The following is a 72,089-nucleotide window of genomic DNA, read 5'->3' as shown; positions in this document are numbered from 1 at the left end:
TATTCAAAAGAAACACCTTGAGGTTCGCTTACAAGATGTAATTCCTCGAACACATTAAGATTTATGAATTTAGGTTTAGTACTAGTAGTTAAACTCGGTTGCTTGGTTCACTTTCTAGCGTTGTTTTCACACACAATTGCTCCACAGAATCCCTCTGCAAGGTCTTGTGTTTTCTACTTGTGTAAAATGTCGAGAATGATTACGTATTCCCTAACTTCTACTAGCTTTAGATTGAATAAAAAATCAATGCAGTTGTCCACCTAAACGATCTATCATGCAAGCATAAACATTCTTATTAGTAAAAAAAAAACGATAATCATGTGAAAAACGTCAAGATAGAATCGAAACAAAAACTCAAATCATATGTTAAGAACAGGGAATTCATCCTCAATCAAAAAGAAAATTAGCTACTCATAGTTTGGAGTTGACACAATTATAATAATAATTAAAGAATAAAGAAGAACTTATTGAAAAGATGTTGGTTGCTCTTTCCTCCAATCCTTGTGCACTTTAACTCCTTCTCCAAAGTAGATGTGTAAAAGTGTAGCAGTGTAAAAGTGTGTAAAAAGTGTAGAAAACTCCTTTATTTATAGGCTTCAATGCTCTCCAATCCTTATAGGAAAAGAATCCATTTCTCATAATAACACCACTTTCCCAATTTGAGCCTAATTCCAATTTCAAGTCCAATTCTCCAAAGCTTCCAAGTTTTCATCCAATTCCCAAATCTAAGTCTTCACACCCATGAGAAGAATCCACACAAAAATCTGTAATTTTGGTCGCCTAAAAAGTTCTCGGGATCACCGAAATTCGGTCGGGATCGTCGCCTGAATTCTTCATGTCGTTCACTGATATATTCTTAGTCGACAGAATATTCCGTCACCTTGCGTTAAAGCTAACCGTCAAACTAACGGTCTCTAGTCAGGAAGGTCAAGTCAGAAAGGAGTCAGCAACGAGTCAGCTGCCTTGAGTTGGCTGAATGGTCTTACTCAACTGAGTTGGATCCGTCGTCGGCCGGTACTGAGTTAACTCGTCGAGATGAAATTCCGACAGAGTTTACTTTGTTTCTCCTACATTTCCCAGCCAAATTCAGGCCTTTTCTTCACCTGTTAAGAAATCCTAGCGTACATCTAATTTAGTAGTTCACAACCCATTACATCATTCCTTGTAACTCTCAGCTGCAATATCATCTTCATTTCCCAATTGCCTGCTCTTGCAGCATAAACTCCACCATTACAACACCATGGATTCGATCTCCAATCAACACGAAATTGAATCCGAGTTCAAACCATTTTCGATCACCACCATTACAACACCATGGATTCGATCTTCTATTTAACCACCTAACTTCATCCTCTACAGCAGCACCACCACCAACTCTCAAATTCCATCTCTGATTCATTCTCTCAAACATCGACCCATGAAAATCAACATCAAATCGAACCCAGACTCCATTACAGCATCATCATCTCATCTCGATTTCTCGGATCCAACAGCAGCCGCCTTTTGTTCTTCTTTCTCAATTTAAGGTGAAAACACAAATGTAATGAATTGAGAGGAAATTTGTCTCTCGATGTAGGGTTATGAGGTAGGTGGGATTGAGACACCCAACATAAGAGCCACCCCAGATGGTGCCCTGAGTATCTTTTTTGGTGTTTTTAACAAACTGGATATCCCTTAACTTTGGTTGGACTGTCTTTAATACTCTTCCAAGAGAGTTTCCTCTTAACCTTGCCTTAGCTCCCAATAGTGTTCGCCAATGAAATTACTATTATTCCCTTTGTTGCTTCATTTAAGTGATTTCTTCGTCTTTTCGTCCGTATGACTCCAAAATAGCTATAAAACTCAAAACACGCGTAAAATACATAATTCACAAGAGAAATAGAAAAGGAATCATAACCAATAGATATTAGATAAGGTGTATTCTACACCTATCATCGGTCGTGGAGAAATTTTAAAAAAAAGTGTCTCATCCCTTTTATACTAATTTTTATTTCCAAAACCTAGATAAACAAGGATTTCGGGCCACGGTCCCGCAATTGCTAAATCCACCAATATTGGACGTTCCACCACCCAAATCATCAGTGCCTCGTCAATTCACGCTCATCAGACGATGCTCTATCATATTGCCAGGATCTTCATTCAAGCTACTGCACAAATCGAGAATTCTGGTAACATTTCTTACGACTAATTTGAATTACTTATTTCATTTGTAATTAGAAAAATCACCATCCAATGCTTACTGCGGAACATGACTGTCCCTCACTATACACGGGACTGAATGTTGATGGTGGAATTTTGACAAAGGGTAAAATTGTAAAATCATAATTTTGCATATTTCTAACCTAGCGTCAGGCGAGTATGTGAAATTTATATTTTAGAATTTAGACATGAAAGCTCATGTCATGATCATCTCTGACTGAGTGTATAGCCTCTCATAGCACGCATAAATATGCAATAATTAAAGCCTCTCAACTGATCTTTCAATATTTTGCATATTTCATCAATACTGAGCAATTTCAGTATTAACTTCTATATAGAACCGAAAAACGATTGGATGGCTTCCAGACAAATTTCTTGCTAGTATAGAGCGATAACGTCTTCAGTATGTCGTAATTTTTCTTGACTATATAGAATATATATGTATAGAATCTTAATGATTGAACGACTCCTACATGGATTGACCATTAATATAGAGCAAGAACATCTCCAGGATGTCGTAACGTTCACTGACTATACATAATGAACATTCAGAACGAGTATGACGCTTTTACTATCTCATACCTAGATTCTCGAATAAATATAATGCTCCTAGACAGATTCCCTACTAGTATAGATGCATTCATTAATTAATTCTAATGCAATATTCGTCAACTGAATTCAAATTTCTAGAAAATAAGATATTTTATTATAATATCTCATTACTTCAATTCACGACTTTTTCTCATCTGAATTTCATGGATTACTAATAGATATTCACTCTTCGGGCATACGGGCCACCACCTAGTAAGCCTCGAGAAAATGGTGCGATTGTACTTATCAATAATGCACGAACAAGCACCCAAAATATGCAGGAACGAGCATCCAAAATATGGATGAACGAGGAAATATGAAGAACTAAGGAATAATAATAATAATTAGGGAAGAGGCGTCACGAAACCGGGCCACCGGCCACCCGGCCATGGCTGGTCCCACGCCTCTCCAATTCCTTATTATATTATTATTATTTCCCTCATCTCTTGAAATTCTCTCGTTCGAGCAAACTCTTGGTTTTCCATATTTTTCTAAATATTGCTCAACACTCCAAAAACCTAGTCCCACGATTACTAGGTTTTTTTTTGTCAATAATATTAAAATACCGTTATTTTAATATTTTAAAATAAAATATTAGACGCATGCGCGAGGATATATGGAGAACTATGTAAAATAGGAAAGGGAAGCAAAATAATAATAAAATAAAACGAATAAGATGCACACGAGACCGGTCGGTCCCTCACCTCTCACTTTTCTTTTCCTTTTTACTATTTTATTATTATTTCCCCACATCTCTTGAAACTCCCACGTCTGAGAAAACTCTTGGTTTCCATATTTCTCCAGTATTGCTCAAGTCTCCAAAAAGCCAAAAGTCAAACGGTCCCACGATTGTCAGGGCTTCTCGCGACAAATATTATTACTTTAATATTCTTAAAATTTTGGATGTGCGAGCAAATTCCTACTTGCTTATTCATGCAAAATTGAGAGTTTCAGTCAAGATCAAACACTTCTGAAAATCCAAAATATTGCTCAAACGTCCAAAACAATTACCTAAAATTCTCAAGAATGGACGCGCGAAGGACATGGTGACCCGTGCATCACCATGACCAGACTGGCCAGTCCCTTGGTCATCAAGGCCGGACGGTCCTATGTATTTCATTATTATTTTTTAAAAAATATTCAATATTTTTCAGGATTCTCCAATAATTAATCATCGTTCATGGAAATTCCTCCGCACGCTCGGACGTCCGTTCACCACCAATGGATGCCTCTCATTCCCATTGGTTGGTCAATATTTCTTGACCCACATTGGACAACTCTCCATCTCCAGGATCCAATGGTTCTCCAAAATTAAGGTTTCGAATTTACGATAATTCGATAAACGTTGAAAACTTTTATATTGATCTAGCAATCAATATTTTAATGTTCGGTCCTGCTGCCAACATTTTTAATTGCTCGACCGAGCACCATCATTGGATGGCCATCCACTTGGACGATCATTCAGCATTTCATTGGACGTCCATCCAATTGGACGTTCGATCGTCTAATATTTTAATCGTAATTTATCATTCGACAATTCATGACATAGTATATCAGGAATGAGCACTCTAGATAACTCATAACTCAGCAACAAATTTCCTGTTGAATGCTCGATATCAGAATAAGTCCATGTTCGAGCAATCTCATCGGACGCGCATCGATCCAAATTATCAAAAAATCATTATTACCTCAACTGGTAAAATGATAAATCACAATTTATCAAGACTTAACGTCTGTGCATTATTCTATCTCAACTGGTAAAATGATATATAACAATTCATCAGACTCAACGCCTGTCCATTATTCTGTCTCAGCAGACACCTTATATATGCTCAATCCACGAGTCTCAGAGCATGCCACATTATGCTCGACTCATCAAGGCTAAGACTCATGATCTAGCCAAGTCAATAATTGACCAATTAAATACACGTCTTCCTTGCAGACTTCACATATGTGACCTTAATATGTAGAGTCTTCCTTGCAGACCAATTAAGTACACGTCTAAATGCATTCATGAGACATCAATCATGTCACATGAGGGGATATTTGAAAAAGAGGGGGTCTAACAAAACCACCCAATATTTCGATTAACAATCTGTATGGACTAACTCCGAAATACTTTGCTAGAGAATCAACTAGACAGTCAGACTCAATCTAGATAGAAAGTATCTCAAGGAGTTATTATCTCAATCTCTCGATTTGATCGTTACTCAAGCAAATAGAAATCTTCGAGTCTTTATCAAAGAGAGATAACTTGGACGGTACCAAAGACCAATGTCCAAGGATCAATCAACTACAATCAACAACCAAAGATTGGATTAGAGAAGTTGATGATCGCGAACGCACAACCTGTATTATTTCAATTATATAAAATATAATGCGGAAAAGAAATAACACAGACACCAGAAATTTTGTTAACGAGGAAACCGCAAATGCAGAAAAACCTCGGGACCTAGTCCAGATTGAATACACACTGTATTAAGCCGCTACAAACACTAGCCTACTGCAAACAAACTTCGGACTGGACTATAGTTGAACCCCAATCAGTCTCCCACCGATCCAAGGTACAATTGTACTCCTACGCCTCTGATCCCAGCAGGATACTGCGTACTTGATTCCCTTAGCTGATCTCACCCACAACCAAGAGTTGTTGTAACCCAAAATCACAGACTTGATAATAAACAGATCTGTCTCACACAGAAAAGTCTATAAGACGATAAATCTGTCTCCCACAGATAAACCCTAGGTTTTGTTCCGTCTTTAGATATAAAATCAAGGTAACATGAACCAATTGATAATTCGGTCTTATATTCCCAAAGAACAACCTAGATTAATCAATCACCACTCTACAATCCTTCTTGACTACACAAGCGGATTGTCGAGGAATCACAAACAGTGAGACGAAGATGTTTGTGACTTCTTTATCTTGCCTATCAGAGAACTCTCACGATCTCAAGCCAATCAATCGATTGTACTCGTACGATAGAAGATGCAAGATCAGATCACACAACTACGATAAAGTAGTATCAGTCTGGCTTCACAATCCCAATGAAGTCTTTAAGTTGTTAACCTGATTTTAGAGAAGAAAATCAAAGGTTAATGGAGATCGACTCTAGCGGGCGCACTAGTAGCACACATACGTGTGGGGATTAGTTTTGCACAATGGTATATGTCTCCTTTATACAGCCTTCAAATCAGGGTTTTTCCTTAGGTACAAAGCAATCCTTATTCACCGTTAGATGAAAACCTGATTTAGATTCAAGCTAATATTTCTCAACCGTTAGATCGAAAACTTAGCTTGTCACACACACTTGGGTAGACGTTTACTGGGTTCGTGAAAACCATGCCCAAATGTGTACGTGTATGTTGGTTCAACATAGTAACCCAAAAGGTTAACCATACGAGCATTTCATATTAACCTTGTTCTTCTTCACCATAACTAGTTCAATTGACTCAAATGAACTAGTTAAAGAGTTGTTCAATTTCTATGAGATCTTATGTAACTACACAAGACATAATTGAAACAAAGATGATTCGATTCGATTGAATCGGCTCATGAACATTATAGCCACGGTTTGCATAAAGCATTCCTTAGTAATTTAATGTTTCATGTTCAGAGCACATATTTAGATCATAACCTCTTAAGTTCACAAACAAGTTCGCGGACTTAAGTTAATCGGTTGAGTTTTCCAAACTCAACAGAGATTCTCGGAAAGAGAACTTCCGCCAGTTCGCAGACTGAGTTCGCGGACTTAGCACACAAACGAGTTTTGGAAAATCCAGCAGAAATTCTCGGTCGAGAACTTCCGACAGTTCGCGGACTGAGTCTGCGGACTGGGTTCGCGCACTTGGAAAGCCAATTCCACAATCCTTCCGATTTCTCTTGATCAACAAAGTTCGAAAACTTCGGTTCAAGGAATACATGGTTATTTAATCTAAACTCTCATTTCAATCATTGATACATTCTCAGAGGACGCTATGTAGCCGTTATTCACAGATCGATTCACGTCAGAGCAATTCTCAAAGTGATTAAAACTTTTCATGACTTTCGTCACTAGGTGAAGATAAACTTGATCAAAGTTAAACGCTTTACCAACACACGATTTCGAGATAAAAGATAAGTAATGAATGCTCAGCTCGAAATGTCAAATGTGTATGATCTAGTCTATATAGCATACGACTTTTGTCTCATAAGAAGTAGGAGATAGAAGAGATAGACTTTTGAGTGATAGATAAGTTCGAGTCTCCACATACCTTTTTGTTGATGAAGTTCCACGGTTCCTTGTATAGATCTTCGTCGTTGTATGATGAATCTCCATGAAGTCCAACTACACTTTTCTATCCTAATCCGAGACTTAGCTATGTAGGCTAGAAATGAAGACTTATAGTTTTGATCACTAACATTGACAAACATGCTTGAGATAGCAACGCATGCGAGGTTGACCGAGCTATGCTCTAACAATATTCACTAGGGTTTTGGTATGGTGGCCCTATGGCACGTGTGTACACCGACGATGAGAAATATGAGTAAGTCGTGCAAGCAGTTGAGGGAGTTAGTAAAGTAGTGGATGGACAATAAACCAATTCTCCCACACACGTGGAACTGGTTTAATCATGATTTCCCACTTTTCCATTCTTTCACTCCTCTGCAACCGTCACAGTTACTTGGGATCAATGTGTCTACTACTCTGGCAATATAAATAAGTTGTTGAGTCCACCATTAAACAACAAGAATTCTCAACTGAATAGAAATCAGTCGATCAGAACTTATCTGAACTCAACAGTTCACAAAAACTTGCAGAAGTCTACAATACATACACAATCCTTGATCATCATTGATCATCACACACTTCTCAGCTTCCCTCTTACAGATCGACCCTCATCCCTCTTTGTGGCCGAGTTGACTCTAGAACGACCATTGTCTTGGTTTAGGATGGAATCCTACATATTGATCTCTCGAACTCAAAGCACTCCCATGCAGTCCATCTGTTTGCTAAAGGTTTAGGCAATTTGCTCGTTGGAGAAATAGCGCGTCTCTCCACTTTTCCTCAAAAACCAGCAAATCATTTTCACCCATCAGGTGCATATAAAAATGAGCTTGGCCAAAATTAAATAACTACCAAGTTGGGGGTGTAAGAGCAACTCCAATCGAATGGGAAGACAATTGTTTATTCTACATCCATGGTGGGACGGACAAACAAATATAATGGATGGACAAACCCCTCAAATATCGAAGACTTGTCCATCGCGTCTCAGGTTGAGTCGATCGAATATTATAAAACCAATAAAAGAGATGGAAAGTTAGTTATGTTTGTTTTATATATTTTCTATAATATATTATGAAAATATTTTTTAATATGAAAAGGGGTTCCACTAGTTAAAAGAAATATTTGTTTAAAATATTAAATGGGCTAGTTAAATTTGTCAATTGACAACCGTAAAAAATCAAGTTTACCCATCTACTTGACGGACAAATGACTAAAATTTGCACCAGAGTTGCTCTAAAATTGGGCAAATGTAAATCGGTCTACTTCCGTTTGTTGTTGAGTATAGGTATGTTTAGCTTTTTTTGATGCTCACGGTGGGTGCTCTTAGATAGATTTATGCACAAGTTTTAAATAGGTTTTCTCCTAACCAAGCTAACAGATTAATTTCCATAGAGTTTATACGTATGCGGGATTACTCCTTGGCATGAGTTTTTCATTACTCAGGATAATAACTTTCTGTCCACGGTCGAAAATTTCAGATTTCTCTCTCAAAAATCTATTGCTCATATATGACATTCAAACTCTAGTACTCTACTATTACCTGAAGTGTCATTTCATTACTCCAAAAAGTCACACATTATACCCCTCGAAAAAACAAGTATGAGAAATCGAAATCCTAGTTGAAATGTTCATCGATTTGTCACATTGTATTCAAGCATCATGTTTGGTCCACTCACTTATTATCAACCTACCTAGCTAGCTCCCAGTAACTTGGCCATAACTTTTTTTCTATTCATGGTCCTTGCAATTATTAATATCTAGCTAGTTCGTTATGGATATTTTATGTGCAGAGTTACCCATTTGACCTGACCATTTGTTCAAGCGTGATGAGACTATTTGAGAGAACGTTCATTTGAAAGTTACGTATATATTCCGCTCAATTTGAACTTTTATTCTTTTCTGATGTTATTGATTGATCCACGCTCGAAATATTCACATATAGGAACAACCATGTCACCGTCCCGGGAAGACATCATCCCAACGTATTACGGCAAATAACATTATCATTAACTTTCATCCACATTCTACGGTGCATATAGTCCCCCCTATTTGATGTGGTCACTATTATTGCTACAACTTGGATCGACGTAACACGGGTCTTAGCATAACTAAGTAAACACCTACAGTCCATTTGTCAAGAAGAAAACGATTCAAAGTATATATCGTCCCTTGTGAGATTCCTTATGACTTGATTCTGTAAGGAAATGCATACATACACAAAATCTGCTAACAGTCATTTTCATGATCACCGTGTGAGCAAATTGTTGTTCAACTTATTTGTTTTTACTTTTGGAAAGAAGATTTTTTTTTTTTCGTAACAGAAATGACAAATAATATCTTTTTTGTGGCTAAATAAATAGTGAGACGGTAGCAGAGAAGAGAGAACGCTACTAAATGGTTTGTTTTTTTGTGGCTAAAGAGGAAAAACAAACTAAATGGTTGGAATTTAATTCCGAGAAAAACCATCCTTCTTCCGATATAATTGGATTTTATTCATACTTGTATTTATTTTACTCCGATAATCCTTCTCTTTGATCCTATCGGATTTCTCAGTATTGTAATTTTAGGATAAGTTATTGTTACAAAAATTTGGTTAAAAAGACCAAAATCAACAATTCCTGGATGAAACAGACTGGTAAGTTTTGATGCTGTCTATATGGACATGCATCAGAGAAATATTGTTCAATTATCCATTGTGGATATTCCATCCAGAAAAATGTAAATAAGCTATATATTTTAGCCTAGAATGCCCTTAAAAATTACTACTCATCTACTAATACAACCATACTGATTACATTCTCCTTGTTGTCTCTCCAATTAATCAAATCTTCTTCATGTAAAATTCTAGCTCCTACATATTACCAAATAATTAAACAATAATTAACAAACATAAATTAAATATTAGTGTACAATGTTTTGCAGTTCAACACCAAAATGCTTTGACGGACATCACTGACAACCTACATCAGCAATCAGTAACAGGAATTTGTATGCAACTTGGCGCAACTATCACCAACCCTTTATCCGGCTACAGTAACAATATCGTAAAAATAATGACGATAAGGTAACCGTCTTTTACAGCCTTAGTAATGTCTTCTCCTCTTCTAGCTACTCTTATCTACGTCATTTGTTATAAATCTTACTTCTTTCACACCTTTATGCCCATTAAAACACCAGAGAAAGGCTGTAATTGATGGTGGTACTGGACTGGTTGTGTTTTTAATGCCGGCGTAAGTGGTGGAATTGGTGTAAGCTTTTTGCGCCTACTTTAATCTGACAATCACCAGTCCAACACCGCCACTGCAACCAACCCCAACAAATCACCAGTCGAACATCCCCATCACCACCACTACGTTTCCCCAAGTATTTCTTTTATAATTCCTCTAGATGCGTCACAATATCAACATTCAAACCAAGAATTTTTCTTATCTTTTGGTTATCTAATGGGCATAAGTATTTAAATATCCAACCACCAAGAGTTGAAACTGGTCTATCTAGCAACCCTCTTTGGAACCTCCGGGCACTGTGTTGTATCATCCCAAGTTGTTGGAGTGATAGGTTTAGCCGGCTACAAAAATTAACAGCCATTTTTTGAGTGCTTAAATTTCTGTTTTTGTAGGCCTATTAGTGCACCGTTTTGACATATATAATGTGCATTACATACCGGCAACTAATTATTAACCAAGCATTGGTCAAAATGAATGATCAATTTTGATAGATAACAATGTAAAAGTGCAGCTGGAATGGAGGAACCAACCTGGTGAAATTGGATTGTGTTGCTTCGAACGTCCATGACATTAGAAAAAATCTAAAGAGTACCAACAATCTTATGAACATAATGAACCAAACAACTTATACGTTATAGTCAGTAGTTTTAGGGATAAGAAGCACTTTGGGGATTAAAAAAACCATGAATATGAAAGATAAACTAGTTTAAGTGAGATTAAATTAGTTTCAATCCAATCTAAAATGGGATGAAACCAGTTTCATCCTGGTTTAAAATAGGTAAAACCAAATTCTATCAAAACTAAAACACAATGAAACCAGTTTCATCCTTGTTAAAAATGTGTGAGACAAACTCAACCCACTATAAAACACGATGAAACCAGTTTCATCCGAGTTTAAAATGGATGAAACCAAATTAAACCCAATTCCAAACACGATGAAATTAGTTTCATCTCAGTCTCAAATAGGTGAAACCAAATTCAACACAACCTAAGACACGATGCAACCAGTTTCATCCTAGACAGTATCAACTAAATTTGGTTTAAAATAGGTAATGTAAAAGTGCAGCTTCATCCGGTTTAAAATAGGTTAAACCAAATTCTACCAAAACTAAAACACAATGAAACCAGTTTCATCCTTCTTAAAAATGTGTGAGACAAACTCAACCCACTCTAAAACACGATGAAACCAGTTTCATCCGAGTTTAAAATGGATGAAACCAAATTAAACCCAATTCCAAACACGATGAAATTAGTTTCATCTCAGTCTCAAATAGGTGAACCAAATTCAACCCAACCTAAGACACGATGCAACCAGTTTCATCCTAGTTTAAAATGGGTGAAACAAAACTCAATCGAGTCTAAAACACGATGAAACCAATTTCTTCCTAATATAAAATGGGCGAAAACCAAATTAAACCCAATTCAAACACGACGAAATCAGTTTAATCCTGTCTAGATTGAACAATTTCTTTTATACAAGAATCCATATTACCAAAAGAAAAATAAATCAATATGAAAATTTAAAACATGATGAAAACCCAGATTATTCCAATCAAAATAAACATGCAAACATTTTCAGCAAAAACAAGTGCAATCCTTCAATAATAAAATTTTAATTTCATACTTAGAAACAAATATACATATGTGTACATGTGCACCAAATTTTTAACAAAGATAAACCAATTTGAGTTCGAACATAATCTAAAAGACAATTAAGGTTATGAAACTTTCATATGCCTATTAGTGAGTCAGTCATATGACCCTTTGGCCAACTTGGGAGTGAGACGAATAGTCACTTCACTAGCTAGTTGGTTGGTCAAAATTAGGAGTATACGTGTCCTCTTTTCCATGGTCGTTTTATTTGTTTTTCTTAGCCACAAGATTTGGTAGGAAGAGAAAGATCTAACGGCTACCGAATCATCTGAGAGTGTGAGGAATAATTGATGTATTTATTCTCATTGATTTGTTGAAAATGGTAAGAAGAAAGAAATTAATGAAATTAGGCTCATTCCTTTGGAAAGAGTAGGTTACTGTGTGTGTGAATTCAACCCATTTTGTGGATTCATAACATTTGGTATCAGATTAGTTCTATCCCGTGTTTTGATTCATGACAGGAGGTGAGAAAGCACCTAAAGTAAAGGACGTTGCTCATCAGCAAAAGCTTGATGGAGAACGTTTATCAGCTTTGGAAAAAGATGTTTCCGCCATCAAACTCAAGATGACTTCGATTGAAGAAACTCTGAGTTTTCAATTTACTACCATCTTTAAACATCTGGGTGTTCCAATTCAACCAGATCCAAGTGGTGAAACTGAAAACATGGCTTCGGTGATACTGGTCACCGTTCTGGTTTACTTCTTACTTCAGGTAATTTTCATCGTCAACCTAAGCTTGATTTTCCTCGTTTCGATGGATCTAATCCGAGAGCTTGGATTCATAAATGTGAACGATATTTCTACTTAAGTTCTATTGACAACACTAAAAAGGTGGATATAGCCTCTATTCACTTAGATGATAAAGCTGATGCTTAGTTTTTAGACTATCAAGAGGGTAAATCTTTTATTGATTGGTCTTCTTTTGCTTATGATGTTTGTTGTCGATTTGAAGATGTAGCCTATGATAATTATGTCGGAAGTTTTAATAAGTTGTCTCAGATTACTACTGTGGAGGAATATTATGAAAGATATGAATCTTTAAAAGCTATAATGAAGGCTAACAATCGAAATCTGTCTGATGATTATTTCACCATGAGTTTTATCAGTGGATTGAAAGAAGAAATCTGTTCAAATGTTTAAACCCAGTTCGGATTCTGAGGCTTTCTACTTAGCTAGATTACAACAAGCTTCACTTGATTCTCAATCCAAGCGTTACAAAACCTTTCCTAGACAATTTCAACCATCTACTAGCTCATTTTCTCCATCTTCTAACTTTAAAGCTTCACTACCACCACTTACCAATATACCCAAACCATCTTTCTCTCCAGATAAGCCTATCATTACTCACCCTCTTACACCAACTAAGCCTGAGCCAACTTTGCCACCTATTAAACGACTCACTCCTGCTCAGATGCAAGCCATAAGAGATAAGGCGTTGTGTTATAATTGTGATGTTTTCTACAAGCCTGGCCATCGCTGTAAAACACAACAGTTATTCATGTTAGTAGCATCTGAGGATGACAATGCTTCTCCACCTATTGAGGACTCTGAAGAAGAGAATGGTTCTCCATCCACTTCTGGAGATACCACCATGGAGATATCTCTGCATGCATTGACTGGTCTTGTTACCCAAAACACTATTAGAGTACCAGGTAAACTTCTGAATCAAGATATCTTTGTCTTGATTGACACTGGTAGTACTCATAGCTTTCTGGATTCTTCTCTGGCTGAGAAATTACATTTACACATAGCTCCTACTGGACAAATGTTGGTGACTGTTGCAAATGGTGACACCACTGTCAGCCATGGTGTCTGTCCAAATTTACATTGGTCTATGCAGGGCTACAAATTTGATAGTGATTTGAGAGTTCTTCCCTTAGGGGGATGTGACATGGTATTGGGTGTTGACTGGCTCAAAGGATTGGGTGATGTTGTTTTCAATCTAGCTGACCTTAAAGTCTCATTTCAACATCAAGGTGCACATATTACATTGCAAGGACACAAAGATAGACCTTCTTGCAACTTACTCAGTGGTGCCTCCTTTCTCAAATTTGTCAAAACCCACACTTCTGTCATTATTGGTCATTTTTTCTCTATTTCAGCTGCACCCATTGCTCCTCCACCACCTGAGATCACATCTATTTTACACAGCTATGATGATGTTTTTAACTCACCATCCACACTTTGTCCTACCAGAGTTATTGACCACAAAATTCCCTTGAAACCAAATTCAACACCTACCTCTCAAAGACTTTATCGATGCCCCTACATTCAGAAGGCAGTGGTGGAACAATTAGCTCAAGAGATGTTAGATGCAGGCCTTATTCAAGACAGTACCAGTCCATTTGCTGCACCCATTTTATTGGTCAAGAAAAAAGATGGTTCCTGGAGGTTCTGCGTAGACTACATAAAATTGAATGAGATGACAATTAAGGATAAGTTCCCCATTCCTCTCATTGAGGAACTCCTTGATGAATTAAATGGAGCTACCATCTTCACCAAATTGGATCTTAAAGCTGGCTATCATCAAATCAGAATGCACATTGAAGATATCTATAAAACTGCTTTCAGAACTCATCATGGTCATTATGAGTTCAAGGTGATGCCATTTGGTCTTACAAATGCACCTGCTACCTTTCAATCACTCATGAACACGGTGTTTCAACCATTTATCAGAAAGTTTGTGCTGGTATTTTTTGATGATATTCTTATTTACAGCAAATCCTTTGAAGAACATTTATTACATCTCTCTCAAGTGTTGGATTTACTAAGGCAATACAGTTTTTTTTGCTAACTTCAAAAAATGTTGTTTTGCTCAACTGCAGTTGAATTACTTTGGCCATATTATTTCTTCTAGGGGAGTTGCTGCTGATCCTGAAAAGTTAGTAGCCATGCAAACTTGGCCTCAACCAAAAAATTTGAAGCAACTAAGAGGTTTTTTGGGCCTCACTGGTTATTATAAGAGATTCATCCAAGGGTATGGTAATATTAGCAAGCCACTTACTGACATGCTTAAGAAGAATTCTTTTGTTTGGTCTCCATTTGCAATACAAGCTTTCCAAGACCTCAAAGATGCCATGACAACTACTCCAGTCCTGGCATTGCCTGATTTCTCTTCCCCATTTGTATTGGAAACTGATGCATGCACTAGGGGGGGCTGGTGCTGTCTTGATGCAACATGGCAGACCAGTTGCTTTTTTCAGTAAGCCTCTTGGTCCCAAAGCCTTAGCTTTATCTATTTATGGAAAAGAACTGTTAGCCATTGTTATGGATGTGCAAAAATGGAGACATTATCTCTCTCATAATCAGTTCATTATCAACAAGGACCAGAGCTTAAAGTTCTTCATGGAGCAGAGAATGTCATCTATTCTGCAACAAAAATGGCTTATGAAACTCTTGGGGTTAGATTATGTGATCCACTATAAAAAAAAGGTAAGGATAACATTGTTGCAGATGCATTATCCAGGCTTCCTAAATCTTCTAAGTGCTCTGTCATTTCTTTATCTCAACCTCAATGGTCTCAAGATATCCTAGGCAACTACACTGATGACACAATTGTGCAGCAGTTGTTGTCCCAACTCCTCATCAGTCCTACACATCCATCCTTCTCCTTGCAGGGGGGCATTCTCAGGTATAAAAACAGAATGTATGTTGGTGCTGGTAATAACATGAGAACCTCTATTATGCAGTCAGTACATGCCTCTGCTGTTGGTGGTCACTCAGGAATTCTAGGTACCTATAATAGGGCCAAGTCCTATTTTTTCTGGCCAAAAATGAAATAAGACATTCTTCAGTTTGTAGCCAATTTTGAGGTTTGCCAATGCAATTAATTTGAACACTCTGCTCTAGCTGGACTCCTACAACCATTGCCTATACCAGATGCTGCATGGCAACATATCTCCATGGATTTCATTGAAGGTTTTCCACTCTCCAATAGAAAGTCTGTCATACTAGTAGTTGTTGATAGGCTCACCAGGTATAGCCACTTTATTGCTCTTAGCCACCCATTCACAACTGCATCTGTAGCTAAGGAATTCATGCATCATGTTTTTAAGATACATGGACTGCCTTCTTCTATAGTGTCAGATAGGGACAAGATCTTTATTAGTCAATTTTGGCAAGAGCTGTTCAAATCTTTAGGCATCTCCTTACATCTCAGCACAGCTTACCATCCTCAGTCTGATGGACAAACAGAAAGAACCAATGCATGCCTGGAGCAGTATTTGAGATGTATGACTGGTACTAAACCCAAACTCTGGGCCAATTGGCTGTCTCTTGCTGAATGGTGGTTCAACACCAACTTCCACACCAGTCTTAAGATGACACCATTTCAAGCATTGTATGGTTATCTACCTCCACATCTTGCCTTCCATGTCCATTCTACTACAACAGTTGCTTCAGTTCAAGAATACTTGCAAGAGAGAGACCACATGTTGCAGCTGCTCAAGGATGATCTACTCAAGGCTCAATACAGGATGAAGTTCTATGATGATATCTCTAGATGTGACAGATATTTTAATGTGGGTGACTGGGTATTTCTGAAATTACAGCCATACAGGCAATCATCTGTGGCTCTCAGACAAAACCTTAAACTCTCAGCCAAATATTATGGCCCCTTTGAGGTTCTCCAAAAGGTTGGTACTGTTGCATACAAGTTAAAGATACCAATTGGGTCAAGAATACATCTTGTGTTTCATGTCTCTCAATTAAAGAAGAAGATTGGTCAGCACAGGATTCCTTCTACCTCCCTTCCCTTGGTGGATACTTCTGGTGATTTCATTGTCCTGCCTGTTGCTGTTCTAGACCATAGACAAAGCTTGACAGGTGGTGTTGCAGTTCAACAAGTACTTATCCAGTGGTCCAATTCACAGCCTGAAGATGCCACATGGGAGGACATCTCACACATACATGCTCAATTTCCTGAGTTCATCCTTGAGGACAAGAATGCTTAGATGGGGAGGGTATTGTCATATGCCTATTAGTGAGTCAGTCATATGACCCTTTGGCTAACTTGGGAGTGAGCCGAATAGTCACTTCACTAGCTAGCTGGTTGGTCAAAATTAGGAGTATACGTGTCCTCTTTTCAATGGTCGTTTTATTTGTTTTTCTTAGCCACAGGATTTGATAGGAAGAGAAAGATCTAACGGCTACCGAATCATCTGAGAGTGTGAGGAATAATTGATGTATTTATTCTCATTGATTTATTGAAACTGGTAAGAAGAAAGAAATTAATGAAATTAGGATCATTCCTTTGGAAAGAGTAGGTTACTGTGTGTGTGAATTCAACCCATCTTGTGGATTCATAACAGAAACTTACAAATTGAGAATATTCATCATCACTTATCTTCTGAAATTGATTTAACACAAATCTCGAAAAAAAATAATTTGAAAAATTTAGGGCATCTGAAAGTACCAATCTTGATGGTGGCGCTGTCAGTGTCTATGATGATGTTGTTGGAGAACGATGATGAATTCGATGTTGGTGATGGTGGAAGAGATTAAGATGACGGAGGAAGATGATGTTATCAATAATTGTGTTTATGTTAAGGATGGTGGAGAAGAGATCGCAGAGGAAGATGATACCGATGGTGGAGTTGGAGTTCTGTGGTGGTGGAGACGATGAAAGAAGAACCAGTAATGGTACTTGAAGAAAGATGGTATTATGTCACGTCCATTTGACCTAGGGGAAAAGTTTACCCGTCCATTTGAACCGGGAAAAATACCTTTTTTCCAAATTGCCATTTTCTGGTCTTGTTATTTTGTATTATCTTATTTTCGATCTTAAACTCATTGTAACCTCGAACTCCCACCAATGCAAAAAAAATAAAAAAATAACAAATAAAATAAAAACCCTAACGCTACTTGCGCCCCCGTGCAACCAACATTAATTTACATATGAAGCGTAGGGGACACCAACCCAAAATTCAAAACCTGAAATTGATATAACAACTAAAGGAGCTAGGGTCAGTCAAGGACTCGAGGAATTGCCGAAAGTAGCCTAAGCATCAAACGATGTTGTAATATTAAATATAACCAAGAATGGAATTACAAAAGGTCGTATGAAAAGCAAACTTTTCCATAAACTTATACATGTATAACGATTGCCTAGGAGTTTCAAGAATCAAGACTATATTTTACTATACGATGCACTTAGATTTAAGTTTACAGTTTTTTGGACGTCTTAAGTCCTACAGCTCCCCGTAAATCATAACCATCACAGTATCCTGCTGTCAGCTGCTGTAAACAAGAATAATATAACTGGTACCAAACATCAGGATAGTAACGAGATAAATGCTTAACAAACAAGTGAAATCATTGCTATAATAACGTTACAGTCAACATGGTCAAGAGAGATATCACGTGTCCAAGATTGGTACGAGCAGTCGGTAGATATTGGCTTCACAAAGATGCATGGCCGATGAATTACAAATGGTACTACCCAAAGGCTCCATAATTGGTTTGTCTCTATTAGTAACAGTCTATGCTGAGGTCTCTTCAAATCTTAGCCATTCACGTCAGTTTATCGTTTATCTCTCTTTCTCTTCACATATCTTCCTACACGCCATACACACACCCTTATTTATAGGTGTGCCAGGTTTTGTCATTTTGATTATACTCGCCACTAATTCATAGATCATTACCACTGTGAGAGAATTCGTTGGTAAAGTGCTTGCTGATAAGATTGATAGATAGAGAAAGGGAAACCATGGTGGTAGCTAAAAAGACCACCACCACCACCACCAGATCAAACCCAAACAGTTCATCTTTCTTGTTTTGCTCAATGATGAAATGCTTCTCTTTTTCTTCCTCTTCACCATCTTCAACCAAAAAATCAGATGAAGATTGTCATGATGACGGTAAAAACAGACTCCAGCTAACGGATGGAGATCATGTTAAATCTACAAAACATGGAGGATGGAAGTCCATGCCTTACATTTTAGGTCACTCTCTCTCTCTCTCTCTCATTTTAGGAGTAGAAGATAAGTTGGTTAAGTAATCACTTATTGATGGCTAATCATTAATATATTGTTACAGGAAATGAAACGTTTGAAAGATTAGCAACATTTGGGCTGTTAGCAAACTTTATGGTGTACCTACTGAAACAGTTTCATTTGGAGCAAGTGTTTGCTACAAACATCATTAACATATGGTCTGGTACGACAAACTTTGCACCACTCTTTGGTGCATTCATCTCTGATGCTTATCTCGGCAAATTCCGGACTCTTGCTTATGCTTCTCTCGCATCCTTAGTGGTAAGTATTCACTTATAATCCATCCTGAATTTTAAAGTTTTTTCGGTCATCTTCTTCTCGTCTTTTCTTTGTCTGAATTATAAGACGCTTTTCTTTACGTAGCACGTATATGTTGCTCGAAACCACGATAACAAACTACTGCAGGCTAGCAATTTTTTGTTTCCGTTTATTATTTTTTTTTTTTTTGCTTTTTAGAAACTTTCTTAACTGCTATCAATGGCTGAGGAATCTCGTGATCTTTTCTTTTAAGGCTTATTTAAACTGCATCCTAAGTCCGACAGCTAATGATAAGTCCATCGATGAACACTCAACCGGAGAAACCCTGAGAGGAATCCCATGGATCTTTTTTCTGGACCAGTGATCATACCACTATTTAGAGATCTACCCATGGAATGTTCTGCGGTTAACCAAGAGCTATTGGTTGTTTAATTTTTATTATGGTAGGAAAAAGATTTAATTATTATTTGCTTAAGTTTTTGAAAAATTATGGCAGAAAAAAATGCCACGTACAAATAAATTCCATGATGGTAAATTTGTTAACTAAATACCAAGAGCATTTAAGATGAAGATGACATTACATATGGTAGGGCATCATGCGTTACGTTTAATTACCAAGTGAAAATTTTGGAGACCATACGGTGGTATATTGGCAAGAAAAATCTAACTTTACATTTTATTTATTTCTTAAAGAATTGTCATTTGTATAGGTTGGATGTATAGAAATACGGCATACAAATACCCAACCAGAATTAAAGTTGTTGGAATAAACCTAGGCAGAGGAGTAAAGTTAGGATTTCTTTATTTTTCTTTTGCCAAGTTTGAGTCATGAACATGCACCGTATACCATTGATTATTAATTGCTAGTTAGAAATTAGTGTCATGCCAAACTGCCAACGTATATGATCAGTTGTGAAGGTCGTCAGACCATGCATGTGGGGGCACCCTCCTATACTGCAAATGCCGTCCGTGATGGGGTTGATTAACCAACTTGTCCCATTCTGCCTACTCTCTAAATGACCAAGTACGCCTGCATGACAATAAACATGATTTTATGTGAACATGCATGATTTTATCTAGATAACGATAATGAAGGGAAATTCATGCACAACCTAGGCATTTGTTCATTCTCATGTCATGTGGGCCAAAGTATTGGGCTTCAGTGCAATAGAATGACTCAAGTCCAAGCCCAATAAACAGATTCATTTTTATTGCTATTTTGCTGATAATACTCTTGGTTTGTTTGTACACAGGGGATGATTTTACTAACGTTAACAGCAGTAATACCTGAACTGCATCCTCCAACATGTACAAAAAGTCAGGAACATGACAACCAATGTATTGGTCCATCAACCAGCCAGCTTGCAGTTCTTTTCATATCACTAGGATTTTTAACAATCGGAGCCGGTGGAATAAGACCATGTAGTTTACCATTTGGTGTTGATCAATTTGATCAAACAACTGATGAAGGTAGAAAAGGAATCAATAGTTTCTTCAATTGGTATTACTTCACATTCACAATCGTCATAATGATCGCTCTCACGCTCGTCGTGTATATACAAGATATTATTAGTTGGTCTGTTGGACTTGGCATTCCTACACTTCTTATGATGTTCTCAATACTTCTGTTCTTCCTGGGTACACGCATTTATGTTTACGTCCCGCCGGGGGGAAGTGTTTTCTCTGGGATTGGTCAAGTGTTTGTTTCTGCTTATAAGAAACGCCGTCTTCAACTTCCTTCTGATGATGTAGAAGTGTTAAAAGAAGTTCTTTATAATCCTGAGTCAAAAGGACTTGCCAATATGAAACTTCATCTCACCAACCAGTACAGGTAATTTGCATACCATATGCATGAGGAGTCTTTGGCATGGCAATTCATTGTACAGTGTATACCATGTTATATATTCAGTTTTGGTTACCTATAAACTGAGGAATACTTGTTTGTTTGTGTGTTTTTATTCAGAATCTTAAACAAAGCAGCAATCAAAAATGTAGGAGAAGTGAACGAAGACGGTTCTGTTTCGAATAAATGGAGACTATGTAGTATCCAACAAGTTGAAGAAGTTAAATGTCTTATTAGAATCATACCAATTTGGGCTACAGGTATAATATGTTTTACCGCAATGGCACAACAAGGAACTTTCACAGTATCACAAGCTTTGAAAATGCAGCGGCATTTAGGAGCCAAGTTTGAAATCCCAGCTGGTTCACTAGGGGTTATCTCGATGCTTACACTAGGTCTATGGGTTCCGTTCTACGATCGTATATTCGTTCCTGCACTCAGGAAAATAACTAAACAAGAAGACGGACTCACACTTCTTGAAAGGATGGGAATTGGGATGTTTTTTTCCATATTATCAATGGTAGCAGCCGGTTTTGTTGAAGAGAAAAGAAGAACGCAGGCAATAACCATTTCTCAATCTCATCAAGTCGAACCCATATCCGTATTCTGGTTAGCACCACAACTAATCTTGATGGGTTTAGCTGAAGCATTCAATATCATTGGACAAATTGAGTTCTTCAATAGGCAGTTCCCAGAACACATGAGAAGTATTGGAAATTCATTGTTCTTTTGTACTATGGCAGGTGCTAATTACTTTAGCAGTCTAATAGTAAGTATCATTCACAACACTACAGGTAAACAAGGTCAGCCTGATTGGTTACACAACGATATCAACTTCGGGAAGTTAGACTACTTCTACTACCTTATAGCAGGTTTAGGAGTCTTGAATCTTATTTACTTTCTTGTAGTTGCTCGTGGGTATCGTTACAAGGCTACGGTACCATTTCAAACCGAAGATACCGACATTGTTATTGAGTTAAGCTCAACAAAACATGTTGATCCTTAAACCAATAATGTTATATATGTAGCGGATTTATCCCACTTGTAGTACAACTTGAATCAATACATTATATATATAGGAATTAAGATAGTAATTATTTTGAGTTGTGTATAATGTAGAAATAAGCTGTTCTTCATATAGTTTGAAGGAAGATTACTCTTTTGATAATGAGTCAGTTCCTAACACATACAGATGAGAATTTTCTAAACAGTAAAATGAACTATCACAGCTGCCCCATTTAGGCATTTACTATGTTTCTAAACTTTTGTTTTAAAGGTAATTGGATCCACGATTTAGAAGTATCATCACCACCATCATCTATATTGTTCCTGAGGATCGACAAAGTCCGTTAAAGGGGTACATGTCTAAAGGGAAGAGGGGGCTAGATAAGAGATAAAGTAATTGGAAACTACTATCCGAGCTAACTGTCTATTTTGGTACTTAATGGTCACACACAATAAAGGCTTGTTAGCGTTTGGTTCAATAACTGTGCACTACTCACATAAGTCTCCATTTTGTGGGAGCTATTTAGGATAATAGGGTACAGATAATACGTTCCTAGCAGTCTTTACTGGTACATGTTACCTGGATATAGTCCTTCCGGCAGGACCAAAATAGGTCTCAAAAAGAGCATAACTTCAGTCCAACTCGTGATGTTACTGGTACATGTTCCTTTTTTTCATCTAAGCTGAATTTGAAGGACCAACAATCAATTCTTGATTCTGGGTCTCATCACATTTCGTTGAGTCACAATTGGGATCATGTTACCCAGCGTATCGCATTATAATTCTTGTTGCAGTGGACCTACTGATTGAAGGACAGTTGCAGCATCTATTTCTCACTACCCCCATTGCATAAATGTACTCCACTAAATTTTCCAATACAAGTCTGAGTTTTCAGTGAAGTTTGTCCTTTAGTAAGCAAAACTACATACAGTTCTTGGTAACCATGGAGGAGGAACATATAGTCATTGCTACTACGGCAAAAGAAACTCAGGTCAATTACAGAGGACTCAAAGCCATGCCCTTCATAATAGGTCAGTAAATTTCTAGAGTGAGAAAAAGAAGATCTCTTATTCTTTACGAAGGTTATTATTGGGACGTCACATTCGATTAGAGGGGCGTCACCTAATAGGACAAAAACGGGTCACCCAGAAGTAATATCAAAAATCCCTTATCTCAAATAATTTTGTAATGACCGAACAACCCTTTAGTTAATTTTAATTTTATTAGATAATAATTAATTCTACCGTTGGAATCAATCCAAACCTGGACGTAAAATCAATTTCTACAGTTGGAATCAACCCAAACCTGGACGTAAAATCAATTTCTACATTTGGAATTAAAAGGAACCTGGACGTAAAATTGATATTTACGGCTAGGTTGACGAAAGGAAAATTCAGTAAACTAAACCTAGACGTAAAATTGAAAATTACGGTTGGAATTCAACTAAACCTAGACGTAAAATTGAAAATTACGTTTGGAATTCAACTAAACCTAGACGTAATACAACATGCAAATCAAAGTTTACGGTTGAATTGAACTAAACATAGACGTAAGTTCTTCAAAAACTAAATTATGGTTGAAAAATCTAATAACGTACCCAGACGTAACATTAGCAAAAAATAACTAGAACCCTAATTTTACTTCGATTTCGTTCAATCTAACCTATTTTAAGCACAAAAACAAGTAAATAAAGATGGGTATGTTCGATTATTACCTTACATACACCATGGGTTTGTTCGATGAAATGAATTCAAATGAATTTACGATGAAAAGGATGAAGAGAAAGAGGAGAGGAAGAAGAAGAGCAATTGAAATGTGAAGAATGAAGAATAGAAATTAGGTTTTGTTTCTGTTTTTAAGTTTTAATTTTAATTGAAGGGTAGTTTGGACAGTTGTTATTGAATCAAAAGTACCTCATAACCAAATTTTTGGTCACTAAATATCCAAGTGAAGCCCTTCTATTGGATGGTGACGCCCCAATAATAGTCTTCTTCTTTACGCAGTGATTGATCTATGCCATGCGCAGGAAATGAAGCATTCGAGAAACTTGGAACATGGGGCACGTCGTCGAACCTCATTGTTTATTTGACTACAGTTTTCAACATGAAGCGAGTCAATGCTGCTGTACTTATCAATGCCTTCACTGGGACTAGCTTTTTCTCGCCGTTAATTGGTGGTTTCCTTGCTGATGCTTACTTCGGACGCTATAAGACTCTTGGATTTGCGTCAATAGCTTCTCTCTTGGTAGCCAATAACTTAATTCTAGCTTCATTTCTGTAAAACTTATGTGGAAAATTTATGTTCAATTATGATGCTAATATAAACTATTCTTTATTCAATTACCTTTCTGGTTTCATTTTTAATTTGTTCTCTTGTACTGTGAAGGGGATGATTCTCTTAATGTTCAACAATTTCTAAATTGCATCCTCCAAATTGTGGAACGCAGAAGAACGAGTTGTGTGTGCAAGCTACTACACCACAATGGACTTTCATAGTTTGTGCATTAGGAATCTTAGTGATTGGCTCTGGTGGGGTTAGGCCATGTAACTTGGCATTTGGAGCTGATCAGTTCAATCCAAAAACTGATACCGGCAAGAGGTCCGTCATCAGTTTCATTAATTGGTACTACCTCCGTCCCTAATTAGATGACCTAGTTAAAATTTACTAGTAAATTTAGAAATAATTTATCTCTCACACCATACAACGGATTTTCGTAAACTTTATATCATCGGAAAGCATTTTAAAACACCTATCTAATGAATATAAATATGACTATCAAATTTTACATATTTCTTATAATAATACTAATCTATCACTCCACTTATTTATGGTATAAGTCATCTAATTAGGGACGGAGGGAGTATTTCTTTGTCCTCTGTTCTTCCACCTTGATTTCTCTGACCCTCATCGTTTACGTGCAATCTAACGTGAGCTGGGCTGTGGGATTAGCTCTTCCCCCCTGTCTAATGTTGATAGCTTGCATTCTCTTCTTTATGGGATCAAGCATTTATGTGAAAGTGAAACCCGAAGGGAGTCCTTTAACAAGGTTCGTTCAGGTTCTAGTGGCTGCCGCAAGAAAACGCCGTTTAGCAAAACCGGATAACCCAGAAATATCTCTCTTCAACTGTATACACCCAAATTCTCTCAACTCCAAGCTTCAGCACACTGATCAGTTTGGGTAAGCATTTGTATCATCTCAACTTGGCTAAGAATACAAGAGACTAATGCAGGAATACAAATTTCTTTACCAGATCATCTGTATCTAATGATGATTTCTTTGGCGACTGTGGTAGCAGATTCTTTGATAAGGCAGCAATCCTAACCAGATTAAAGCTGATGGGACCTTTGCGGATCCATGGAGACTTTGTAACATGCAACAAGTGGAAGAGTTGAAATGTGTTATAATTCTTCCAGTATGGGTTTCAGGTGCCATTTTCCATATCACAATAACTCAACAACATACATATGTAGTATTCCAAGCTCTCCAATCAGATAGGCACCTCGGCACTAATAATTTCAAGGTTCCAGCAGCATCTTACATTGTCTTCTCCTGGCTTAGCATTGTCATTTGGATCCCTATATATGATCGCTTCATTGTCCCACAACTTAGAAAACTAACAGGTAAAGAAGGTGGTATAACACTCCTTCAAAGAATGGGAATTGGCACTTTCATATCTATACTCACGATGTTAGTCTCTGCATTAGTGAAACAACGGCGAAGGAATTTCTCTCTTACTTACCCAACGCTAGGTATCGCCAAAGGTGGAGGTGCCATATCATCTATGTCTTCAAATTGGTTAATCCTTCAGCTCTGAATTAGTGGTCTATCTGAAGCATTTAGTCATGTAGGCCGGCTTGAGTTTTACTATAACCAGTTCCCAGAGAACATGAGAAGTGTTGCGGTGTCCTTTTTCTTTTTGGGCTTTGCACTGGGGAGTTACATTAGAATGATTTTTTAGGGACCATCGTTTTTTTGGGGACCATGGTCTTATTAGGCCACCTTCTCTATAGTTATAAGGGGTGCCCTATAACATTGAAATGACTAACCTACCCTTAACCTAATTTAATTTAAAACCAACACAATAACCACCTCTATATATATATATATAACCACCACCTCCTCTCACCACCACCTCCCACCACCGCCGATTACCACCACCACCAACAACCACCGATTACCACCATCACCGTCGATTACCACCACCACCACCACCAACCACCGATTACCATCACCGCCCACCACCGCCGATTACCACCACCACCACCTCCAATTATCACCACCAACAACCACTGATTACCACCACCACCTCCGATTACCACCACCACCACTATACATATAGCTTAATTTAAAACATTAACAAAGATATTCTCACAAACCCATTACTTGTCATTCGTTTTTGGTTGAATAAATGAGAACTAATCATCAAAATGAGTTGAAAATGGAAGTTGCAGAGAGGTTTAATGGAGTTTTTTTTTTCAGTAAAAAGTTCGGTTATCACAAATTATTTTTTTCTTAACCAAAGTTCGGTTGATTCGTAAAAAAATACTTTTAACCGAACTCCTTGTATTAGAACAATACAAGTCCATAAGTTCGGTTCGTTCGCAAAATTATTAAGTTTTCTTTGTAACCGAACTCTACCTATAAGCCCAGTTCGGTTGATTCGCAAAATATGTTGAAGTTTGCGAACCAACGGAACTTCTAACACTAGGTTACTTTTAACCTGAAGTTCGGTTGGGAACTTGGTTGCGTTGAAGTTTGCGAACTAACCGAACACACAAGATGTACTCAAATAAATTGTCAAGTTCAAAGTTCGGTTACCTACCATTTTATCCTAGGTAACCGAACATTGCACTGTAGGACCAAAACCTCCATTAACGAGCGAGTTCGGTAACCTGCGTGTTTGGAAAACGTAACCGAACTACACTTTCAGGTGTGTTCGGTTACATGTTCTTGACATATGGTAACCGAACTACACTTTCAGATGTGTTCGGTTACATGTTGTTGACATATGGTTAACCGAACTGGCCCAAATTTACATAAAAAATTTCATTTTTTTGAAAGTTTGGAGCAATTCAACCAACATTATCTAAGTTTGAAGCATACCTGGGTACCCAAATACCCTTCCTCCAGTTGTGGTTGGTAAAATCCATCGTTTTTCATGTTTTCCTTCTTCATCTTCTCTAACTTTACTCTCTCAATAATTCTACTTCTTTAAAAAAAAAACTCATCTGATTTTTTAATCTCACTAATTATCTTTAACTTAATCATCTCACTAACTATTACACTAACTATTATTAACACTAGCTAATCATCACCCAAAATTAATCAGGAGGGTAATTTAGGTATTAATATAAATATCTAGATAAGGGATGACCTAGATTTACTTCTAATGTCTTTACCCAAAATAAAACCATGGTCCCCCAAAAAAAATGATGGTCCCCAAAAAATCGTTCTTACATTAGCAGTTTCATGGTTTCTATAGTTCATCGAACAACTGAAGGAAATATGACTGGAAATTGGTTGACAGAAGATCTAAATAAAGGGAGATTAGACTACTTTTATTACATGATTACTGTGATGAATGTAGTGAATTTTGTTTATTTCTTAGTATGTGCTAGGTGGTATAGGTACAAGGGCAGTGGAACTGCAACCAAAGAGGTAGCATGAGCACAAAAAACACGCTCAAAGCCCATCTATACGAAAGAAATTATATGTAATTTCTTGTGATATTGGAAGATAAAAATGTTTGGCAGTTGTTTACTAGTTTTTCTACGTTCTGATGAAGTTATCTACGTGATATGTTCGGATCCATGGAGGCTTTGTTGAATGCAACAAGTGGAAGAAGTGAAATACTATATTTTTGTAAAGACAGACGACCCCTGTTCTCTATTAGATCACTCTTGACAAAAAAAAATAATTTTACTTGTCATTTCAGCATACAAAGGTTCTGAGCGTACTCTTTCTTAAAATGGGTGTTATAAAAGACGTTTAAACCCAAGATTTCTAATTTTTAAAGCTGTTCTTGGAAGAGATCTACTTAGATTTTAAATGACTACAACTAATTAAGGTAGAAACGTAAAGAATTGACAAATTACATGTATTGATTTCTCTACTGATTTTCTAAGAGAGAAACCTAGTAGTAGTTTTATTCTTCTAAATAATGGTAACCTCGCATTTTAGACCTCAGTATGTTGGACTACACAAGTCATGATCTGGTTGCAACATTCATGGTGGAGAACAAAAGATGCTTCTTCCTAAAGATTAAAATTACAATAACAAAGTGTGCATCATTTACTTTTGACTGACATTTATAAATTTTCTAAAAACAAGAATATTTACTTTTTAGAAGGAAAAGAGATCACATCCATTTCCTTTTCTTTTCCTTTCCAACAAATGAATGGTTGAGTTTAGTAAACTAAGATGGATGCAAGAATTAAACATGCCAAGGACTTTCCAACTAACATAAAAATACAAAAGATACACAGAATGGATATGAATTGATGATGACACATCGAGTCAGTTAGAAGTCTCTTGTCTTCGACAATGGAAAAGGAAAAGTATTTCTAAGCGTACTTCTTATGCTACTTAGAATATTTAAGGCATAACATAGCTATACGCCACTGACTCTGTTCATAATGACAGCATCATACTTCTCCTGCTTATCCGGACGTACTCGCACTCCTTTACAAAGTACATCACTAGTTGTATATAAGTGTGATACTTGTCAACCCAATGCTTAAATGAGCAACAAAATTAGACTCAATCATGGTCCAGCGTAACTTAGGTCAGCACCATTAGTCTTACCTTTTATATCTATTTCAAGTAACCCACTACATTGCTCTTTTGCCTGTATAATTTTAGAGTTCAGGGTTTTGCACTCAAAAACAGAGATTAAGATGCTACCTGGCGACACCACTATTACTGCATCAGCTTTTTGATATCTGACGGAACTGTTTCACCTGACAACATCATAAAAAGAAGCTGGGGTATATCAAACTGAAGAACAAGGAAACCGTAACCAAGCAAAGGTGAACGAATGGAGGAAGAGAAGATCACAACACCAAATGCAAATGAAACCAAATACAGAGGAATTAAAGCAATGCCCTTCATAATAGGTAAGTAATATTTAGAGAGAAGGATCATAGAGTTCCTTGATTTAAATGGTCTCGAGATCAGTTTATCATTGCATATACAGTCACGTTAAGTCATACTATTGCAGTAAACTGGCGCAAGTTTGTTTTTGCGATTTCCTTGAGTTTTTATTACTTCTTACCATGCAAATGGCAGCTAAACTCTCATGTCTGTTTTCGACATACAATAATCAATATAAACAATTGCAGGGAATGAAATGTTTGAGAAACTTGGGACCTTTGGCATATCCTCGAATTTCCTGGTTTATCTCACCACGGTCTTCAACATTAAGCATGTCACTGCTGCTATAGTTGGCAGTGTCTACCTGGGAACCACCTTCTTTACACCACTAATTGGAGGCTATATCGCTGACTCTTACTTGGGACGTTTCAAGACCTTATGCTTTGCCTCTATAGCTTCGCTTGTGGTATAGTAGCTTCCTCGTAATTTAGTATTAATAAATGTAAACACAACTGCAAAGAGTAAGCTACAACATTTTACATGTTGGTAAATGCTCGTATACATATATATTTATCCTCACATTTTCCTGTTTCCTGAAGGGGATGTTTCTTATGACATTAACGGCGGCTGTATCCAAATTACACCCACCGGATTGCAAGGTGAAGGAAAATGAGTTATGTATTCAACCTACTGCACCTCAATGGGCTTTTCTATTACTTGCTACGGGATTCTTAGTGATTGGTTCTGGAGGTATTAGGCCATGTACCATGGCCTTTGGAGCTGATCAGTTCGATCCGAAGAATGAAACTTCTAAACGGAGCATTAACAGTTTCATTAATTGGTATTACTTTGTTTTATCCTCTTGCTTAGTAGTGTCACTGACCCTCACCGTCTACGTGCAATCTAACCTTAGCTGGAGCATCGGACTAGCTCTACCATCATGCCTAATGTTCATAGCCTGCATACTTTTCTTCCTGGGTTCAAGAATTTACGTAAAAGTGAAACCCGAGGGGAGTCCTGTTACGAGCGTCATTCAAGTTCTGGTGGCTGCAACAAGGAAATGGAAGCTAAACCAACCTGAATATCCAGAAGTCTCTCTTTTCAACCATATTCCAAAAGATTCTATGAACTCCAAACTTGATTACACAAATCAGTTTAGGTAAGAATGACCGCACTTCTGCAGCTCAGGCATTCCTATGTAGCTAAAATATTTAATCAGTAATATGCAGCTTTTAGGCACTTGATTCCACTTGTTCAAGGTTGACCTCACATGCCAAGTTTGCCAAATAGCAAACTAAGTAAATAGGTCATCAGGAGGACTTCAAAGTGTAACTAATCATACTTATCTACTTGTGTTTATCCTTGGTTACCATGCAACAGATTCCTTGATAAGGCTGCAATTGTAAGCGCTGACGATCTGATCAACGCTGATGGATCAGCAGCTAATCCATGGAGACTATGTAGAATTCAACAAGTGGAAGAAGTAAAATGTCTAGTAAGAGTACTTCCTATTTGGGCTTCAACTTCAGTTTTCCATATACCAACTACCTCACTACACACATATGCAGTTTTCCAAGCCTTGCAATCAAATAGGCACCTCGGCAAGTTTCAGGTTCCTGCTGCCTCCTACATAGCCTTTTGCTGGCTTAGCATGTCCATTTGGATCCCTATTTACGATCGATTTATTGTACCATCACTAAGAAAAATAACAGGTCAAGAAGGTGGTATCACAATTCTCCAACGAATAGGAATCGGTACTCTCCTATCCGCGATCATGATGTTAGTCTCTGCAATAATCGAACAGCGGAGGAGGAACACTGCTTTTATGTTTCCAACTTTGGGTACTACTAAAGGTGGTGGTGCCATTTCTTCTATGTCGGCACTTTGGTTGATTCCTCAGCTTAGTATCAGTGGTCTAGCGGATGCATTTAGCATTGTTGGTCAGGTCGAGTTCTACTACAAGCAGTTCCCAGAAAACATGAAAAGCATGGGAATGTCTGTCTACTTACTTGGATTTACTGTAGGAAGCTATGCTAGTGGTTTAATGGTTTCTATAGTTCATCAAACAACTAAGGGGGCTGCAACTGGGAATTGGTTGCCAGAGGATTTAAACGAAGGAAGATTGGATTACTTCTATTACACCATAACTGGGATAGGGGTTGTAAACTTTTTCTATTTTGTACTATGTTCTAGGTGGTATAGGTACAAGGAACCAGTTCCATCGAAAATGCCCCAAGAATGAATGCCCTGGACAAAACACCCATCTAATGCAAAATGTTTTGTTCACTTGCTATAATAAAATGAATCTTTCTTAGTTTTACTTCCCTCGTGTCATGTTTCTATACCCCTATGGTTACCTAACAATAAAAGAAGCATAATTATCATCAAGGTATATGTAATCTCAGTAAAATTCCTCACGACCATGAGTTCATGACTAGATCCACTCTTGTCATATCTCTAATATTATTATTATTATTTATCTCTAATTAATGTTAATAAAGGTAGTTGCCCCTCTGTCAACCAATTGTTCAAGTAATGCTAAAAGATTATTCAGTCTAAGAAAAAAAGTTTCACAAAAGTAAAAATGAGAATAAAGAGATAAACAAAGTGCAAAATCACATAACTTAAGATACAAAATATTTGAGTAGAACAAACTATTCGATATCCACAAAACTTATAGGTGACAGACAAGAAATCCCAAAGTATAAAAGCATCAATTGACTGTAATCATATGAAAATAAAAAGCATATAGAACAAACAACATACAGTAAAGTCACTGATACATAATTATTACTTTGTTGCAACATTCATTATCCATGGAATAGATGGATTGGAAAATGGCCCCCAAAAATTTCTAGGTTCAATACTATTATTACAGATAAATACATGTATCTGATGACTGATTCAGACCATTTTTCTTTTGTGTGACATTTATTGAGGGACAGATGTTTATAAGTTGACGTCAAATGTTGCAAAAAATCAAAAATCGAGAAATCAAAACCATGCCCTTCATGATAGATAAGCTATAATGATGAGAGAAAAAAAGATAAATTAATAGATAGTTATTCTTCTTAATCATGCATAAACATTATATAGTCACTCGATTTTCCATGCACTGTAAAGTGATAGCAAATGTAAAGTAATGCAGGCTATGAAATGATTTAGAAACTTGGTACCTTTGGCACAGCGACAGACCTCGTAATCTATCTGGTTAAAGTGCTAAACATTAAGCAAGTAACTGACGCCATCTACATGAATGCCTTCCACGGAACTTCAAAATTTAATAGGATAACACGTAGCCAATACTAACTTAGCAAGCTTTGAAACCCTGGGGTTCGCTTCCGTATTTTCTCCCGTCGTGGCGGAAAAAGAAACTCGGCTGGAACTTCATTTCTGCAATTAAATTGTTGAGAATTTAGTAACATACAACCAAATTCTGAGTTTACGACGATCGCCAAATTACATCCTCCAAATTGTAGAGCAAATGATAGCTACCTTCCTACTGAATCTACTATACCTAAATGGGATTTTCTATTATGTGCTTTCTAGTAATTGGTTCAGGTGGGATTGGGGCATGTAATTTGGCCTTTGGAGCTGACCAATTCAATCTGAAAAATGAAGCTTTTAGGAGGAGTATTAACAGCTTGGTTAATTGGTACTACTTTGTCATCTCCGCATGCTTATTGGTACCTGTGATTCTCTACAAACAATCAAACTTAAGCTTAATTCAGGTTTCGGTTGCTGCAACAAAGAAATGGCGGTTAATCCATCTAGATAACCCAAAAGTCTCTTTCTCAACAATTTTCCAAAAATTACTATAAGCTCTAGACTTGATTACACCAATCAATTTAGGTAATAATTAACCTTATGTTAGAAATTTCAGTGGTTTCAAAGGAACTAAACAAAGGTAGACTAGATTACTTTATTACTCTAGTACAGGTTGTGACATTGTTAAAGCTTCCAAAATCTCAGGAAATTGTTGTTTTCTTTTTTTAACCTAAACAGCCTAAATTTGAACTTCAGAACAGTAGAAACCACAAAATGGAAGAAGCAAAATCAAATGAAACAAACCTTTTGTTTGCCTGTGGTACAGAATGTTAGCAGGAATTCTACTATGAGCTCCACTAGTAGAACCACTTGTAAAGGAGGAACCCTGAAGATTAGACTCCTTCAAGAACATTGCTGTAGTGTCTTCATTCAATATTTTATTGAGATTTTCAAAACGGAATGAAATCTTGTAGCCCTAATCCTCATGGTACTTCAGAAAATAAAAATAGAATCAAACCCTCATTTCTAACAAAAGAAAATTGATTCCGAGGAGGAGGTGTCATACTCTCATTTGAGGCTATGATTTATTTTTGGCAGCCCTGAGTTTTAATTTTGATACGGCACAGAGGGCAGCCCAACTCCCTTGAGTAGCCCTGAGTATATTATTCCCTGTACACTTTCCTTCGTTCCAAGTACTCATGTAACTGTTAGTTGTTACTGTCAAATGACCGATTGTGAGTACCACTGCAGAGGGATTATGCTTCACATTAGCACTGGTAGAAAGGCCGTGAGAAGATGACTTACAAGTGATGATGTCATTAGAAGGCAAGATCACACTAACAAATGCACATATCCCACTTACAAATCCACTTGCTAATTCTTTAGCATATTTAGCCAACTTTTAATCAGATAAAAAAATTTCCGGCTAAATTCAGGAGACAAACTCGATTTCGTCGCAATATGAATGAAGGAAATAGAACACGGTTCCCCAGTTTGCCTACGATAATATATAATAAGCTCAGTAATTATGATATGGCTCCATGTACCTGTTTACTTCATTCACATTTCTAAATTTTACCCAATAACATGAAAAGGGACCTGTTTGTTTTGCGGGAATCGATATAGATCATATAAGTCTATACATAGAGCATATATGCCACATGCTCTCTCAGTTCAAGGACCACCACCACTAGGTGCATCGATGATTCCATGTTAGTGTAATTGCAATTTCTTGTCTATCAAAAAGATTTCTACTTTCAACTTGCAGCAAAAAGAAAAAATAACTTTCAACTATTTGATGATGATTCAGCTACAGTAAACCCCATTGTTTCCAACATTATTGCTAGTTAAATAATTTAGGAATCCCCACCATTAAATGATGAAATGACGCAAGGCAATAAGGTATCAAATCTTTTATGATGTTCTATATATATGATGAGAGGCTCATGAAGGAGAAGCATAAGAAGTACTACAATATAAGCTTGGGTTTTATTCAAGAACACATCAATGGAGGAAGAGAAAGCTGCGATATCTAATGAAACTGAGATCAGACATAGAGGAATCAAAGCCATGCCCTTCATAATAGGTACGTAAGTCGACAGAGATATATAGCTAGTACATAGGTACGTCCTCTAAATCGAACGGCTGCTGAATACTCTCGCTGCAACAATATATCAATACAAGAAACCATGTAATTATGCATGTTCGTTTCAAAAGTTGAAAAGAAGTTGTACTTATGGCCTTGTCCTTATGATGCATGCACTTACCACTAGATATTTTATGCTATACTAGCCTTGTTGGGCAATAAAACACAATTAGGGAAGAAGATCTTATGCACAAATAACATAAATATGAAGTTTCTGTTCTTATCTTATAACTACGTACTGCATGCCATGATTATCGTCAATGTAAAATGCAGGGAATGAAATGTTTGAGAAACTCGGGACTTGGGGAACATCATCGAACCTTGTAGTCTATTTCACCACAGTCTTCAACATCAAGCATGTTAGTGCTGCCATACTTATGAACGTCTTCAACGGAACCACCTTCATCTCACCATTGATAGGAGGTTTCTTGGCCGATGCTTACTTCGGACGCTTCAAGACACTAGGATTTGCGTCAATAGCTTCTCTTATGGTACGAAGCTTTATGATCGATATTATTAATATTCCATTCTATCTATACACTAAATAAATATGTACTATTTCATATTTTTCTGATTCACCTTTTCTCCTGAAGGGACTTTTTCTGGTGATGTTGACAGCGACCATCTCCAAATTACATCCTCCCACTTGCGGAATGAAAAAAAGCTTATGTGTACAACCTACTGCATCACAATGGGCTTTCTTGTTGTTCGCGCTACTTCTATTAGTCATTGGTTCGGGAGGGATTAGGCCATGTAACATGGCCTTTGGAGCTGATCAGTTCTATCCCAAAACAGATTCTGGCAAGAAAAGTATTGACAGCTTCATCAATTGGTATTATTGTGTCATCTCCATCTGCTTTATAGTGTCTTTGACATTCATCGTTTACGTGCAATCTAACTTAAGCTGGGCTCTGGGACTAGCTATTCCCCCCTGTTTAATGTTCATTGCATGCTTACTCTTCTTCACGGGATCGCGAATATATGTTAAAGTAAAACCTGAGGGGAGTCCTATCACAAGCATAATTCAAGTTCTGGTGGCTGCAGCAAAGAAACGCAGTTTGGAACAACCAGAGGACCCAGAAACCGCTCTTTTCAAACATTTTACAAAGAGTTCAATCAACTCCGAACTTCATTACACCAATCAGTTTCGGTAAGAAACGTATGCTAAATCCATCTATTGAGCAGTGTATTTGCTCGTTTTAGCTAATTATTTTGTTTTCTATATGCATTCATTTCATCAAATTGGCAACAAAGCCATGCCACAATGTCATATTTGTTTTTTCCGTGGTATCAGCTTTATCGATAGGGCTGCAATAGTAACGATTGAGGATCAGATCAACGAAGATGGATCACCTGCTAATCCATGGCGACTTTGTACGATGCAACAAGTGGAAGAGGTAAAATGTCTTGTAAGAGTCCTTCCTATTTGGGTTTCATCTGCAATTTTCCATATTGCAACAACCCAACAACAGATATATGTGGTCTACCAAGCCCTTCAGTCAGATAGGCGCCTAGGCAATAACAACTTCAAGATTCCTGCTGCATCTTACACGGCAGTCTCCTGGCTAACCATTGCTGTCTGGATCCCTATTTATGACCGACTTATTGTACCATCCCTGAGAAAATTCACTCGTCAAGAAGGTGGTATCACACTTCTCCAGAGGATAGGAATTGGAACATTCCTTTCTGCACTATTTATGTTGGTCTCTGCATTAGCCGAAGAAAGGCGAAGAAACTTAGCTCAAACCCATCCTACTCTAGGTTATGCCAAAGGCGGTGGTGCTGTTTCATCTATGCCGGGGCTTTGGTTGATCCCTCAACTCTTTTTAAGTGGCCTTGCCGAAGCATTTGGCCTCATTGGTCAAGTTGAGTTCTATTACAAACAATTTCCAGAGAACATGAGAAGCATTGGAGTATCTGTATACTACCTTGCCATTGCGGTAGGGAGTTATGCAAGTGGCTTTCTGGTCTCTGTGGTACATCAAACAACCCAAGGCGCTGCGACTGGGAATTGGTTGGCTGAGGATCTAAATAAAGGGAGACTGGATTACTTTTATTACACCATTAGTCTGATGGAGATCATAAATTTTGTGTATTTTTTAGTTTGTGCTAAGTGGTACAGGTATAAGGCTATGGTTCAAACCCTTGAATCCAACCATCCATGATTTGGAATTTATTCAAATAAAATTTTATAACTTTGTTTCAACGGCAGAGACATTGTGCACAATGTTTTTTTGTTTTTTTGTTGCTGGGAAACACACCTTAAATTAACCAAGAAGGGAAATACAAACATCCTATATGGGTTCCTTTCTTACAAAACTATCAAAAAAGAAGAAAAAGAGAGACTCAATTATCCTTAATACAATACTTCCTAGCCCGACGTGCAAGCCGATCAGCTAATATTTTTTTTGAACGCTTAACAAAAACAACATTATAATTACTACTTTTCAAAAGCAAAACCCTGTAGTCTTCCAACAGATCACTACATCTCCATTCTATATTGATACATGTGTATCTTCCTCTCTCCGAGAACTAGTGATCCTCAAGACGGATTGAGAATAGATTTCTACTTTGGGAAGGAATACTGATTTTTAGGCAGCATTCTTAGATAAGGAAATATTCTTAGACAAGGTAATATTCCTAGATAAGGAAATATACCTAGAAAAGGAATATTTCCTAGACAAGGTAATATTTCTAGATATGAAAATATATACCTAGATAAGGTAATATTCGTAGATAAGGAAATATACCTAGACAAGGAATTCTTTTTAGAAAAGGAATTATTCCTAGATAAAGAAATATACCTAGAAAAGATATTATTCCTAGATAAGAAAATATCTAGAAAATGAATTATTCTTAGATAAGGAATTAGATTCCTATAAGGTTTGGGAAACCGTTAAACCTATAAATAGAGATGTTTAGCTCATAGCTAAGACATCTAGAGTGTGCTTTGTGATACAGACACACCTAGATCAGAGAGAGAAGTTTGTGAGGCAATTAATTATTGTAAAAGCAAACTTAGCAAACAGTTTAAGGTTATCCACTGTTTAGAGAGATTGTGAGCGTAACAAAGAGAGAATTGTAATAGTTTCTTCTTCATAATCTAGAGAAGATATATTTCTTCGGATCTGGTTCCTAGTGTGTTTCTGTTTTCTAGTTTTCGTCTATTATTATTCTGAATTCCGCCTCTATAATAATAGTTACCAAGGTACAGAGATCAATACGTATCATATATTCAATTGTCTCCATTAACAAAATCCAGTACTTGGAGAAAATCATTCACAAACTAGACTTTAGACAGATTCATCTCCTTCGCCCAGGAGATAGCTAGAAAAAGCGCAGTCGCCTCAGCACCAACTGCTTCTGAAATCAGTCCAAAGTCCAAGCGAGAGCGAACTATTCTGCCTGCATTATCACAAAGAATTATACCCAACCTCTTAAAGGATCCATCTAAAAACATGATATACTCCACAACATTTACTGAAGTTTTAACCTCTCTATTAACTGCCTTAACAGTCAAAGAAGGGGCAACGTAAGTATTTCTTTTAGCATCTAAAATAATTTTATCCATATTAATAGAGACTTTTTTGAAAACCACGTCACATCTTGTCTTCCATATAAACCACATAATAATACCCCCAATACTTGGTCAATTCACAGCAAAAGGATACTGCCTCAAGTGACTATCAAACCCGCTGAGAAAGAAATCCTCAATCCAAAAAAAAATCAGAATGAACCAGATGTTGAAGAGACATACCAAACCACACATGAGAAGCAATAGGACAATGAAAGAATAAATTAATCAGAGACTCCGTATCATTGTTGCACAAAGGACAAGTATCATCAATATAAGGATTATAAATTTTAAGCATAGTATTGACAGGAAGCATTTGCGCAAAAATCTTCCACATGAAAAACTTAATTTTAGGAAGACAATCTAAAGACCAAACTTTCTTCCAAAAAGAGACATCTTCAACCGAAAAACTATCATTCATATACACCTTATAAGCCGATTTAATAGTAAACTTACCATTACTAGTATGAGCCCACATAACTTTATCTTTAAGCTGTAGATTAAACCTAATAGTTCTAATCTTGATAACATCATTTGGAGAGAATAAAGAATTTAAAAGGTTAATATTCCAGCAATGATTTTGCACATCAATAAGCTCACTAACAAAAGTATAATCATTAAAATCAGGGTTAATAGACACAGGCGGATATGAAGTACCAGGTAACCAGATTGAAGACCAAATTCTAGTAGAATTACCATCATTTATTTTCCTGACTATATTAGAATGAAAAAAAAATAAACTATTGACAATACCCTTCCATATCCAAGAAAAATTACCAGTTAATATTCGTGCATAATGTATACTCCCTCCGTTTTTTGCAAAAGAAATACAATATAACTTCTTTAAAATATTATTCGATGATATTATATTCTCGTTAAAATAATAAACTCGATAAAATTATAAAATAATATATTTCAGAAGTTTCCCTTAAGCATTAATATGTCCCAAATAATATATAAAATAGTAACACTACCTAAAAATGAAAATAAATTTATAAATATTAAATTCTCTCAAAATATGGTTCAATATTAGTTTGTGTTCACAGGCTAAAGCATTAACTTTTTAATTAATATGATTCAATATATGAATCATAGCATCACTACTGATTTTCCGAATCTGATAAATAGTATCCTGATTGTGTTCACAGTCTAAAGCATTAACCTTTCAATTAATATTGCGAGCATACTCCCTATTACCGATTCCAAGTTCAATCGTCTTCCTTTGATTGTGGATAACAGTTCTTAGTAGTGCTGCCTGTTTGTGATGGGTTTCAACGGTACTGAGGAGAACTTAACGAAGATTGAAGATGACAACCTTAGAGTCCAAACTATTTTGGACAAGAAGATTTGTGACTCATGCATGAGATGATGATTCATCTTGGCCTCAGCTATCTTTATAGATATTCTCACATCTAGATTTGTTGACACAATCATCAAGATCTAAGATTTGATCATAAACTTTCCCACTCAAAGCTTTTAGGATTTTAGCTTGGGATCTGGTTTGAGGATGCATCTTTACTAGGAGTCTTTAATCGAAACTGACAAACACATAAACTAATTTTATAAAATGATATATAGAATATAAAATCCGATCACATACCAAACACATGTACCAATCTTAAAATAAGCCTAACCAGATCCTAAGATAATTTTCTTTTCTTATGTGTTGATTTTATTTCCTTCCACACCAAATGTTTGAGCATTGCTCGGTTGAACCCACCAAGCGTTGGTATGTCAAGGTTGGTTGTCGTCTTTTAGTATCAAAACTCAAAAGTCGCTTGATTAGATTACTAGAGTCAACTTCGTTAGGTTAGACTAGGAAGTCTATAAATGTTGAGACATACAAGTATTACTCTGAGGATCTGAAGATTCTGAAGACGTATCGACATCAATGATAACATCATCCTTCCATTTCAGGTTAGTAATACATAACTTGACTTGTTTTCATTTCTATATCGTAAGCTTTCAAGTCGTGTCTGATTGAAAACATAGCATGCGAATTTATATATATGAAACTCTAGCATAATAGACTTGATCATCATATTGTGATCAGAGTGTCAAGGAATATGCGGAGTTATATATCAATACTGATAAGTTTTTTATATTGGTATATTGATTTACAAAGTATAATGTTTATCTTTTTAACTTTGTAACTGTGACATCGACATAATCTTTGTACTTGTTACTAGATTGTGTAGTGAACATAGGTTTGATTTCATACCTAGAAAACTATGTTTAATTACATGAGTTTAAGGAAGTAGACGTATGAACCTGTTTCGTAGTCGAAAGGAAATCAAAAGGATTGAAGGTCCAGTATTTATTAAAGATCATAAGGTTGGACCGATCCTAGCCTATATATATAGGGAATCAAGGTAGAACCGATCCTAGCTTATGTTGGGAGTCAAGGTAGAAGAAATCCCTACCTATATTGGGAATCAAGGTATTCCTAATTTGTTGTAGGTATCATGGTAAAACCGGTCCCAATAGGAAATAACTGATTTCTATAAGTCATGTACACTTTAGGGTTTGTGTGAGGGTTTGCAAAATATGAAAGTTCAAGATGTCGACATAGTGAGTAATTTGAACATGTGCTGAAATCTTATTTCTTAATTGTTCAAAAATATTTCTTGATACTCAAGGTGAGATCCCAAACCGAAATTGTAGAGAAGCTTATTGAGATTTTTGAAATTAATATGTTTTGTTTTACTAGCTATCAAAACATATCTCGGGAAATATCATCAAGAATATAAAGTACAGTTTGGATAACTTTGCCTATGTAAGTGGTGGTTCATATTTGTCCTCACAAGAGATAAATTTAGGGATGTAATTGTTTGTCATAAGTGATGGTTGTGATTGGGATTAGAAGTGCATCTAACAGACAAAATCTATCATGTCATTAAGGTTCCATAATTCTTTATAATAAATGCTTTATTAATTTGTCATGACAATATTTTATTATATGTAAAATTAAAAATGATAATATATAAATTATTCTACTAATAATGATAATAAATATATGGATATTTTTGTACTTGGGATTAGTTTGGTATTGCTATGAGCTTTATAGAAGTGCTTTTCAGATGTACATTATTGTGCCGAGCTACGTAAAAAAAGCAATTGAATGGTTGAAAATTATGAACTACAGCGAAAACTTATTTTAATGGGAAAATATCAGGTTCGGTTATAGTTAGTGAGAAAATAACAAAATCAGGCAAATCTCTGAAAATTGTTTATTCGATTTTATATTGTGCTTAAAATAAGTAAACTTTTCTGCTTATTAGAGTACATATATGTAATATTAAATTTACTAATTAGTATTATTGAGTTCGTATTATTACTTTTTTTTTAATCGAAAGAGCGTCACGGGGGATTTTATTGAAAAAGAGAAATATTTACACAGAGCTGGTTGGAAGGGTTGGGAGCCGAGCAACAAGTTGCGCCCTAATTTCATGTTTTATTTTCCAATTTTATCCCATTTTTTTTATAACCGACACAAATTATCCTTGAATTGATAGATTTTGGAAGTATTTGCTTTTGAAGCTTTTAAAAGCTCATTCTCCCCCACTTTTAAAATTGATAGATTTTGGAAGTGTTTTGCATAAAACACGCTTTATGAAATCTTTACAAACACTATGAGGGAAAAATATTGCTATAAATATGTTTTCAAAGTACTTTTTTGTTTGAAAGAAAAAAAAGCAGTACCAAACTTAGTTAGATTGGCTAACAATTATATAAGTGGGCCATAGTGACGATGACAAGTATTGGTGCCCAGTGATTAATTTCGCATCGTCTCACGTATTTCTTGATAAATGGTTTAACGTTATTTTTATTCAATGATGATGGATAACATAGTTCATTGTTAGTAGAGCGTGTTGTTATTAGGTTAAGTAGTTAACGATTTGACTTACTAACTAATCATGGTTTTATTATTTTTATGCAACGAATAACCTACATTTGGAAGAGTAATGTCGTAGAATGTAATGGCCTGACCCTCTACCGATAATGTCCTCACTTAGCCATTGTGGTCATCTGACATTATGGGGTTTTTCAATGGTCACAGCTGCGGTCATCCATCAGCAACTTCTCTGGAGGTCACCCACCCCATGATTACTTAATACCGAGCATGCTTAACTATATATCTTCGCCATGTATGAATTCAATTATGCTGCAAAGGTCTCGGTGTTAGGAAAGGACAAACCATTACATATATTCCATTTGAAGAATTCTACCTGCCGAATCGGAGTACTATAATACCACCAACTTAATTCGGAGCCGTCCTTGGCTCCAGAATATGTTCAATCCTTGCCTCTGGCATTTTTTCTCGCTCATGAGACCTTTTCCCGACACAATCTGTCAAGCATACTCTTTCCCCCTCGACAGGTTACCCATGGTCGACTCTAATTTGTAAGGACCTGATCCTCCGCCAATACTGTCCCCACTTAGTCACTGCGGTTATCCGACAGTGTGGGGTTTTTAACTTACACTGATGTGGTCATCCATCAAAAGTTCTCTGGGAGGTAGCCATCCCTAGATTACGCTTGCCCGAGAACGCATAAATACAGTGCTTTTTACCAAATCTGGATCCAACTATGTTGAAAAGTCCATAATGTTATGAAATGACAAGTCATTACCTATTTACATTCGGTGAACTCATCCTGCCGAATTGAATTACGTACAAAATATCTGGGAATTTTGAAAACCTATAACTACATCGTATGTGAGTAAAGTGGTCGCCATCGGAAATGACTTAACATTTTAAATATAATAGCTTAAGTGAACGAATTAGATTTTCATTATGTCATTGAAATAATAAGAACATACAACACGTTATATATTGTTGAGTGAATTCTGAGTTGTACTCTTTTCAGACTATTCTTAAAGGGGAATAAAGCAACAAGGATCCGAACATTGATAATATATACACAATTATTCTTGGAACGAATGAGTTCAGGTGTTGTAATTTTTTTACAACTTACATATTGTTAGAGCATAGCTCGGTCAACCTCGCATGCATTGCTATCTCAAGCATGTTTGTCAATGTTAGTGATTAAAACTATAAGTCTTAATTTCTAGCATACATAGCTAAGTCTCAGACTAGGATAGAAAAGTGTAGTTGAGCTCAAGGAATTCATGGAGAATCATCATACAACGACGAAGATCTATACAAGGAACCGTGGAACTTCATCAACAAAAAGGTATGTGGAGACTTGAACTTATCTATCACTCAAAAGTCTATCTCTTTTATCTCCTACTTCTTATGAGACAAAAGTCGTATGCTATATAGACTAGATCATACACATTTGATATTTCGAGATGAGTATTCATTGCTTATCTTTTATCTCGAAATCGTGTGTTGGTAAAGCGTTTCCATTTGATCAAGTTTATCTTCACCTAGTGACGAAAGTCATGAAAAGTTTCAATCACTTTGAAAATTGCTCTGACGTGAATCGGTCTGTGAATAACGGCTACATAGCGTCCTCTAAGAATGTCTCAATGATTGAAATAAGAGTTTAGATTACATAACCATGTATTCCTTGAACCGAAGTTTTCGAACTTTGTTAATCAAGAGAAATCGGGAGGATTGTGGAATTGGCTTGCCAAGTCCGCGAACTGTCGGAAGTTCTCGACCGAAAAATTCTGCTGGATTTTCCAAAACTCGTTTGTGTGTTAAGTCCGCGAACTCGCGGAAGTTCTCTTTCCGAGAATTTATGCTGAGTTTGGAAAACTCAACCGATTAACTTAAGTCCGCGAACTTGTTTGTGAACTTAAGAGGTTATGAGCTAAAGATGTGCTCTGAACATGAAACATTAAATTACTAAGGAATGATTTATGCAAACCATGGATATAATGTTCATGAGACGATTCAATCGAATCGAGTCATCTTTATTTCAATTGTGTCTTGTGTAGTTACATAAGATCTCGTAGCAATTGAACAACTCTTTAACTAGTTCATTTGAGTCAATTGAACTAGTTATGGTGAATAAGAACAAGGTTAATATGAAATGCTCATATGGTTAACCTTTTGGGTTACTATGTTGAACCAACATACACATACACATTTCGGCATGGTTTTCACAAACCCAGTAAACGCCTACCCAAGTGTGTGTGACAAGCTAGGTTTTTTCGATCTAACGGTTGAGAAATATTAGCTTGAATCTAAATCAGGTTTTCATCTAACGGTGAATAAGGATTGCTTTGTAACTAAGGAAAAACCCTGATTTGAAGGCTATATAAAGGAGACATCTAGCATTGTGCAAAACTAATCCCCACACGTTTGTGTGCTACTAGTGCTCCCGCTAGAGTCGATCTCCATTAACCTTTGATTTTCTTCTCTAAAATCAGGTTAACGACTTAAAGACTTCATTAGGATTCTGAAGCCAGACCGATACTACTTTATCGTAGTTGTGTGATCTGATCTTGCATCTTCTATAGTACGAGTACAATCGATTGATTGACTTGAGATCGTGAGAGTTCTCCGATAGGCAAGATAAAGAAGTCACAAACATCTTCGTCTCGCTGTTTGTGATTCCTCAACAATCCGCTTGTGTAGTCAGGAAGGATTGTAGAGAGGTGATTGATTAATCTAGGATGTTCTTCGGGAATGTAAGACCGGATTATCAATTGGTTCATGTTCACCTTGATCTTATATCAAAAGACGGAACAAAACCTAGGGTTTATCTGTAGGAGACAGATTTATCCTTTGATAGACTTTTCTGTGTGAGATAGATTTGTTTATTATCAAGTCTGCGATTTTGGGTTGTAGCAACTCTTGGTTGTGGGTATGATCAGCTAAGGGAATCAAGTGCGCAGTATCCTGCTGGGATCAGAGGCGTAGGAGTACAACTGTACCTTGAATTAGTGGGAGACTGATTGGGGTTCAACTATAGTCCAGTCCGAAGTTAGTTTGCAGTAGGCTAGTGTCTGTAGCGGCTTAATACAGTGTGTATTCAATCTGGACTAGGTCCCAGGGTTTTTCTGCATTTGCGGTTTCCTCGTTAACAAAATTTCTGGTGTCTGTGTTATTTCTTTTCCGCTTTATATTTTATATAATTGAAATAATACAGGTTGTGCGTTCGTGATCATCAATTGGAAATCCAACCTTTGGTTGTTGATTGATATTGATTGATCCTTAGACATTGGTCTTTGGTACCGTCCAAGTATTCCTTGTATTTCATAAAGACTCGCAATTTTTTTTTAGCTTGAGTAAAAATCAAATCAAGAGAGAGATATTGACTCCTTGAGGTACTTTTATCTAGATTGAGTCTGACTGTCTAGTTGATTCTCTAGCAAAGTATTTCGGAGTTAGTCCATACATATTGCTAAGCGAAATACTGGGTGGTGTTGTTAAACCCCCGCTTTTTCAATTGGTATCAGAGCAGGAAAACACGTTTAAGACCTAACAAGTTTGTGTTTGTAGCGATCTGACTCTATGGACAGAGGTGTTATCTCTATTAACGTACCACCAGTCTTTGATGGCTCCAATTACTTATGGTGGAAAATTGTTATGCGAGCTTTTCTTAAATCGCGTGATTTTCAATCATGGGTATATGTGGTGAATGGTTATGATGCGCCCGTTGTTGCAGATGGAGACGGAACTGTTCCCAAGATTATTGGTGAATATAATATTGTCGAGATTCTTGCTGCAAAGCAAAATTCTGAAGGGTTAAATGCTATCATACATGCCATTGCCCCAAGTCTTCAACACCATATGTCTAATTGCACTAGGTCTAAAGATGCTTGGGATATCTTAGAAACCATATTTGAAGGAAACTCCAGTGAAAAGGAAGCTAGGCTTCAAAACCTTAATTCCGATTGGGAGAACCTTCGTATGGCAGATGAAGAAACATTTGATGAGTTTAATCACAAAGTATCTGAAATTGTTAATGCATCTTTTTCATTGGGTAAGACTATTCCTGAAAAGGACATTGTGATGAAAATTCTTAGATCGCTACCATCTAGATACGAGTCTAAGAAGCATGCCATCGTTGAGGGGAATAACCTCAATAATCTTTCCAGAAACACCTTGGTTGGGATGCTAAAGATCTTTGACCATGAGCATACATCGGTAAGGATGTTTCCTTTAAAGCACAGAAGAGCACTAAATTACTTGCCAAAGGTAAAAGTGTTCATGTCTCTGAGGATGATCAGTCTGAGAATGATTTTTCAGATGAAGACCTTGACAAGTCGGTCTCCTTGATTACAAGACAGTTTATGGATCTTCTGTTGAAGAGAAGTAAACGGTTTTCAAGAGACAAACCTAGGTCATAAGACAAACCTCACGGTCGCGTACCTCCTAAAAACAGGGATGCTGACGAGTATGATGACGAGGACATGCCTCAGTGCTTTAAGTGTAAGGGTTTTGGCCATTTTGCTAACGAATGCCCAAATCGTAGAAAATACACTGGGAACAAAGGTCTAGATGTTACACTTGATGAAATGTCTGAAACCTATGATTCCGATGAAGATAGGAAATCAAGTGTAGGGCTCCTTGGTGAAAACATCGATTTTGATACTTGTAGCAATATATATATATATCAACCTCAATGGGTTCGGAGAAGAAGGAACCCCAATCAAGCTGGAAGATTCTCTAACTGGAAACCCTGTCAGTAATGTTTCAGGATCTACTGTATCTCTAGCTGCTTGCACATCTCAGATGCCTAAATACTATCCAAGTTTGACGTGCTCGTTTTGTTCGATGAAGGGACACGAACTATCAAGGTGTTACAAGTAAAATCACCAAATAAGGCACGCCAGCAAACTTCAACGAAGAGCAGATCGATTAGCAAGGAAGCTGAAACTTGCTCAGAAGACCGCCGAGGTATGTAGGATCTTATCTTCGTCTAAGAAGTTGGTTTCAAGGGATAGAGTAAGACCATTTGAAAAGAAAGTATGGTCGAATCGTTTTGATAGATAGAAGTCTGAAGATTCCTCCCTTGAGGAAAAAGATGGACAAATCGTTGCTCATCACAACACAACTTGATTGTGTTGTTGGGAAAATCTTGTCTCATGTGCCTGATCGAAAAAAGGCAAGATTGAGTGTTGATTCAGGCTTTAGTAAAGTTTTTCCTTCTTTTTTTAGATTTGTTATTTTCTGTCTATCAAATAAAATAAAGGGTTATTATCGACAATTCTACTCTTTATAGGGTTTTGGAGTTGGGCATATATGAACCTGTCAATAGGTTTCGAACCCTACATTCCTTTTTCCTTTTTGACATCCTATATAAGATTGCTTGTTGAGTTAGGTGATTCAATCATACAAATCCAGTTGTTTATAACTGTTCTCAAAGCACCATGTCAGATGGAAAGGATGTCAACATGATTGTTAAATCTTCAATCAAGGAAAAAGAAAAGTCTCCTGTTTCTAAGTCCCTGAAAAGAAAAAGAAGGAATACAAGAAATCCCAGGGTTGTGCCTTCTAACTCTCAGAAGTTTTCCGATGTTCTTGATGAGTTGAAGGAAGTAAGAAAGGAGATTCGTGAAATAAAGGCTTTTGTGTCAAAGTCCTTAGAAATTCAGAGAGCCTTGGTACGACATAATCAGCCAAGACAGTTCGTTGATATAAACTCCTATCTCCGTGAACCGTATGTTCCAATGGCTGTTGAAAACAAGGAGTTCGGGAATGATGCTGAATTTATCAAAGGCATTGTCGCCTATGATGTCTTATTTTTGGATTAGTTGGAAGAATAACTAGTGCTTTGAATAGCAATGATTGTGACTACACATAGCTATTTTTGTTTTCATCTTCTTATGTTATTTTTTAGGTTTATTGGTATTAAATTCTAAAAATATTTGGAGGATGATGTTTATTGCAGTATTTTAATGGTTTGTGATATTGCAATATTTTTACGGGATATGTATTGTTTACGTCCGTGAACTTGAAGGTCCCATATTGCAGTCAAAAGTAAAGTCGTTCATGAATCCGTATTTGTATTGATGAAACGACGAATGGACTTTTGACATATACAAAAGTTATTCCTATGCAGTCATGTATTTGATGGAAAATAGGATAAAATCTTTTGTTCAACAAGGATAAAGTCTATTATGTCGTTATGATGGAAAATAGAATAGATCCTTGTATGTTATCCACGGTATTGATCTTCATTGATCCATTTTATTATGTTTTACCGTGAAGGCTCCATTGTGTCTTATGTTGAGCACCTTACAACTAAGTCGATTTACCTTGGCTTTGTTGGTTGTTCCATAAGATGTATATGTCGAGCATTAGAACTAAATTAATCAACTAGTTTGGTTATTTAGTTAGTACTCCATAAGTTTCTTTCTTATGTTGAGTACATGTACGGTTAAGGTTGTCATATTCTATGATGAACTTAGTCGGGGTTCCATAAGTTCTTATGTTGAGCCCAAAATAATTAAATTGATTACTTCGGTGATTAGTTTGGTTATTTGTATTCCAATTAGATTAATTATAGGTTCTCTTGTAATTAATCTAGTTGAGTTTTCATATATTCCACAAGTTCTTGTGTTGAGTATATGAAAGGCTACACTATCATGTTCTTTGGTTAATGTAGTCATATATTCCGTAAGGTTTTCCTTATGTTGAGTATTTGAACGGTTAAGTTAGTCATCTCCGTGTGATTGACTTAGTCGTAGCTCCGTGAGTTTACTTATGTTGAGCACTTTCAATTAAATTGATCACTTTTGTGGTTTGATTTAGTTGCGTATTCCAATTGAATTAATCATGGGTTTACTTGTGGTTAATTTGGTTGAGCTTTGGATATAGAAAATCATTCCTATGGTTTTTGGTGTCCAATAAAAAATCCTTCTTTTTTGAAATTAAGGTCGCTCTTGTTGTTCTTCGGGAATGACATCAAATGGGGGAGAGTTCTTTTGAACTTGTGCTTAATGGTAATATCTTGCGGGGAGTGCGGCTGTGGAATTTTATAGGGGTTATCTTGTATCTTAAAACTCCTTGATGAATGTTGTTAGCTTCGGCTATTAGATTGCATCTAAATTAAGTTGGTATGTATTTTTCTTTTGGTCATGAAATGTCTCTTGTGGAAATTTCATTATGATCCCATTCTTGTACCTTTGCCAATTTTATTGACAAAAAGGGGGAGAAATATTGTAGTTCACACTACAAATACATATGGTTTTCGGATCATTGTGTAAGGGGGAGTGGTTTCCATGATCGAGATGGAGTATTGACTAAGGGGGAGTGATACATATCACCGTAGTATTATTGTTAAAGTCGTGATACAATTGGACGATGTTATATATAATACTATGACACTGTATAATAATGATCGAGAATCTCGATTTCTCTCATTGTTATAGCTACGGATCTTCAACAACGATGGTGCTAAACTTACAACCTTTGGGATCATTGGAGTACTTGGAAGGACGAAGATTTCAAGGAACGTTGAAGATTAGACTATGGAATAGGAGCCACTAAAGTTTATCTTTTTTGTATTCCATATGTATTAATAGTTTTGTCACTAAAATTGACAAAGGGGGAGATTGTTAGAGCATAGCTCGGTCAACCTCGCATGCGTTGCTATCTCAAGCATGTTTGTCAATGTTAGTGATCAAAACTATAAGTCTTGATTTCTAGCCTACATAGCTAAGTCTCGGACTAGGATAGAAAAGTGTAGTTGAGCTCAAGGACTTCATGGCGATTCATCATACAACGACGAAGATCTATACAAGGAACCGTGGAACTTCATCAACAAAAAGGTATGTGGAGACTTGAACTTATCTATCACTCAAAAGTCTATCTTCTATCTCCTACTTCTTATGAGACAAAAGTCGTATGCTATATAGACTAGATCATACACATTTGACATTTCGAGCTGAGCATTCATTGCTTATCTTTTATCTCGAAATCGTGTGTTGGTAAAGCGTTTCGCTTTGATCAAGTTTATCTTCACCTAGTGACGAAAGTCATGAAAAGTTTCAATCACTTTGAGAATTGCTCTGACGTGAATCGGTCTGTGAATAACGGCTACATAGCGTCCTCTGAGAATGTCTCAATGATTGAAATGAGAGTTTAGATTACATAACCATGTATTCCTTGAACCGAAGTTTTCGAACTTTGTTGATCAAGAGAAATCGGGAGGATTGTGGAATTGGCTTGCCAAGTCCGCGAACTGTCGGAAGTTCTCGACCGAGAATTTCTGCTGGATTTTCCAAAACTCGTTTGTGTGCTAAGTCCGCGAACTGGCGGAAGTTCTCTTTCCGAGAATTTCTGCTGAGTTTGGAAAACTCAACCGATTAACTTAAGTCCGCGAACTTGTTTGTGAACTTAAGAGGTTATGATCTAAAGATGTGCTCTGAACATGAAACATTAAATTACTAAGGAATGCTTTATGCAAACCGTGGCTATAATGTTCATGAGCCGATTCAATCGAATCGAATCATCTTTGTTTCAATTGTGTCTTGTGTAGTTACATAAGATCTCATAGCAATTGAACAACTCTTTAACTAGTTCATTTGAGTCAATTGAACTAGTTATGGTGAAGAAGAACAAGGTTAATATGAAATGCTCATATGGTTAACCTTGGGTTATATTGTTGAACCAACATACACGTACACGTTTGGGCATGGTTTTCACGAACCCAGTAAACGTCTACCCAAGTGTGTGTGACAAGCTAAGTTTTCGATCTAACGGTTGAGAAATATTAGCTTGAATCTAAATCAGGTTTTCATCTAACGGTGAATAAGGATTGCTTTGTAACTAAGGCAAAACCCGATTTGAAGGCTATATAAAGGAGACATCTAGCATTGTGCAAAACTAATCCCCACACGTCTGTGTGCTACTAGTGCGCCCGCTAGAGTCGATCTCCATTAACCTTTGATTTTCTTCTCTAAAATCAGGTTAACGACTTAAAGACTTCATTGGGATTGTGAAGCCAGACCGATACTACTTTATCGTAGTTGTGTGATCTGATCTTGCATCTTCTATCGTACGAGTACAATCGATTGATTGGCTTGAGATCGTGAGAGTTCTCCGATAGGAAATAAAGAAGTCACAAACATCTTCGTCTCGTTTGTGATTCCTCGACAATCCGCTTGTGTAGTCAGGAAGGATTGTAGAGAGGTGATTGATTAATCTAGGCTGTTCTTCGGGAATATAAGACCGGATTATCAATTGGTTCATGTTCACCTTGATTTATATCAAAAGACGGAACAAAACCTAGGGTTTATCTGTGGGAGACAGATTTATCCTTTGATAGACTTTTCTGTGTGAGACAGATCTGTTTATTATCAAGTCTGCGATTTTGAGTTGCAGCAACTCTTGGTTGTGGATGAGATCAGCTAAGGGAATCAAGTGCGCAGTATCCTGCTGGGATCAGAGGCGTAGGAGTACAACTGTACCTTGAATTAGTGGGAGACTGATTGGGGTTCAACTATAGTCCAGTCCGAAGTTAGTTTGCAGTAGGCTAGTGTCTGTAGCGGCTTAATACAGTGTGTATTCAATCTGGACTAAGTCCCGGGGTTTTTGTGCAATTGCGGTTTCCTCGTTAACAAAATTTCTGGTGTCTTTGTTACTTCTTTTCCGCATTATATTTTATATAATTGAAATAATACAGGTTATGCATTCGTGATCATCAATTGGAAATCCAACCTTTGGTTTTTGATTGATATTGATTGATCCTTGGATATTGGTCTTTGGTACCGTCCAAGTATTCCTTGTATTTGATAAAGACTCGCAATTGTTTTTAGCTTGAGTAAAAATCAAATCAAGAGAGAGATATTAGCTCCTTGAGATACTTTTATCTAGATTGAGTCTGACTGTCTAGTTGATTCTCTAGCAAAGTATTTCGGAGTTAGTCCATACAGATTGCTAAGCGAAATATTGGGTGGTGTTGTTAGACCCTCGCTTTTTCACATATTTTAATATTTTGGTTCCTTTCGGTTGTTGGAGTATGTTTTGGTTCCTCGGGGTTTGCAATCAATGTTATCTTGGTAACAAAGCATTCAATATTCACCGTTAGATGAAAACCTGATTAGATTCAAGCTAATATCTTTCAACCGTTAGATCGAAATTTTAGCTTGTTACACACAAATGAAATGTACTATTTTGGGTTTATGTAACCGTACCCAAACATGAACATTTGTTGGTTCAACAATAGTTAACCAATGGTTAGCCATATGAGCACTTTCCTATCAACCATGTTCTTCTTCACCATAACTAGTTAAAATGACTCAAATGAACTAGTTAGAGAGTTGTTCAATTGCAAGGAAATCTTATGTAACTACAAAAGACACAATCGAATCAAAAACGATTTGATTCACTCAAATCGGTTCATGAACTATATAGCCACGATTTTCATTTAGCACTCCTTAGTTAATATGAATAAGTTCACAAACAATCGTTTTTAGATATAACCAACTCAAGTTCGCAAACTTAGTTCGCGGACTTAAGTTTCCGGAAGGAGTTCACAAACTCCAGCAGATATTCTCGGGTCGAGAACTTCCGCCAGTTCGCGGACTGGGTTCGCGGACTGAGTTCGCGGACTTAGATCACGCCACTATTCCGGTTCTCTTGATCAACAAAGTTCGCAAACTTCGGTTCAAGGAAAAAGGACTTATACATATATGTGTTACCACACAATGCTTATATCCATCATTGGTTATATAATCTAAACTCTCATTTCAATCGTTGAACATTCTCAGAGGACGTTGTATAGTTGTTATTCACAAACCATTTTTCATCAAAGCAATTCTCAAAGTGATTGAAACATAACATGACTTTCGTCACTAGGTAAAGATGAACTTGGCCAAAGCAAAAGCTTACCAACACATATTTCGAGAAATAGATAGGCGAGATAAACTCGGATAGAAATAGCAAATGTGTATAATCAAAATCTATATATCAAAACGACTTTTGTCTCAGAATAGGAGATAGAGTAGATAGACTTTTGAGTGACAGATAAGTTCAAGTCTCCACATACCTTTTAGTCGATGAAGATCCACCAGTTCCTTGAGTAGTCCTTCGTCTTGTATGATGATTGTCATGGAGTTCTTGAGCTCAACTACACTTTCTATCCTAGTCCAAGACTTAGCTATAATAGACTAGAAATCAAGACTTATAGTTTTGATCACTAACATTGACAAACATGCTTGAGATAGAAACGCATGCGAGTTCGACCGAGCAATGCTCTAACAATCTCCCCCTTTGTCAGTTTTAGTGACAAACCTACCAATACATATGGAATATAAAAATAAATGAAATAACTTATGTAGCTCCTATTCCACAAGCCTAATCTTCAACATTACTCGAAATCTTCGTCACTTCCAAGTACTCCAATGATCCCAAAGGTTGTAAGTTCAACATCATCGTTGTTGAAAATCCGTAGCTATAACAACGAGAAAACAAGAGTTCTCAATCATTGTTATACAGTGTCATAGTATCATTATATAGTATCAAAGTTCAATTGTATCATAACTTCGACAACAATACTATGGTGATATGTATCACTCCCCCTTGGTCAATACTCCATCTCACATGGAAACCACTCCCCCTTACATAATGATCCAAAAACCATATGTATTTGTAGTGTGAACTACATATTAACTCTCCCCCTTTTTGTCAATAAAATTGGCAAAGGTACGGAAACGGGATCCTAATGAAATTTCCGAAAGTGACATTTCATGACCAAAAGAAAGCACATATCATCTTATTTAGATGCAATCATATAGCCGAAGCTAAATGCATTCATCAAGGAGTTTATAAAGATACAAGATAACCCCTATAATATTCCACAACCGCACTCCCCACAAGGATTTGGTAATTAAGCACAAGTTCAATTAAGACCTCTCCCCCATAATATGTCATCCCCGAAAGAACAACAAGAGCGACCTTAATTTCAAAATAAAAGAATGATTTCTTTGGACATAACAAATTACATACAAGTATGAATTTGAATCCAAAAAACTCAATTAAGTTAACCACAAGACAACCCATGATTAATTTAATCGGAAATTCTCAACATAAGTGAACTTATGGAGACTCAAAAATACACAATTAGATTAATCACAAGATAACCCATAATTAATCTAATCGGAATACACAACCAAATTAATCACAAAAAGTAATCAATTTAATTGGTCATGCTCGACATAAGAGAACTTACGGAGCAGCAACTAAATAATCAAACGAGAATGATTAATTTAGTTGAACATGCTTGAGATAAAGTACCTCACGGAGCAACAACTAAGCTAAGAATAACTCACTCGAAAATGCTCAACATAAGACACCTTATGGAACAACATAGTATGTACACAAAAATTGTGGATCAGAGATCGACCTTATACCGTGGAATACGCAAGGATTCATTCTATTTTCATCACCATTTGCACAATGACATACAATAGACATAATCCTTGTAAACAAAAGATTTTAACCTATCTTCCATCAATAGTTGACATAATAGGCTTAACTTTTGTATTCGTCAAAAGTTCATTCCTTCTTTTATCAACACATGCATATCGACATATAAAGGACTTAACTTTCGACAAGGTATGGGACAATCACAGTTCACGGACGAAAACACACGGACATATCAATTTGCAATATATAAAACCATAAAGATTAATACTGCAAAAATCATCTTCCAAACAATTTTAGAATTTAACCAATAAATCTAAAAACATGAAGATGAAAACGCTGGACATAGTTGTGTGTAATCACAATAATGGCTATTCCAAACTCTAGTTATTCTTCTAAACAAAACAAGAAAATAGAAGATTTACTAGATAAAAAACAAGCTAAAACAAAATCTGATTCATATGCCAAAACCGGACACGAACTGAAGTCAAATAGACGGTTCAGGATCCTCATGAGTCTTGAGGTATTGGAGCTTGTGAACGACAGAATTCTCTGCAACATTGGAGAGAATATCCTTATTGGGAAGATCTTTAACACGGGTCTTCATGAGAACAAGGTCAGAATTAACCTTTTTCAACTCAGTTCTTACCACATCAAGATACTTCATTGTATCAACAAGCCGTTGTTTTGCATCCTCAAAGTTTTTAAGAAAGTCAAGAACTACTTCAGACGAAATCTCTTCAACCTCCTCAATATCCGAAAAGGAATCAGGAGATTGAGGAAAAGATCCTTCAACTTCAACAAAGGTTCCCTTCTCTTTATCGAATTCGAAATATACCGCATTATCAACAAAGTCTTCAGGTAAATCCCAAGAGAAGGAAGGAGAAGCCATTGTCAACAGACAGCCTAGAGTGAAAATATTCAACTCAATAGGGTAGGTATATAAACAAGTTTCGAGAGACTTAGGGTTTACAGGATTAGTTTTTGAGGGAACCAAAAAACCGTACGTGTACTCGTAAGAAGGAGGTCCATAAACTTCTACCAAAAGGAATGTTTGGAAACAACACTTTGTTGATTGAAAAAGTCCATGCTTTTATTTTTCAAAACAATAAACAAAAGAAGAAGGCATAGAGCCCAGAGAAAAGCGAAAAAACAAGGAAAGAATTACAACAAATACTTATGTAAAGGTGCTACCTGATGATCCATCTAAGAACGATAAGAGATTAGCTAGATAATCAGTGACACTTTACAAAAAAAGTATACCTAATCAATTCTCACTCAGTTAGGATTTCACAAGTGAGATTTCAGCCTTGTGATTAATTAACACAAGTATGATCCATTGGCTTATTAAATGGACTCTTGGTTATCCTTTTTCTTACGAACTGTTGGAGGAAAACCATTATGATGTTAATGGTAATCATAAAACTCATCCTTACAGAAATATGACTCAAAGAATTGATTCTTACCTGAAAGATATCGGCATTTTCATGATATCTTGTTCACATCAAAAGTATCATTAACTCCCCTTTTTAAGATGGAAAGATTCTGATCTTCTCTTAGAATGTTAAGACATTTGTTCTGAGTCAGAGCATTTAAGGAACTCACAAAACTGACTTTCCTGATAGGATACACAGGCTGAGTACTGAAACCAATTGGTTTAGACATATGACAGTCAGTTATTCCTTTGAATATTACGTCAAAGGTGGGTTGAAGATAAATAGGGGAATTGTTACTCAACCTAGAGTTTCTCATTTGTCTAACCGGTCCTCTTGAAACATAACAAGGACATACTTTCTGAACTTTATAAAGTACTATATTAAACTCTGTGAGGATTTCCTTTTTCATGTGATGTGCACCATTTTTGACAAGAGGGTATAAGAACGTCTTTTACACAAGAAGAGGACACTGATTTTTCTTCTGGATCTTCCTTAGTCATAGCAGTAGTTGATGACGAAGGTCTAGAGAACTTTCTGAAACATCCTTGAATTGAGAGCTTTTTCAAGAGATGTTTAATTTCCAAGATATCCCTTTCAAGACTTGCCTTAAGAAGAGATAAAGGCAAAGCTTCAGAGTTTTTGGAATTATAGTCTCTTATTTCTCCAAGAAGAATTTTGACATGTTGTTTCAACCGATCAGCTTGAACTTTAACATAAATTCACACTCTTTAGATGTTTCCCGTTCAATTAGAGACAATGACTCTTTTGAAGGGAAATCGGAAAAACACATGTCGGAGCCTGTCTGTCTAGTTTGAACACATGGTTCGTCTATATTTGATATTGGTATATCCTTCTCTTTAATAGAAATAGACGAGACAAAACTTTTATTTCTGGTGACGCGTTTATCAGAGATAGTACTCTTGTCCATAGAGTCAGATCGCTTACAAACACAGACTGATAAGGTCTTTAAATGTGTTTGCCTGCTCTGATACCAATTGAAAAAGCGGGGGTACAACAACCACACCCAATATTTCGCTTAGCAATCTGTATGGACAAAATCCAATATACTTTCAAGAGAATCAATAAGACTCAATCTTAACAAAGTATATCAAAGAGTTATATATGTCTTCTCGATTCAATTCTTACTCAAGCAAATAGAAATCTGCGAGTCTAATTGAATACAAGTGAAATCACTTGAACGGTACCAAAGACCAATGTTCAAGGATCAATCAATTTCAATCAACAACCAAAGGTCGGATTTCCAATTGATTGATTCAAATGCACAACCTGAGATGTTTCAATTATATAACAAAATATAATGCGGAATAGAAATAACATAGACACCAGAATTTTGTTAACGAGGAAACCACAAATGCAGAAATACCCCGGGATCTAGTCCATATTGAACACCACATTATATTAAGCCGCTACAGACACTAGCCTACTACAAACTAACTTCGGTCTGGACTGTAGTTGAACCCCAATCAATCTCACACTAATTCAAGGTACAGTTGCGTTCCTTACGTCTCTGATCCCAGCAGGATACTACGTACTTGATTCCCTTAGTTGATCTCACCCACAACTAAGAGTTGCTACGACCCAAAGTCGAAGACTTTAATAAACAAATTTGTATCACACAGAAAAGTCTACAGAATAAATAAATCTGTCCCCACAGATAAACCTATAAGTTTTTGTTCCGTCTTTTGATAAATCAAGGTGAACAGGAACTAATTGATAACCCGTACTTATATTCCCGAAGAACAGCCTAGTATTATCAATCACCTCACAATAATCTTAATCGACGCGACGAAATAAGATATTGTGGAATCACAAACGATGAGACGAAGATGTTTGTGACTACTTTTCTATCTTGCCTATCAGAGATAAAGATCTCAAGCCAATCGTTACGATTGTACTCAACACAATAGAATCAGCAAGATCAGATCACACAACTACGAGAAATTAGTATCGGTATGGCTTCACAATCCCAATGAAGTCTTTAAGTCGTTAACCTGGTTTAAGAAGAAAACCTAAGTTTAAAGGAGAATCGACTCTAGCTAATACAACTAGTATCACACGGAAGGTGTGGGGATTAAGTTTCCCAGTTGCTAGAGTTCTTCCTTATATAGTCTTTCAAATCAGGGTTTGCAATCAATGTTAGCTTGGTAACAAAGCATTCAATATTCACCGTTAGATGAAAACCTGATTAGATTCAATCTAATATCTTTCAACCATTAGATCGATAACTTAGCTTGTTACACATGATGAGTGCTAAAAAGTACATATTTCTATATATTTTTCTTGGCATTTAACTCATCTTTTGTGCATTAATTCTACATTTTATCCCATATTCTGTGTTTTCGTTGTTTTCAAGAATAAATACTTTTCTTAATTAATTTTGCATTTTTAGGTACTAAATAAAGCCTGGTTAACTCACGGAGCGAAAAGAGCAAAGGAACGGCAAAGACTCCCGCTAGGAGGAAGCGAAGAATGATGTTTGCAAGAGACGGATCAACTAGAAGTGGGCTTGAAGAGGAAGAATTGTTCTTAAAGAAGATATGGGCTTGGCATACCCAAGACCCAAAACCCTTACCCAAATCCATTTTCATTATCCATACCCATTTCCATGAGAGCCGTCAGATTGGATCCATCTTGTCATCCAACGGTCGCCTCATCATTGTGCATCAAAATCTGAAGCTCCTGTCAAACACTATAGTACCTAACTCCATCTGAAGTCGTCAGTTTTGTTGTATCTCATCATCCAACGGTCGTTCCTATCGCGCCGTTGGATCATTCCATCATCTTTTCATCCTACGCTTTCGCTTCGCTGAGCATCAACCTTTGATACGTCCGTCTAACACCCTAGTCACCGAACCCTATTACCCAACCAAACAGACCCTTCTTCTCCATCGGGTTCTTCTTCTCATCTTCCCCAAAAACTCCACAGTCCTACCACCATACCGCCTGCAACTCCACTGCCACCACCATCTCTTCCATCACCACCTCGAGCTTCTCCATCTCCATTCTCCCGACCAAATCAGAGCCATCACCATCATCCAGCTCCCTAGTATTTCCCTCTCTTGTTCTTAGCATCTACCCTAAGTGCTACAAATAAGAAAGAGAAAAGCTAGGGCATCAGTAGACGTAATTGGGAGCAGTTCAAGCTGAGGAGTAGCAGAGGGAACAGCAACAGGGCATGGGTCGAGCAGAATTCACACATGGGTGAGAGAATTTGATTTTCCCCAAATCAATTTAGGGTTTTCAAAATTAGGGTTTTTAGAAATTAGGGATTTGATGTAAGCTATAAATAGAAACTGATGTAGAATGTTAAAACGGTTCTTGGGTCATCCGAGAAACCCCCTAATTGGGTTAATTTCATGTTGTTTCAATTTCAATTTCATAATTCAGTTTATTTGCAATTTCATGTTTAGTTCCATTTTAATGTTAATTATGTTCTGAGTTCACTGCTAGGGTTAGATGAAACCATTAATTCATTGTTAAGTTCAGTTCAAGTTTTGTTATAGTCTTGTTGTGCTAAGAATGCTAGGATGGAAATTATCCTTCAGGATTGCTTACTCATCTAAGTGATTGATCTGCGGTTAGTTTGTTTTGTGAGAGGACAGCTAATTCTAGGATTAGATAATTATCTTAGTGATACTAAACCATCCTCCTGAAACAACCCTTTGATGAGCAGCAGGCTTGAACCTTCACTGCCATCTAGATAGTCAGCAAGCCTAGAAGCTCACTGATATCTACACCAGGGACAAGAACATAATGGAACTAGGATGACTTAACTTAAGTTAGTGGTGGATTCAATCCCTAATTCTTTATTTCTTTGTTCTAGTGCTTCACTGCCATTACTTCCTTGGTTCTTTATTTCTCACTGCCTTAGGCTCATTGCCTTTGATTCTCTGCCACTGTCACTTACTGTCACTGCTTAGCTTAGGAAACTTCAACTACACACACAAGTCCCTGTGGATTCGACCCGTTCTTGCACAAACTACAACCGACACCGTGCACTTGCGGTTTAACAAGTAGGCTGCTTCATTGTCTTATTTTCCTACATCTTTAAGAGCCTACCAAGTTTTTGGCGCCGTTGCCGGGGACTTGGTGTCGTGTAGTGAAGTCTTTGCATCTTAGTATAAGCATTTAGTGCATCATATCTTGCATTTTCATCTTTGCATAATTTTTCATCTTTGCATCATTTTCCCTTGTTGTTCTTGCTGTTCTTGACAGCTTCTGTTGAGCTTTCCAGGTGCTCCTGTTGCTGTGCTGTTGTGACTCTGTTTTGCTTGGCTGAGCCACTTGCTGTTGCTGCTGATTGAGTTGCAGCTGGGCCTGCCACTTGCTGCTACTTTCTTCCTCTTTCCTGTTGCTGCTGCCAGCCTCTGCTGCTGCCAAGACTACTGCTGTAGCTGTTGTGGTGCTGCTGTTGTGGAGCTGGTGCTGCACTATTGTTGCTAGAACTTGTGCTGCTGTGGTGCTCCTGCTGGTGCCAGGCCAAGTCTGCTGCAACCCCTGCTGCCTGGTGCTAAACTGAGCCATCAAAGCCCAACTGGGCTGTAAGCTGCAGAAGGTGAACCAAAGCCCAACTGGGCTTTTGCAACCAAACTGAGCAGCTGGGCTGTGCTTAAGCAAGTAAGCCTAAACCCATTAAGAGATCCCAACCTGTGGGCTTCCATTTTTAATTTGTGGGCTTGTAATAATTTTTTCCATTTTTCTGTTGGGTTTGTAATTAATTTCTTGTGGGCTTGTTTGTTTAATTGCTTGTGGGCTTGTGGTGTTAGATTGATTTGGGCCTGTAGTTTTAAATTAGAAAAACTGAACTTTTAAAAGCCCAACTGGGCCTCAGACCAAACAAGCAACAGTTGGGCTATTTCAAAAGCTACATTGGGCTTCAGTTTGCATACACATTGTAGGCTTAGTTCACCTTCCCTTGGCAAAGCAATTTCTTCCACCAATGTGGGCTTGCTCCCAACACTAAAACCAAAATTCTTGCTCCCAATACTAAAACCAAAATTTTTGCTCCCAATTAAAAACCAAATTTTTCTACCTCTTTAAAACCAAATTTGCTCCCATCAAAACCAAAAGCTCCCAAATGGGCTTTGTCTTCAAAGTCTAAAACCAAAATTTTCTAAAATCCATTAAAAACCAAATTTCTTTTTCAAACCCGACAAAACCAAATGTTACCCATAAAAACCAAATTTTTCCCAAAAATCCAAACCCATTAAAAACCAAATTTTGGGCTTTGTAACATAGTTACTTAGCTTTTGAGCCAAATCATGTCTGGATCTTGGTCTACAGTTGGGGAATACAACAAATCCCTTAGAGAACTTGCGTATGGACATACTCCACGTTATGAACCTCCCATAGACCATGATGTCAATAATTATAGGAATTATTATGGACATTTTCAAAGTCCCGAGCCTCAATACATGAACCCTAATAACTATTCACACATGCATCATTCACCACAACGTGAAAATGAACATTTTGCTAGTGCCTCACTCACACAATCATCACTGATCGACCAATTAGAAGCTCGAATCGCAGCTTTAGAAATACAATCACATGAGGAATCTGTCACATCTAATTTTCTTAGGCAACCTGAAATCTATGCATGTCCCGCATGTGGTAGTTTAGACCACCCTGTTGAGAATTGTCATATTTTGCATAATTTTAGGCAATCTAGAGAAAATCCAAGGTATGAAATGCCCATAAATTGTGAGAATGGTAGTCATTGGGACCATAATCAATCCTTTGAGGGTTGCGTTCAATATTTTGTAAACCCTAATGACCATGCACACATGTACCATTCACCACAATTTGAACATGAAGAATTTTGTACTCCCATGAATTTAGACTCCACCACAGAAGCTTTAAGACTCAGTAAGCAAAACTTTGATAGATCTACATCACGAATTCATGCATATTTAGATCAGATTTTGCTTCACCTACAAAAGGAGGAAATTCATGAGGAAATGTATGTTGTCCCTAATGAAGTTTCTAGTCCCATTCTTGTAAATGATGTTGAATATGAACCTAATTTAGAGGAACATGAATCGACTAATGACACCACCACTGTTAATGAGGACCAATATGCATGCTACCATGATGATGATTATGATGATTATGATGATATGTTAGAAGAACATGAAAATATTGTGGAACCTGTTGGTTCAAAAACATATGGCTTCTCGCCCTCGACCTTCATGAATGTTGTTTTTTCTAATACTCATTGTAATTCATATGATTTTGATATTGACATGGGATTCGTACAATTATTCTGCGAAGATGAGCATGACATAGGAATAGTTGAATCTTCTATAGACACTAATGCTAATATGCATGAAAATATATTTGATGTGTCTGATTCTCTACCTAGGTCACATTGTGATATTTCTCCTGATTTGCCGATGCATGAGAATAAATTTGTTGATGATGTTGATGACTCTGATTATGATCTTGCCAATTTGTTTGATGATTGTGAGCATGTTGTGACACGTGTAGAAGACTTAGGAGATGTTGATGTGATTAGTAATGATGTGCCTATCTTCCTACATAAGTCACAATCTGATGGCCTTCCACCCAACCTAGATTTGTTTTGTACCCATATTGTCAAACCGACTTTTCTGAGAGTCCCTAATCTAGGTTTGGAACTGTGTGCTTCTCAAGTCCTTTTGGACTATTTTGCATCTAAGTATAATATCTTTGAGGAGCCACAGTTGGAATTAGCATGTTTGCCCGTCCCTAGCAAAGTTCACTTTGAGTTAGACCTTGTACATGATGAACCCCCAAAACTGCGAGATTTTGTTTCCAAAATTTTATCTGTTGAAAAATCCAGGTTTGGGGGTAGCTCATTTTGTTTCACAGCTTCACTTGCATGCCTATCATATTATTATTGTGTGAAGCTGTTGAAACCTCTACACTTTGTCTTTTGGGTTGATCCTCAACTCTTTAGATTGTTAGTGTATGGTGAATTTTTTGTATATAATCCAGTAGATAAAATTTCTTAAAACCCTTTTGTTCCTTTTGTATATATTTTGCTAATCCAATATGATCTCGGCTGACATATGTTGGATTCTTGCCTTGAATAACGGAGTTCTAATATTGCTTTCGCCGAAATCGGGTATTCTCTTTCCTTTTTCTCTACTCAACATGATCCTCTTCATATGTTGTATTATAATTTTGTTCATATTTTGAAACATTGAGGACAATGTTTAGTTTAGGTTTGGGGGTGAAAAGTAGATACTTTGATAATATGCCATAATTGAAAACAAGAACTCCTTCTTTTTGAAAAAAATGAAAAATGAAAATAAAAAATTAAAAATTGAAAAAAAACATAAAAATGGAGCTCATTTACCTTGAAATGTTGACTCTTGTGCAAATATGTAATTATTAGGAGTCTTAGTCTAGATATTTAGGCACCCTGATTCTAGCACAATTCACATAGTGATAAGAAATTTGCACGCGCACGATCTACCAATACATGTATAGCCTCGATCTTCAGGTGTTTGATAGGAAGTCAGATTGCCAATCACTTTAGAATACTGAACGAAACTTGACTAGCTTGTTCTTTGGTTGGTTGGGATAGAAGGTGGAGGTTACATTAAGAAAGACAACCATCGAATTTAACTGGGTGCATCAAAAAGGGCTACCTCTTGCAAAGTGTCATGTAATCTTTTGTTTCCTTTTGTATGTATCAAAAGTGTTTCCTTAAAAAAAAAAAAAAATAATATTCAAAAAAAAAAAAAAAAAAAAAAAGAAAGAGAAAAATGAAAAAATCAATCAAGTATTTATCAATTCCATCCTCTCTTGTTCCAAAAATAAAAGAGAGTAGTCAATGTAAATAAGAGTCATGTAAAGAGTCATCTTTTGTGTTTTATTGTAATAAGCAAGGAAGGGTATATGCCATTGATGTACAACGCGAGTAATTGTGAAATACCTCCAACTCATTCACAATTCTCGTAAAGTCCGGACAGCTAGCTAGATTTCGACCTTGGTTCTTAGCCTGAGAAACTATCTCTTGGTTATTAGTAGTCATAACATCCGATCTTTCTTTACACATGTGTAGATACACTTTACACTCTTATCACATGTCTTTATTTGTTATCAGTGCTAGGATTGTGCCTTGGATAGCTAGATTGACATCTCCATTTTGCTGTGAGCTTAAACTGTCTTGCACATGTCACATTTGATGGAATCTGAGCTTATATTTTGACCTAGAACTTTGTAGGTACGTTCTAAGCAAACCTTCACGAGACTTCACTCGTCCACTAGGGACACTTAGTGGTTTAAAAGGCTTAGTGCATACGCTAAATGCATTCGAGAGACCAGCGACAGTGGTATAGGTAGGATTTCCTTAGTTTTGTTTTACTTGAGGACAAGTAAAATTCAGGTTTGGGGGTATTTGATGAGTGCTAAAAAGTACATATTTCTATATATTTTTCTTGGCATTTAACTCATCTTTTGTGCATTAATTCTACATTTTATCCCATATTCTGTGTTTTCGTTGTTTTCAAGAATAAATACTTTTCTTAATTAATTTTGCATTTTTAGGTACTAAATAAAGCCTGGTTAACTCACGGAGCGAAAAGAGCAAAGGAACGGCAAAGACTCCCGCTAGGAGGAAGCGAAGAATGATGTTTGCAAGAGACGGATCAATTAGAAGTGGGCTTGAAGAGGAAGAATTGTTCTTAAAGAAGATATGGGCTTGGCATACCCAAGACCCAAAACCCTTACCCAAATCCATTTCCATTATCCATACCCATTTCCATGAGAGCCGTCAGATTGGATCCATCTTGTCATCCAACGGTCGCCTCATCATTGTGCATCAAAATCCGAAGCTCCAGTCAAACACTATAGTACCTAACTCCATCTGAAGTCGTCAGTTTTGTTGTATCTCATCATCCAACGGTCGTTCCTATCGCGCCGTTGGATCATTCCATCATCTTTTCATCCTACGCTTTCGCTTCGCTGAGCATCAACCTTTGATACGTCCGTCTAACACCCTAGTCACCGAACCCTATTACCCAACCAAACAGACCCTTCTTCTCCATCGGGTTCTTCTTCTCATCTTCCCCAAAAACTCCACAGTCCTACCACCATACCGCCTGCAACTCCACTGCCACCACCATCTCTTCCATCACCACCTCGAGCTTCACCATCTCCATTCTCCCGACCAAATCAGAGCCATCACCATCATCCAGCTCCCTAGTATTTCCCTCTCTTGTTCTTAGCATCTACCCTAAGTGCTACAAATAAGAAAGAGAAAAGCTAGGGCATCAATAGACGCAATTGGGAGCAGTTCAAGCTGAGGAGGAGCAGAGGGAACAGCAACAGGGCATGGGTCGAGCAGAATTCACACATGGGTGAGAGAATTTGATTTTCCCCAAATCAATTTAGGGTTTTCAAAATTAGGGTTTTTAGAAATTAGGGATTTGATGTAAGCTATAAATAGAAACTGATGTAGAATGTTAAAACGGTTCTTGGGTCATCCGAGAAACCCCCTAATTGGGTTAATTTCATGTTGTTTCAATTTCAATTTCATAATTCAGTTTATTTGCAATTTCATGTTTAGTTCCATTTTAATGTTAATTATGTTCTGAGTTCACTTCTAGGGTTAGATGAAACCATTAATTCATTGTTAAGTTCAGTTCAAGTTTTGTTATAGTCTTGTTGTGCTAAGAATGCTAGGATGGAAATTATCCTTCAGGATTGCTTACTCATCTAAGTGATTGATCTGCGGTTAGTTTGTTTTGTGAGAGGACAGCTAATTCTAGGATTAGATAATTATCTTAGTGATACTAAACCATCCTCCTGAAACAACCCTTTGATGAGCAGCAGGCTTGAACCTTCACTGCCATCTAGATAGTCAGCAAGCCTAGAAGCTCACTGATATCTACACCAGGGACAAGAACATAATGGAACTAGGATGACTTAACTTAAGTTAGTGGTGGATTCAATCCCTAATTCTTTATTTCTTTGTTCTAGTGCTTCACTGCCATTACTTCCTTGGTTCTTTATTTCTCACTGCCTTAGGCTCATTGCCTTTGATTCTCTGCCACTGTCACTTACTGTCACTGCTTAGCTTAGGAAACTTCAACTACACACACAAGTCCCTGTGGATTCGACCCGTTCTTGCACAAACTACAACCGACACCGTGCACTTGCGGTTTAACAAGTAGGCTGCTTCATTGTCTTATTTTCCTACATCTTTAAGAGCCTACCAACACACAAATGAAATGTACTATTTTGGGTTTATGTAACCGTACCCAAACATGAACATTTGTTGGTTCAACAATAGTTAACTAATGGTTAGCCATATGAGCACTTTCATATCAACCATGTTCTTCTTCACCATAACTAGTTCAAATGACTCAAATGAACTAGTTAGAGAGTTGTTCAATTGCAAGGAAATCTTATGTAACTACACAAGACACAACCGAAGCAAAAAAGATTTGATTCACTCGAATCGGTTCATGAACTATATAGCCACGTTTTGCATTTAGCATTCCTTAGTTAATATGAATAAGTTCACAAACAATCGTTTTTAGATATAACCAACTCAAGTTCGCAAACTTAGTTCGCGGACTTAAGTTCCCGGAAGGAGTTCACAAACTCCAGTAGATATTATCGGGTCAAGAACTTCCGCCAGTTCGCGGACTGGGTTCGCGGACTTAGCTCACGCCACTATTTCGGTTCACTTGATCAACAAAGTTCGCAAACTGCGGTTCAAGGAAAAAGGACTTATACATATATGTGTTACCACACAAAGCTTATATCCATCATTGGTTATATAATCTAAACTCTCATTTCAATCATTGAAACATTCTCAGAGGACGTTATATAGTTGTTATTCACAAACCATTTTTCGTCAGAGCAATTTTCAAAGTGATTGAAACATAACATGACTTTCGTCACTAGGTAAAGATGAACTTGGCCAAAGCAAAATCTTACCAACACATATTTCGAGAAATAGATAGGCGAGATAAACTCAGCTCGAAATAGCAAATGTGTATAATCAAAGTTTATATAGCAAAACGACTTTTGTTTCAGAATAGGAGATAGAGTATATAGACTTTTGAGTGACAGATAAGTTCAAGTCTTCACATACCTTTTAGTCGATGAAGATCCACCAGTTCCTTGAGTAGTCATTCGTCTTGTATGATGATTTCCATGGAGTTCTTGATCTCAACTACACTTTTTATCCTAGTCCAAGACTTAGATATAATAGACTAGAAATCAAGACTTATAGTTTTGATCACTAACATTGACAAACATGCTTGAGATAGCAACTCATGCGAGTTCGACCGAGCAATACTCTAACATAGTATACAAATCCTTGTGATTTGTTAATGTTCAAAGAAATCTTTCTTTTCTCGTAAAAGTAAGGTCGCTCAGGTTGTTCTCTTGGGAGAGACATCAAATGGGGGAGAGTTCTTAAAAGAACTTGTGCTTAATTGTTATATCTCTGTGGGGAGAGCGTTGTGGAATTTGTAGAGGTTAACTTGTATCTTAATAAACTCCTTGATGAATACACTAAGTTTTGACTATGTGAAATCATCTAAAGAAAAGTTGATATGCTTTTAGTCATGAATTATCTTTTGAGAATTCATAACGATCCCATAGTTTTCGTACCTTTGCGGGGAGAGTTATTTAGTAGTTCACAGTACATACATATGGTTTACGGATCATTATTGTTGATGGTGGATTTTAGTTCAGGGCTAAAATTGTAAACCAAATTTATTGCGTTGACGTCCTGCAAAGAGTAAAGTCGTTTGATAAGTGATGAGTACCTCCTCACTTTATTTATTAGAAGCAATTCAATAAATACACGGAATTCACCCAGAATGGTGTATACAGCAACAATCCCAAATATTCTGTGAATTTTAGCATTATTAATTAATGCACGATCTGCCTAGTGTTTCCTGTGATGTTCCTAACCGAACTCTCATTATTAGAATGGCATGACGACTGAGTGTTCACTCTCAGCAGAGTGACATGAAAAACCAAGTGCCAATTTAGAGATATGCACAAAATACCCGTACAAGCTGCATCATTCTCTGACAAAGAGAATTTCGAATTGACGCGAAACAACTCGATCGAATGTATTTAATTTCCTTAAAGGAAATCTGGACTGTCCATATCAGTCTCAGAAAAGATCGCAGCCACACAAGTTGGCCGCACAATTTAACAAGCCTAGCCAAAACTTGGAAAGAATGGGTGATTGACGTGATGGCTACCGGCGGGCCCACTTGTGCCCTAGTCGGTCGAACATCACACGAACACCTCCCAGCAATGTCAAACACCAACCCTAAGTAGGGTGGCCGTACTGCTTTGTAGAGGTTCGATCGAACATAGACTATCCAGGGCAGTCTTAAAACCATCGCAACCGTCCAACTTCGCCAGCCTGGTTGGACGGATTAGATCATCCCGTAAATGATCAGGAAAACGCTAATGCACACGTTGGCGGCCCACTTCTCCCTCACCCGATCGATTTTCTCACGGCAAGGTTATGGAGCAATGAAACGATTGCTCAAATCATTGCAGGCGTGATGCTTCTAAGGGTCGCGGAAATTCCACCAATGTCTTAAATCGATTGCAACCATCCAACTTAACCAGCCTATTTGGATGGCTTGGATCACATTTAGGACCATCAGGAAGGTGCACGTACGTTCACCGTCAGCCCAAAATGGGCCCCACGTGATCGATCTCCCCAAAGGAGGATCAAGACTTGCCAAACCGTTTGGCCAAAGTCACGTGTGCGTGACTGTTTCAAAACCCTAATTAGGGTTTGCGGCAATGCACATCTGTCGTAGTTCAATCACGGCTATCCATCTTCGCCGGCCTAAACATACGGTGTAGATATAGACTCAAGAGGTCCCAAGGATATCAACATGATCTCCATGGACCCACCTTGACGTGTGACCGATCGACCTATGCATAGTGGGGCATGGTGTCTCGAAATGCACGCCCCAAAGGTGTTAGTCACGCGGCCTCAAACCATAACTTGTGCTTTGCGGCAACATATTTGTGTCGCAAATCGATCAGGACCACTCATCTTTGCCGGTCAAATTGAGTGGCCTAGATCGAACCTTTATGGGGCCGAGAGGTGTAGAAATGCACGTCAGCAGGCCGTCTCCACGCATGCCCGATCGGTCCCACCAAAATAAACAATCATGCTTGAATTCGATCAATCCAAAGAGGGGATGTTGCGCACCTCTAAAAAACCCTAAAATCCATCAACGGCAGCAAATATGTGCCATAAATCATCTTGTCCGTCCAACTTTGCCAGCTTGGTCGGATGACTTGGATTAAAATTTAGGCGATCAATGAAGCGTCTCAATGATCACCGCCCGCCACTCTGTCATAGGGAGTGATCGACCAAAGGGTGGCCCGCCATGCGGCCTCCAAACGATCACTCGAAGATGGTTGGACGTGATGCCATTTTAAGACGCTTAATCCGCGACTTATTCAATCAAGCTTTAAAATAGCGATGCTTTATGCATATCGATTGTTTTGAGCTGCTTGCTTTAAAACTATGCATTACATGCATCGAGCATGCACGATATTTCACGAATATCAAATCCTTAAATAAATTAGTTATTTAACCTAATAACACCGTATGTTATTTCTCGCGGCGGGTCCCACGACTCGATCCGCTCATTCGAGATATCAAGCATGTCACCAACTGGGGGATACTTACTGAGGTATTGGTCTGGCGGTTTACAGCGTGCAGCGTGCAACGCGCCATTACAAGAACGTATCAAGAAAAGGTGGACGGTTAACAGTGATGAGGGAAGCGGGCAAAGGTGTGATCGTGTGATAATCACCACTCCTACACGACCCTACTACTCCATCACTTCACCTCCTCCACTTCCTACGAGATGAGGGTTGTGCTCAATGACTTGTATAAATAGGTCATTCACCTATTTCCAAACAACACACAGACGGAGAGAAACCAAGTGTTGTCATAGCATTTATAAAACACCCAGAACTGATAGTGCAAGCCAGTTCATCATTCTGATACAAGTCATAAACAGCCAACACCTTCACAATCTCAACACCTTCTTCGCTTCCCTCCCTAAGATCAACCCTATCTCCTTCACTTTGTGACCGAAGCAAGTATGGAACGGTCATTTCTTGGTTTAGGCCAGAATTGCATAGATTGATATCTCGAATCAAAAGCACTCATCCACACACCCAAATTTACCAAAACCAGTAGAAACAGCTTTCACCCATAAACAATTGGAGACCACAGTGGGAGATTAATCTCTCGGTTGCGATCTCAAGATTTTCAAAAAGATGGTTCGCCTTAGGGATGATTCTACCGCGACGGATATCATCCAGAATCCCTCAAATGGTAATGTTTCTCACCCTCCTTTGAACAGTTCTGTTTATAACGAATTTTCATATTTCAATACCCCCATTATCTCTGTCGCTTCAACCGATAGATAAATCCCAACTCTGGCTGAACTAGCACGGAGGCAAGAAATTCTGGTAAGAAATGTGGACCGGATAAAAGGAGCGATTGACAACTTGTTCACCTGCTTGGTGCACGTGAAGAGAATTTTAGCAGCAGAAATGGTGGAACACCCGGCGGACAATCCTCCTCAGGTCAATAGTTTCACTATGAACCGGAGACCGTTGGACCAAGAAGCATCTTCTCTAGTGGAAAGTTTATGCGAACTTTTACACCTCTCAAAGAATCAACGGGCGGAGACGTTTGCCAACATCAACCAGATATCCCTAGACGTACATTTAGCCCCTCTGCGTCCGGAAATCTCGAAAACACCAGAGATGCCTGTGAATAATGTCAAATTTATAGAAGACGACATGATGGCGGAGGAAGGTCACAACCGGGCCCTACATGTTACTGCATGCATCAAGGATTCAGAGTTCAAGAGGGCCCTCATCGACACGGGAGCGTCTTCGAATGTGATTACTCTCAAGTCTCTCAAGACGGACAAGGTTCGCCCAGGCAAGATCGTACGGCAGCCTACTACGATAAAATACTTTGAAGGAAACCAAACCAACACGTATGGGTATGTCAATCTGAATTTATCTGTAGGACCCGTCCAGTCAAAGGTGAAGTTCGAAGTCATAGAAAAGGAGCCGGACTACCATATGATACTGGGGAGACCGTGGCTTCACGACAATAGGATTGTCCCTTCGACGTATCATCAGTGTCTGAAGACTATGTTGAATAAAGAAGTCGTTCGTATTCCTGCATCGTTGTCTCCTTACGCACCGATATATGGAGTGGAATTGTTTGAACCAGGGGAAGCTCGCGGGAAGAATCAGACAAAGTTCATTGCACCCCACTCCCCACGTGGGTGTCAATCCAGGAGGAGGACTGACTTGCATCATTGAGGGCTAAGCCCCACGATGCATCTTTGCTGATAAGTCGTTCTTCCGGTGAAGCAGCAACCCACGTTCATACTAAGAGGGAACGAACTTTTGTGGCTGTTGATGGTGGTTTTTATCCTAGGGTTAAAATCGATTTACGAAACAAGAGGCTACACATTCCCTATCTGTGATTAAGAACCCGGGAGGGGAAGCCTTGAACGCATACGGTTACATTAATCTCGATATCAAGATGGGAGACGCCATAACGCTTAGAAAATTCCACATTTCCAAAGAACTGGGCTACGACATGATATTGGGGCACTTGTGGGTGCTCGACAACAAGGTGAAATTAGGAACATCGCCTCTACCGATGTCAACGCCCGAAAGAATCTCCAACAAACCGTCCCACTTGCTACAACGACGAGTTACCGATGGAACCCGGACACCTGGAGATGACCTGTTGGTGCTAACTCATAGACTCCAAACGCAAGTAAGTTTGGCCAAACGATCTTCTCTACAACCAGTCATTTTTTCCCCTATTCCGTCATGGGGACTCAGCGCGATTACTGGCGTGGATGCTGTCAAGAGATGTGAGTGTGGCGCTGGGCCATTCAAACGCTTTGCAAAGAATTTGGAAGCTGCCATCGAAACTGACGATACCAAGATTCAAACGGTTATACAACACCCGAACTCGTTTCAAATCGGAGATATGGTGGTCAAAGTGAACTCGTTTCAAGTCGGGAAGATGACGGTAGAGATAGTTGTTCGGACCGATTCACCCAAGGAAAAAGAAGACGAGCCATATCTGGTGGCAGACGTCCTTTTGTGAGGTTACTGCAAGCTCATCAACACAGACAAGCTGGGAGGTGTGATAGTTCACTCGCGATGGCTCAAG

The 72,089-nt window shown here is 37.4% G+C and overlaps 4 protein-coding genes, 1 long non-coding RNA gene and 1 pseudogene across 5 annotated transcripts; 5 read left to right on the top strand and 1 right to left on the bottom strand.

Moving 5' to 3' along the window:
- The first annotated feature begins 13,070 nt into the window (after positions 1-13,070).
- LOC113279048 lies at positions 13,071-16,890 on the top strand. Its single transcript, XM_026527764.1, has 5 exons — positions 13,071-14,627; positions 14,764-15,098; positions 15,142-15,370; positions 15,556-15,670; positions 15,788-16,890. The coding sequence occupies exons 1-5, from the start codon at positions 13,071-13,073 to the stop codon at positions 16,888-16,890; spliced, it is 3,339 nt and encodes a 1,112-aa protein (XP_026383549.1).
- A 1,633-nt stretch (positions 16,891-18,523) lies between these two features.
- On the top strand, positions 18,524-22,239 carry LOC113281571 (protein NRT1/ PTR FAMILY 2.13-like). The gene is made up of 4 exons (XM_026530358.1): positions 18,524-18,879; positions 18,974-19,191; positions 20,442-21,019; positions 21,152-22,239. The coding sequence occupies exons 1-4, from the start codon at positions 18,645-18,647 to the stop codon at positions 22,035-22,037; spliced, it is 1,917 nt and encodes a 638-aa protein (XP_026386143.1). The 5' UTR covers positions 18,524-18,644; the 3' UTR covers positions 22,038-22,239.
- A 740-nt stretch (positions 22,240-22,979) lies between these two features.
- Positions 22,980-27,704, top strand: LOC113279047 (annotated as a pseudogene).
- Positions 27,705-28,327: 623 nt separating this feature from the next.
- LOC113281570 lies at positions 28,328-33,491 on the bottom strand. Its single transcript, XR_003326246.1, has 3 exons — positions 33,201-33,491; positions 32,306-32,522; positions 28,328-28,996 (listed from the first exon to the last, which is right to left on the bottom strand). It is a non-coding gene; the product is annotated as an uncharacterized LOC113281570 (long non-coding RNA).
- LOC113281569 (protein NRT1/ PTR FAMILY 2.11-like) lies at positions 28,977-31,449 on the top strand. The gene is made up of 4 exons (XM_026530357.1): positions 28,977-29,152; positions 29,378-29,595; positions 29,729-30,288; positions 30,510-31,449. The coding sequence occupies exons 1-4, from the start codon at positions 29,074-29,076 to the stop codon at positions 31,369-31,371; spliced, it is 1,719 nt and encodes a 572-aa protein (XP_026386142.1). The 5' UTR covers positions 28,977-29,073; the 3' UTR covers positions 31,372-31,449.
- An 850-nt stretch (positions 33,492-34,341) lies between the features above and the next one.
- LOC113281568 (protein NRT1/ PTR FAMILY 2.11-like) lies at positions 34,342-36,753 on the top strand. The gene is made up of 4 exons (XM_026530356.1): positions 34,342-34,482; positions 34,816-35,033; positions 35,136-35,692; positions 35,837-36,753. The coding sequence occupies exons 1-4, from the start codon at positions 34,404-34,406 to the stop codon at positions 36,705-36,707; spliced, it is 1,725 nt and encodes a 574-aa protein (XP_026386141.1). The 5' UTR covers positions 34,342-34,403; the 3' UTR covers positions 36,708-36,753.
- Positions 36,754-72,089: the final 35,336 nt, after the last annotated feature.

Source organism: Papaver somniferum, chromosome 5 (genome assembly GCF_003573695.1).
Source record: "Papaver somniferum cultivar HN1 chromosome 5, ASM357369v1, whole genome shotgun sequence".
NCBI classification, from domain to species: Eukaryota; Viridiplantae; Streptophyta; class Magnoliopsida; order Ranunculales; family Papaveraceae; genus Papaver; species Papaver somniferum.
The sequence above is the reverse complement of the archived record's forward strand: the minus strand, read 5'-3'. Positions and strand labels throughout refer to the sequence as shown.

Excerpts from the sequence above, each read along its gene's own strand:
- LOC113281569 (XM_026530357.1), top strand. The coding sequence starts at position 29,074 with ATGGAGGAAGAGAAGATCACAACACCAAATGCAAATGAAACCAAATAC. Across the intron at positions 29,596-29,728 it reads CCTCTATAGCTTCGCTTGTG|GGGATGTTTCTTATGACATT; the intron begins GTATAGTAGCTT and ends TGTTTCCTGAAG. Across the intron at positions 30,289-30,509 it reads GATTACACAAATCAGTTTAG|ATTCCTTGATAAGGCTGCAA; the intron begins GTAAGAATGACC and ends ACCATGCAACAG.
- LOC113281568 (XM_026530356.1), top strand. The coding sequence starts at position 34,404 with ATGGAGGAAGAGAAAGCTGCGATATCTAATGAAACTGAGATCAGACAT. Across the intron at positions 34,483-34,815 it reads AGCCATGCCCTTCATAATAG|GGAATGAAATGTTTGAGAAA; the intron begins GTACGTAAGTCG and ends TGTAAAATGCAG. Across the intron at positions 35,693-35,836 it reads CATTACACCAATCAGTTTCG|CTTTATCGATAGGGCTGCAA; the intron begins GTAAGAAACGTA and ends CCGTGGTATCAG.
- LOC113279048 (XM_026527764.1), top strand. The coding sequence starts at position 13,071 with ATGTTTAAACCCAGTTCGGATTCTGAGGCTTTCTACTTAGCTAGATTA. Across the intron at positions 14,628-14,763 it reads TTATCAGAAAGTTTGTGCTG|TTGAATTACTTTGGCCATAT; the intron begins GTATTTTTTGAT and ends GCTCAACTGCAG. Across the intron at positions 15,099-15,141 it reads GCATGCACTAGGGGGGGCTG|TAAGCCTCTTGGTCCCAAAG; the intron begins GTGCTGTCTTGA and ends TGCTTTTTTCAG.
- LOC113281571 (XM_026530358.1), top strand. The coding sequence starts at position 18,645 with ATGGTGGTAGCTAAAAAGACCACCACCACCACCACCAGATCAAACCCA. Across the intron at positions 18,880-18,973 it reads GTCCATGCCTTACATTTTAG|GAAATGAAACGTTTGAAAGA; the intron begins GTCACTCTCTCT and ends ATATTGTTACAG. Across the intron at positions 19,192-20,441 it reads CTTCTCTCGCATCCTTAGTG|GGGATGATTTTACTAACGTT; the intron begins GTAAGTATTCAC and ends GTTTGTACACAG.